Source organism: Scylla paramamosain, chromosome 31 (assembly GCF_035594125.1).
Source record: "Scylla paramamosain isolate STU-SP2022 chromosome 31, ASM3559412v1, whole genome shotgun sequence".
Taxonomy (NCBI): Eukaryota; Metazoa; Arthropoda; class Malacostraca; order Decapoda; family Portunidae; genus Scylla; species Scylla paramamosain.
Genome location: NC_087181.1, coordinates 292,062 through 362,285, shown reverse-complemented (window position 1 = coordinate 362,285; position 70,224 = coordinate 292,062). Strand labels below are relative to the sequence as shown.

The 70,224-nt window shown below is 40.8% G+C and overlaps 3 protein-coding genes and 17 non-coding genes across 25 annotated transcripts in view; 7 read left to right on the top strand and 13 right to left on the bottom strand.

The window, feature by feature from the left end:
* Window positions 1-6,419, bottom strand: part of LOC135116360 (nipped-B-like protein) — a 53,883-nt gene extending 47,464 nt beyond the window's left edge. For 4 of the 6 annotated variants that reach the window (XM_064033731.1, XM_064033732.1, XM_064033734.1 and 1 more), the window contains exon 1: window positions 6,152-6,419. In XM_064033731.1, coding sequence (XP_063889801.1) covers window positions 6,152-6,404 — 253 coding nt within the window. In that variant the 5' untranslated portion in view covers window positions 6,405-6,419. The remainder of the gene's footprint in view (window positions 1-6,151) is intronic. The other 2 variants (XM_064033736.1, XM_064033737.1) reach the window with 1 other exon arrangement.
* Window positions 6,420-13,316: 6,897 nt separating this feature from the next.
* LOC135116357 (G patch domain-containing protein 1-like) lies at window positions 13,317-28,211 on the bottom strand. The gene is made up of 15 exons (XM_064033729.1): window positions 27,956-28,211; window positions 27,286-27,355; window positions 26,672-26,822; window positions 25,754-25,902; window positions 24,961-25,103; window positions 23,357-23,589; window positions 21,942-22,070; window positions 21,237-21,367; window positions 20,385-20,487; window positions 18,992-19,205; window positions 17,753-17,870; window positions 17,263-17,332; window positions 16,572-16,741; window positions 15,816-16,026; window positions 13,317-14,450 (listed from the first exon to the last, which is right to left on the bottom strand). Exons 1-15 carry the CDS (start codon window positions 28,014-28,016, stop codon window positions 13,464-13,466), a joined length of 2,940 nt encoding a protein of 979 aa, XP_063889799.1. The 5' UTR covers window positions 28,017-28,211; the 3' UTR covers window positions 13,317-13,463.
* Window positions 28,212-28,745: 534 nt separating this feature from the next.
* Window positions 28,746-45,306, top strand: LOC135116358 (PAX3- and PAX7-binding protein 1-like). The gene is made up of 15 exons (XM_064033730.1): window positions 28,746-29,002; window positions 30,366-30,544; window positions 31,502-31,664; window positions 32,579-32,678; window positions 33,447-33,592; window positions 34,406-34,482; window positions 34,727-34,971; window positions 37,297-37,486; window positions 40,302-40,425; window positions 41,353-41,526; window positions 41,701-41,869; window positions 42,509-42,705; window positions 43,029-43,224; window positions 43,677-43,896; window positions 44,400-45,306. Exons 1-15 carry the CDS (start codon window positions 28,795-28,797, stop codon window positions 44,598-44,600), a joined length of 2,589 nt encoding a protein of 862 aa, XP_063889800.1. The 5' UTR covers window positions 28,746-28,794; the 3' UTR covers window positions 44,601-45,306.
* A 1,171-nt stretch (window positions 45,307-46,477) lies between these two features.
* Trnaf-gaa (transfer RNA phenylalanine (anticodon GAA)) lies at window positions 46,478-46,550 on the top strand. The gene has a single exon. It is a non-coding gene; the product is annotated as a tRNA-Phe (tRNA).
* Window positions 46,551-48,961: 2,411 nt separating this feature from the next.
* On the top strand, window positions 48,962-49,033 carry Trnag-ucc (transfer RNA glycine (anticodon UCC)). The gene has a single exon. It is a non-coding gene; the product is annotated as a tRNA-Gly (tRNA).
* Window positions 49,034-49,213: 180 nt separating this feature from the next.
* Window positions 49,214-49,286, bottom strand: Trnak-cuu (transfer RNA lysine (anticodon CUU)). Its single transcript has one exon. It is a non-coding gene; the product is annotated as a tRNA-Lys (tRNA).
* A 515-nt stretch (window positions 49,287-49,801) lies between these two features.
* On the bottom strand, window positions 49,802-49,873 carry Trnah-gug (transfer RNA histidin (anticodon GUG)). The gene has a single exon. It is a non-coding gene; the product is annotated as a tRNA-His (tRNA).
* A 301-nt stretch (window positions 49,874-50,174) lies between these two features.
* On the bottom strand, window positions 50,175-50,246 carry Trnap-ugg (transfer RNA proline (anticodon UGG)). The gene has a single exon. It is a non-coding gene; the product is annotated as a tRNA-Pro (tRNA).
* An 882-nt stretch (window positions 50,247-51,128) lies between these two features.
* On the bottom strand, window positions 51,129-51,200 carry Trnap-agg (transfer RNA proline (anticodon AGG)). Its single transcript has one exon. It is a non-coding gene; the product is annotated as a tRNA-Pro (tRNA).
* Window positions 51,201-51,479: 279 nt separating this feature from the next.
* Trnal-aag (transfer RNA leucine (anticodon AAG)) lies at window positions 51,480-51,561 on the top strand. Its single transcript has one exon. It is a non-coding gene; the product is annotated as a tRNA-Leu (tRNA).
* Window positions 51,562-51,891: 330 nt separating this feature from the next.
* Window positions 51,892-51,963, bottom strand: Trnac-gca (transfer RNA cysteine (anticodon GCA)). Its single transcript has one exon. It is a non-coding gene; the product is annotated as a tRNA-Cys (tRNA).
* Window positions 51,964-53,028: 1,065 nt separating this feature from the next.
* On the bottom strand, window positions 53,029-53,110 carry Trnas-gcu (transfer RNA serine (anticodon GCU)). Its single transcript has one exon. It is a non-coding gene; the product is annotated as a tRNA-Ser (tRNA).
* A 180-nt stretch (window positions 53,111-53,290) lies between these two features.
* Window positions 53,291-53,363, bottom strand: Trnar-ucg (transfer RNA arginine (anticodon UCG)). The gene has a single exon. It is a non-coding gene; the product is annotated as a tRNA-Arg (tRNA).
* Window positions 53,364-54,169: 806 nt separating this feature from the next.
* Trnaf-gaa (transfer RNA phenylalanine (anticodon GAA)) lies at window positions 54,170-54,242 on the bottom strand. The gene has a single exon. It is a non-coding gene; the product is annotated as a tRNA-Phe (tRNA).
* A 659-nt stretch (window positions 54,243-54,901) lies between these two features.
* Trnag-ucc (transfer RNA glycine (anticodon UCC)) lies at window positions 54,902-54,973 on the bottom strand. Its single transcript has one exon. It is a non-coding gene; the product is annotated as a tRNA-Gly (tRNA).
* A 286-nt stretch (window positions 54,974-55,259) lies between these two features.
* Trnap-ugg (transfer RNA proline (anticodon UGG)) lies at window positions 55,260-55,331 on the top strand. Its single transcript has one exon. It is a non-coding gene; the product is annotated as a tRNA-Pro (tRNA).
* A 270-nt stretch (window positions 55,332-55,601) lies between these two features.
* On the bottom strand, window positions 55,602-55,673 carry Trnap-cgg (transfer RNA proline (anticodon CGG)). The gene has a single exon. It is a non-coding gene; the product is annotated as a tRNA-Pro (tRNA).
* A 590-nt stretch (window positions 55,674-56,263) lies between these two features.
* Window positions 56,264-56,335, top strand: Trnah-gug (transfer RNA histidin (anticodon GUG)). The gene has a single exon. It is a non-coding gene; the product is annotated as a tRNA-His (tRNA).
* Window positions 56,336-56,665: 330 nt separating this feature from the next.
* Trnap-cgg (transfer RNA proline (anticodon CGG)) lies at window positions 56,666-56,738 on the bottom strand. Its single transcript has one exon. It is a non-coding gene; the product is annotated as a tRNA-Pro (tRNA).
* A 7,295-nt stretch (window positions 56,739-64,033) lies between these two features.
* Window positions 64,034-64,115, top strand: Trnas-gcu (transfer RNA serine (anticodon GCU)). The gene has a single exon. It is a non-coding gene; the product is annotated as a tRNA-Ser (tRNA).
* The last annotated feature ends 6,109 nt before the right edge of the window (window positions 64,116-70,224 follow it).

The window sequence follows — 70,224 nt, the reverse complement described above, 5'->3', positions numbered from 1 at the left end:
GAATACATACTTAACCTAATCTAATCTAACCTAACCTACTCTAACCTAACACAGACAATATGTTAGGAATATGAAAGATCTACAGCATGGATGGAGTGAATGCAAAGACAGGAATGCACAAATATAAAACTGAGAGAATATGTTAGGAAATGAGAATTTGAGCATAGGAGCAAATACAAAGCCACGAGTGCTTGGGGTATAAAAAAAAAAGAAAGCAAGGTTAGGGAAAATGAAAGAATTAAATAAAGCAAGGAGAGAATGCAAGGACAGGAGTGATTCAGTGTAAAAATTTGACAACAATGCTTAGAAAATTAAAGGTTCAGATAAAAGGAATAAATGCAGACAGAGGTTCATTATCTTAAGGGGGGTTCGGAAAAAATAAGATTAAAACATGCCAGAAGTGAAGAGCAGTAGACAGATAAATTTAAATGACCACAAAAATATAAAGACAAGACTAATAACACAAGAATAAATGGAGGGTCTCTCTTGTCATAGGATCACATGTTGGATACTATAGAGAGACAAACTATTAGCACATGACAATTCTGCCTCAGCCTCACTCACACACATAGCAGCTCAGTATATCTCTGCTGCTGATGCTGACCAAGATTTTAAATGGATCGCTCAGAAATATATATCAGTTTGAATGCATCATTTCGAGACAAAGAGGATATTGTCAGCACATTGCCACACACACACACACACACACACACACATACACACCATTGTTTTTGTCAGGCAGGACGGTAGGCTTTCCCTTTGATGTTCACAGCTTTAAACTCTCTCTCTCTCTCTCTCTCTCTCTCTCTCTCTCTCTCTCTCTCTCTCTCTCTCTCTCTCTCTCTCTCTCTCTCTCTCACACACACACACACACACTGGTCTTCTATTAAAAATATACCTTTAATACTGTTAACACATTTTTCCCCCTACAAAGAACTGAATCTCTCTCTAAATAAATAAATAAATAAATAAATCATAAATTAAACAAGCTGAATGTTCTTTTGTTTTGGTGTTAGTGTATCTGCATAACTCCTATCACTTCATACTGATAGCTGCAACAGATAAACATCAAGAATTAATGTTTTGTTTACCCACAGCCAGGAACAGAGCCAGGAACAGAGCCAGCACCACCCACAACACTTATTCACATCTACAGTTACTGCTACAACTACCATCATTCACAACACTTATTCACATCTAGTTACTAAGTATGAAAGGGCGTGTCAGGAGATGAATGCGTGGGAGAGGAGGATGCTGGAAATGACCCTATACCAAACAAGAAGAGAACACCTGAGAGCCACAAGTGATGAATATTCCTTGTTAAACACCCATACACTTGCAAAAAACTGGAGATGAGGAGTGAGTGGGGAAGAGAATGCTGAGACAAACCTATACACTGCAGGAGAAAGAGAAGACCTGAGAGAACCACAAGTGATGAATATTCCTTGCTAATCTACAAAAACCTCTCTAACTCCAACTACAGTGCCCCAAGAGTTATTGTGGCTCGGACAGCAACACATCCGAGAACAGCAGTGACGTGACGGATATTTCACCAAGTCACTTGAATGTGTGGGCTGAATTTTGGCCACACTATATTAGCAGTACACATTTCCTTTATTTTGTTGGGCCAGGCAAGCTTGTTACTACAGGCTGCCTCACACCCAACCCATGTGCTACCTGTGCCCTTTCATCCCTACACCAATTAATTTATTTATTAATTTGTGCATTTATTTGTAATGTAAAGTGGGTTTGAGCCAAAGGCAATGAAAAAATATTAAAACTAAAGTGAATAAATAAGTCACAATAAAAATACTGTCCACTGAAGATACCAAACCCAAAAGAGAATTGTCACTAGAAAATCAACAAATACAAGAGGTTTGCCTTTAGGGGAAGCCAATCTAGTGAGTCAATGAAGTCACTATTTATCGTCATTTCTTTTCACCAATCCTATGTGTCATTACTGTCACTGTTTAACCATTTCACTAAACCAAACCTGCACTATTTCATACATCACTACTGTCACTATTATTATTTCTTTTCACCAAACCTATCTACACTTCCTTGCAGGTTAAGGTAATCGAGAGGCCATGCCCTTGCCTCCTCCTCCTCCCTCCCCCCCTCCTCTTGGTGCAATGTACATGTCAATTCCAATATTTTTTAAACCTGATATTTCCAATCTTATCAACTCAGGGCAGCATTCTTAATCTTTTCAGGATTCTCATAATTATCATTATTATTTTTTTTTTCTAACGATAACTGAAAGTCAAATTTTCTCAGGCATTTCTCTTTCATAATGCAGACCACACCTCAAGCTGTCAGTAAAGTCACACAGATAACCTTGAAAACCCTGGCAACTTCCACTGGTGTCTGTTGAGAGCTGTCAAATCAAGAAGCAGAAGTGTTTAATAAATCTTGGCCTTTTCCAAAAAAATCAATATGAAAACAATGAAAAAGGATTAACACTTCAAAAAGTTTACAGTAATGAATTATTTACACATCTGCATCTATATGACTGTCAGCTCACACTACAGTGCAATGTGTCAAGTCATATATGCCATGGTGAACTCCGGAACGCTGCCTGATTCTATGTTTCTGACAGCATACAAATCCTTACAAGTGGGAAGTTTCAATGCACTTCTCATAACTTTAGACTGTGGTAAACTCTGGAATGCTGCCTGATTCTGTGTTTCTGATAGCATACAAATTCTTACAAGTGGGAAGTTTCAATGCACTTCTCATAATTTTAGCTATTCTTTTCAAAAATTTATCTTCTGGGACTAGCATCTTCACTAGGCCCCTCTCTCTCTCTCTCTCTCTCTCTCTGTCATTTTGTTGCCCTTGGCCAGATTTACTCTTACATAAACAAAATAAATAAATATAAAATAATAAGTGACTGGGTAAACAATATCTATTACTTGTTTCCACAGTATAGGTATCACTGCCACCCTCAACACTGCCCATCACAACCACTCGTCTGCAGATTCACCTTACTGTCGCCCTAACAACACATCTGCTCAAGGCTTTTAAATGTTAGACAAACAAGTACAACAAGGCAGGACTGTGAATGAAGAATGAGTAGATATCTTTACCACAACACAGGCAAACAAACACACATACACACACACACCATAAATCAAGTCCCACATCAAGTGTAGGCAGTGCGTACATACAAACAGTGCACATATTTGCCTGCCTGTGCTGACGGATAGGTAAAAGTAGCCCCATATTTACATGTTCTTCAGTGTCATGTCTGTCCATAACTTACTGCTTTTGTGAATGAAGGAATGAGGTGACCTGTTGCATTCCGAGACCCACTACGTACAAAATGTATAAAAGATCAACGAGTAAATAAATAAATACTAGATAAATGCTAAAATAACAATAGATCAAAGAACGTACAAATAAATGCTAGATTAACGCTAAAATAATAATAATAGATCAAAGAATAAACAAATAAATAGTGGATTAATACAAAAATAATAATAGATTAATGAATAAATAAAATATTGGATTATCACTCACACTACCTAACTACCTGGGAATATTCTTGACACTCCCTATAAACTGATGCAACTCTGAATAAACAACTCCAATGGAATGAAATACTGTTTGAAACACTTTTGATGTATTATGGTTTTGTTCTCCCTTTAATATTGTGGTGTGAAATTAACATGAATTCTCACACACCAGTAAGTTTCACAAGTTTTCTGTCCAATACCCCTTCTGTTGGCAGGCATCAGTGGCCTCTCCATGTGTCTCACAACTTTGATTTAGAAGCAATTTTTTTCCGAGACTCATAAGTAGGCACGTATTATATATCACTAGAGTCACAAGGAAATTATCTTTATGATGGTCACATGAAAAATTTGCTTAAAAAGTAATTTCACTCACTTTTTCCTAAAATGTAAGTAAAAAAAAAAAAACATGACCTTGCAGCTCAAAACTTTTTCTAAGAGAATTATACATGCCACACATCACAAACCACCTTTTTGTGAGCTCTGCAACGGTGCTATTGTCATTGAGATATGTCAATTAGATCTCAAGAAAATAAAGGTAAACTGAAATCAGCATTCATCTCGCATTACAGACAGACAGCCTGAGTCACTGGCTGAAACTGACAAACTATCCAACAGTTGGCCTGTTATGGGCGGCATCAGTGTTGCCATTTCATTACTTTTGTGAAACTTGTGCTCATCTTTGACAAAAACACACACACACACACACACACACACCAGAAGCTATATTTTCAATGAACTTAAATAGGATTTTTGACATACTTGTGCGTCGGTGCAGATTCCCATGATGACATTTTGACACACAGGTGTGTCCGGTGTATGGGAGGGTGAATATCATAACTTAAGTATAAAACTCCAATGGGATACAATACTGTCCAAAACACTGTGTAATGTATAACTGTATTCTGCCTCTTACTCTTATATTAATATTTTCAAATCATTCACTCCGTCAGGTCACACAGATAATGCACACCACACCTAACTCTTCACCACACATGCACACACAACTAGGCCACTCACCACCAGGCACACCACACCCAAAGATACTAAGTTCACCACACCACACCTGACCCTTCACCACACCACCACACACCATTCAGCTGCTTACCACCAGACACTAGGTACACCACACCCAAAAATCCTAACCACACCACCACACACCACACGGCACCTAATCTGCTGAGCTGACTCACCAAGTAAACAAGAGCTATATCTTTTATCATTTCACCTACTGCCTCATCTATTGCAGAGAGATGGAAAGAAGCCATTACGTCTTAAGCTGCATACATTTCAACATGTAATTTAGGACACAGGAACATAAGAAAGCCATATTTAAATAAACTCAGCAATTTATCAGCATGTCATCACCACCACCACCACCACCACCACCAAATAACAGTGGACAGAGTAAGGTTATCAAGCTACCCATATCTAAACACCTGACCACCACCACCACCACCAATCCAAGCAACACCTCTCCTGCACAAAGCATTACCCATTTACAGTAATACTAAAGTGTATGGGTAAAAAGGAGCCCAATTTAACCCATTACTTGCAGAGAGGCCAACATGCATTTAAAAACATCTGACAATTTACCAGCCAAAAAAAAATAATTAATAAATAGTAAAATATTATAGACATCATTATCATCATCAGCACCAAATGACAACAGAGGGCAGTAAGGTCACCAAGCTAGCCATATCCAAACAGCTGACACCACCACCACTACTACGCCCAGCAACACCGCTCCTGCACACCACCACTCATGTCCACCAATCATAATAGGCCCAGGAAAAAAAAAAATGCATATTTCCCCAATTAATTGCAGAGAGGAAGCGGTAAAGCGTATTTTTCTTCCTTCCGATACGTTATAACATGCATTTGAAGAACACAATAATCTACCAGCCAGAAAAAAAAATAAATAAATACATCCCGCAACACCACCACAACACCAAGCACCAAATAATAACAGTGGACAGAATAAGGTCACCAATCTATCCATATCTAAACAGCTGACCGCCACCACCATCACCACCCACAACACCTAAACTAAGCAACACGACTCCTGCACACACCACCGCCCATTTACACCAATCATAATAGGTGTATGGATAAAAAGGCGCCCAATTCGCCCATTTATTGCCGCCAGGAGGGACGGGGCGCCGAGAGTGGTCAATGACTCCATTTTCCTGGCAGGTCTGAGGCACCGCGGCGCCCTCTGTCCCGCCACTCCTCAACCACACCACACTTCATCTTTATGCCTCTTTTTAACTCCCCCCGCCACATTCACCACAGCCACCGCACTGCACCACACCACACTCACCACAGCCACGCCCGCGCGCCCGCACACCGCCACACGCCCACAGAGAAGGGGCAAAAAAGGCGGCAGACGGATTTTTAGTACATTTAGTTGAGCTTTGTACAATGGCCGTCTTCGCCTCTCACTCCTTTTAAACTTTTCACTCTCCCAGCCTCTACCATGACTCTCACACGCCCCAGCCACGCCACGCACTCTCCCCGCGCCCTGGCAACACTCTCACACTCCCCCGTGCTCTCACTCCTGACGGCGCGGGTAAAATAAGGCGAGTGGAGAGAGTGAGAGGGAGAGTTGGAGTGAGAGTGCAAATCGCTCTCACCTGCCGAGTCCTGCTGCACCGGAAGTGTTATGGCGGCACCAGCACTCTGCTCCACAACATTGTAGCCACGCTCACTCCACTCACACCAAGGGAGAGGCGCTACAGAGGGTAAAAATGACGTATTTCCAACTCTCACAACAAGACGCGCCACGGACACCTCAGGGCCGCACCACACACTGACCCAATGGACTCCTCCGCGCCAACAACTAGTGCCGCACGCCCCCACACTCACTGCCTCCCTTAAAACGCCCATTAACAGGTCACCAGCCACGCACTTTAACTCTCTATTAACGTTATGCTGTATGGTATTTGTCTTGTAATCTTTAATCGAGGAAAAATTGCTATCTAGTCCCTCCCACCTTCTCTCCTAAAACACCCATATTTTTCCTTTTATCCCTCAAATTTTAGTCGTCTTGCGTTGTTTTTTTTACTTATTAATGATGTTTTATTATATTTCATCCACGCTGACAGTCTTAATTTGAAAAATATACCTAAATATCTAATTTCTCTCATCCTCTCCATATTTAAAACACTCATATTTTCCCTACTTACCCATTAAATCATGAAATACAATAGCCATTATAACTTTATCAACATAATTCCCTCTAAATTACTAATATTAAAAGCTAAAACACAAAAAGTCTCCGGTTAACACAGATTCTTCCCTTCCTTACTCTCTTTATCAGCCTTCCACCTCTCGGCCCTTTAACTCAGCACACATGTCGCTTATTTTAACTTTATCACGTCGCTGTGTCATAATTCACGCCTGTTACGAGCCATGGATGAGGAAAAGCGTAACAATACACGGTGTAAATACTGCAGGTCACCCAGCCGCCCAACAGACCCGTCTTTATTTTCGCGATTTTTATGCGTTGTATAGAATTTTAAGTCAACTCCTTCAGCAAGGCGTTAGATTTTTATGCCCTTCAGTTAATTAGATAGGTGGCAGGCCGTATCGAAGTGTGTTCTTAGTGAAATTTGCTGTAATGTATTTGGTACAAAGAAAATGCTGTATGAAAACCATTCTCCTTAACTTTTGAAGAGGGACTAAAATAAAATAGGATTGCCGCCCATATCCCTCCAAATTAACACTATACGGTTATATTTAAGTACATTTTCAACGTAATATAGCCAAGAAAAGAAAGCTTCAGGCATTTCCTCTACTTTATTCTCTAAATCGGAAGCTGTTAATGCAATAAAATTAAACATATTTGTTATTATTTGTTTCTTACTCCCCGCCTTATTTCGACCTCTAAAATAATAGTACACAGTCGTATTTCAGTATACTTTTTAATCTTGACATAACTAAAAAAGAAAACTTAAGATATTTCATATACATTTTTTCTTCTAATGGCAGGCTGTTAGCGTAATAAAAAATAAGCTTATTTGTTAATTCCTCCGTCTTATCTTGAACCTTTAAATTAACATTATTCAGTCGTATTTAAGCCATTTTATTATTTTTTTTATGTTAAAACAACCTAAAAAGAATGTTTAAGACATTTCCTATCCATTTTTCTCTTAATTGCAAGCTGTTAACGTTATAAAATTCAATCTATTGTTATTTTCTCCGCCTTTCTCTTAAACTTTCCTCGCCTTATCTGGATCTTTAAAATAACATTACATAGTCGTATTTCAGCAAACTTTTAATCATAACACAACTTGAAAAGAAAATTTAAGATATTTTCTTTGCATTCTTATTCCAATTACAAGCTGTTAACGTAAATTAATAATCCTGTTCGTTATTTTCTGTATTTTACTTTCCGCCTCTTCTCGACCTCTAAAATATCATGACAGACGTATTTCAGCATATTTTGAACCGTAACCCAGAAGGAAAGTTTGAGGCATTTCCTATCCATTTCTCTCTTAATCGGAAGCTGTCAACGTAATAAAACTAAATCACTTTCTTATTTTCTGAGCCTTACTGTGAAATTTTTCCCCACCTCATCTCGGCAACTTTTAACTGGATGTAGTGGAAATTGGTGGGATGTTTTAAACTTTCCGGTGATAATTAAACACCCATTCTACACCATCAGCGGATGAAACATTTATGAGGAGACTAATTATTTGTGTGGCCTTTGAAAATACTAATCCTTATGAGACCAAACTGTTTCAAATTACGGAACATTCTCTCATAACCAAGAACACTCACAGAAGACACTCATATGTCCAGCTTAATCAGTAATTCTTTCACTGCTAAATATTTTTTTCCTATGATTATACGCAAGTTTTTGTATATAGTTATGGTTATACAACAGGTATTTAAATAGTTATGTAGCTTAGGGAAAACACAATCAATCTCCTATTCCCTCTCATATCTTTAACGTGTCCATGCAAACAAATCCTTACACTGCTCTAAATGTTGACAAAGGATGAACATTTTAATGAAGTAAGTATGGAATTTAATTAAGTATATATATAAAAAAAAGTCTAAGTTTTACCTCTGAGACCAAATTGCCTTTACACATTATCTTATTCTCTGATTACAAAGAATAGCTACGGAATACACACTCTTACAGGCTTTAGTTAAAACATAAAAATATATCTATCTTTTACCTCCTATTCTAACTTATCCTGACACAAGCGAACTTAAATCTAACTCGACCGACCTACACACAACAAAGGTGGCACCAGAGATATGTCAAATCAAGTTGCGTGTGTAGGAAATAAACTAAAAAGGTACAAAAAAAAAAAAGATGTCTGTAAAAACCAGCAATGTGTAGAGTAGCGTGACTGTCCAAGCTGACAAATCGGTTCCAGCACCAAATACCTCAGGAGGATGTTTGTTAAATGAAGGTGTGTGTGTGTCTTCTTCCCCTAACTTGTGTTTCGTTCCTTTAAGGGGTTCTTGTTTCAAATGAGCCTTTTCCATGTGGTTCTCCTGCATCTGTTTCGTCTATCCTTTTCTGTCTTGCATCCTCCTTCACGCAATCTATCCACCTCTTTTTCGGTCTTCCTCTCTTTCTCCTCCCATGTGCTTCCATTTTACATTGTTTTCCTTCCAACGTGGTCCTCTTTTCTCCCCAGGATATGGCCGTACCATCCCAACTTCCTTATTGAAGCTGTGTGCGTAAGAAATAAACAAAAATAAATAAAAATCAGCCACGTGTCTGCAAGAAGCAGGAATGCGTAGAGCAGCGTGACTGTACCAAAGTGTGACCATTGCGTCTTTTTGTCACGTGAGGAAATACTACAAACCAGAAGAATTTGGTGATCTGTACAAACCATTCGTAACGGTTTAGTTCATCCTGTATACGTTGTCACTTGTTAAATAGTTGCTCTTGGATTCCTCTGCTTCCTCGCTTGGTTAATTTGGATCAAGTGCTGTATCGGTCATATTATATCCTCACTTTTGTAACCACCTTGTATCCTAAAAGCAATGAACTTGTCAGCTCACAGTTTTCTATTCAAGTCTTTGTTGCCTCTAATCTTAGAATCAATATCTACTCGCGTGGTGCTTTCTCAAGGTCTCGGTACAAAACAAGAATGCAAGAATCTAAAAGTGTTGTATGTTTGTGTGGTGTGTAATTAATCTACTTTGTCAGGATAAGACGTGTGATTACCTCCATCTTGTTTGTCCCTACTTATTCCTTTTTAGTGCCTTCTTTATTTCACTTCAGTTCATGCAATTTGTTAATTTCTGCTTTACAGTTATTACGCTACTTTGATCATCTGATTTTTCTCTATCTGTTTCCTTATGTTGTTTTCTTTCAATATTCGCGTGTTGTCTTTGTTAGCTTGTACCCTCACTGAGAGATTCTTCAAATGTTCTCAGCTTCGCACAGACAGTACCTTTCGTGATGTGACGATAAAAGTCAAGTTCCTTTTGGCTCTTATGTCTGGGTAATGACAATTAACATAAAGTACTTATACATTCAACACCAACATTTTACTAAACGGCGGCGCATCCCTGAAGATAAAGCTCTTATCATTCATTCACTTCTTCATTGACTGCAAGATGAAACACTTCTCTGTTCTGGGTCACTGCTTTTAATAAACTTTTTTTTTTTTTTCAGTTGTTTCCATGGTGAGTCATTCTTTCGCTTTTTTTTTTTTTTTTTTTTTTTTTGTCTCTTATGTCTTCTTTAATACAATCTTTCCACCTTATCCTAGGTCTTCCTCTAGATTAAACAGACGCAATATCAATGCGAAAATGCACAACGTTCCTGTAGTGAAGCTAAACAATACACTGCTGGGTCTGTATTACAGCCTGTTGCCTTAATTGTTCCTCTTGTGAAGGCACTGTTGCAGTAGGGAGGGCAGGGAGTGGAGTGAAGGTCGCCTGTGCCACTTGCGTCATGACATTGGAAAGCGTGAACCGACACACCACTCCTGCCTGGTGCGCATGTCAGATAGCACGCCATACACGTCAACATAACTCACTGTCAGTCTTATTATTTAGATTATGCTCTGATTTATGAATATGATCAGCTTTATAAAATATGCTTCATGATGCTAGGGTATTCATTTGATGCAGAGACCGCGAGCTACACCTCAACCCTTTCATGGCATCTCGCCCCTCGATGCAGGGAGGGAAAGCTAGCTTGTAATCACTGATATGATCTTTTACTTGGTCTAGTTTCACGTATTTTGATGATCGAGAGTTTTCACATATTTATCATCTTGCGATTGACTTCACCACATCATCATCTACTCAACAACAGTGCTAAAGTAATCGGTGCCAAATTTATGAAAATTACTAGAAGTGTCTACAAAGACTGCCTTCCCCTAACACAATTGCTTCCATGAAGATACCAATGTATCAGTCTCACTAGAAAAATGTATTTATATATATCTATCTGACGCCCTTTCCTATAAGAACTCCATGAGCAACAGCTATGTTGGTTATTCCTCCTCACATTTCCTGTTTATATTTTCTGATTCTCTCATTATTTCACCATTTCACATGCTTCAGGCACGCTATCCCCTCACGTCACTGGAAGTCGACCTCTGTATCCACTATATCCACAACACTGTTCGCACCCTCATTCATTACCTCACTTCCTGCCATTCTATTTGCATGTCTGCGTTTGCCAAGTGATGCCCATCTGTGAAATGTATTTGTTATCCTTCTCACTATTGGTGGTAATATTTCGTGAGCTTGGAGTCTAATCTAGAACTTAGCTGTTATATTGTGCTGCGTGATTCATAACAAATTAATGTATGTGCATGGCTATTCATTGAAACTCCCTCAGGAAGCTAGCCACTATATAATTATATCTTCATTCGCTCCTGTTTATGGTCCATTCCCCTCCATTTCCTGTTATTCACAATTCAAATACATGATTCTTACATTCATATCCTTTCGTTTCTATAAGCATTCTTTTTATCTCTTATATTTCACTCTAAGTTTTCTCTTAATCTTCTCTTTTCTATTCTTCAAGTGTTCTCTTAGTCTCTTATCTCTTATCTCCAATGTCACGGCCTCAATTCTGGGCTGCTCCTTTCACATGACTAGACTCGATGTCAAAATCTGATTCATGGCATGCATTCAGGTTGTTGCAAATATGTGATGTTGCATGGCAAAGATATACAAAAGGTATGCAAGAAAGGCTCTGGCTTAGGACTACAAAAAGGCTGAGAATAAAAGGAAAAGGTCCATTAAAGCTGCCAGTCCCCAAAGAGTGAGCCACAAAGATTATCCAAAGTCGGAGAAGTGTCTTGGTAGATGGTCACGGAAAGAGCATACTGTCAATGATGGGTCTGGAGGAATTATGAAGAAAATGATGATGATGGAGGTGCTGGAATGGAGGAGAGGAGGCAGCCTTGTGTGGCCCAGTAGTGGCATGGAGGGTATGGGTGTGGTGCACTAGGACACTCAAGTTACACAATACTTCAACAGGTAAGCTGCAACAACCTTCATGGCCAAAGTGGAGTCTGGCCAACCTTGCCTGTGCTGTGCATCATATCACTCACTATATGATACATCCAACTTGTGTCACACTCATCCTTGCTCACATCATGCACAATTTACTTCTTTTTATATGTACCTTAGTAAAATATTTTGAAACTGATTTTGTAAACATGCTTCTGTATCTTAATCAACCAATATTCCCTATGTAGTGTGTGTGGGTGAGGGTGTTGCAGCATTACAGATTATAATGAGGTCACCTGTCAACACACAACAACCTGGTGAAGTGTAGCATTCTCTAAGGAAAACAAACATTTCTTAAAACCTGTTATTTATTTCTGTCCACCTAACAGTGGTCTTGGTGTCTGGACATACTTAGACAACCATTCAATGCCCTTGGCCTTTTCATGCTTGCCCATTTTTCCATATCTTTGATAGTTTGTCTCTCAGGATGTGGTGTGGAACATCTGTCTGTCATAACAAACACTTGTATGCACTCTTGTACACACACACACACACACACACACACACACACACACACACACACACACACACACACACACACACACACACACACACACACACACAGGATGGCTGAACTGTTAAGTCAGTAACTCTCACAGTATATCCCCCGGTATACACATACTAACACACATGCCATACATCCAGGAGGGCATGATAGCAACCCATACACACATGGCAGGCTGCAAGTCACACGTCAATGCATGTTCCTGCTCTCCGCCATGTGGACACAGGCTGAATAACACCTCATAATCACAATACCCAGTTTCCCTCCTCACTTTTCCCTGAAGTATTTCCCATATAAATTTCCTGAAGAACAGTCTGCCTTTAAGATATGAACTTTATCTAATATGCATCTCTACACACTGAATAAATATAAAGTGAAAATGAAGCATAAATTAAATTGTTAAAATTTTGGGTGAAATGAGTAATACTGGACAATTGATGTGTTTATATGTATAGAAAACTGTGGATGCCGATGATGTGTGCTGACAGTGATGGATGAATGTCTCAATAATGGCCTGCAGTACATTTTGACTGACCCATGCGGCTTATTTCTTTCATAACTGATGTCTCCCATTCTCTAAGAACTCACTCCACACTGGTCTGGTGTGGCTTAGCACAGGACCTGCAGCATCAAAGAGGAATGCAGAGGCAGCACCTTAATCTTGTCAGATCCTCACCATCAGCCTATATGAGTCTACCACAGAGCAAACACTCCCAGAAAGGTAAGGGGGTTTAGCCTGATACCACACCACACTGGCATAGGGTGGCTTAGCATGTGGCATGCAGATTCACAGGTAAGTTCTATACTGTCTTTGTCCAGTCCAGGATTCAAACCCACATCCTCTGGGCTGAGACAAGTGTGCAGACCCCCTTCAACCACCAGGCCACCGTGTCTTCACAAAGCAGGTACTCAAAAAGGACCCCAACAAATTTAATTTAATCAGAGTCAGAGGATGAAGAGTCTGATCTGCTGCTGCTGGTGCTGCTGCTACTGCTCTTCCTTTTTCTGCTTGAACTTCTATGGGCCTTTTTCTTTTTCTCCTTGTGTCTTTTACTCTTCTTATCCTTCTTTTTCTTCTTCTCCTTCTTGCTCTTAGATTTAGATTTGTGTTTGTGTTTCTTTGTACTACTCTTACTCTTCTCTCCTTCCTTCACCACCCAGCTGGGGCCCTGAGGCTTCCGAGCTGCTTCGTCTGCTGCTGGGGTGAAGCGAGTAACTGGTGGGGTGGACTGAATTTCCTGGGCCCTGTTCTTGAGGTGGCTGGGTGCAGGTGGGCCATACATGTCCTCAGAGTCAGTGGAGGATGAGGAAGAGTCATCAATTTTTGCCTTATCCTGAGCTGCCTTAATGACTGCCTCTGGCCATGCTCTTGTAGTCTGCTTGGCCTCCTTGTCTTTGTCTTCATTCACCTCTGCTGGCCTCTGGTTCCTGTAGCTGTTCAATGCCACAAAGTCAACATTGGCAAAGATTCCCTCAGCCACAGACACAGGCTTTGAGGAGAGCGGATCTTTCTTCCTGGGAATGAACGTGAGTTTGGCAATGTCGTCAGGCTGGTTGGTAGGCTTGGCTGGTTCCTCAGGCTCCTTGTATTGGCTGGCTGTGTCCTCTCTTAGTGGCTCAAAGCGGCTGACACGGCCTGCACGTCTGCTAGTGGTGGTGGTGCTAGTAGTGGTGCTGGTGGTGGTGGTTGAGGTTTGCTCATTCCCAGCATTCTCCTCCATGGGTCTCTCTCCCTCATGTCTCATGGGTTGGGGCTCTGAGGAAGCGATGGGATGGGAAGAACCACCCGTATGCGAGTGGTGGTCCTCCTTAGCTCTTTTTGGAGAAGTGCTCTCCTTCTCTGAGTCGGAATCAGAGTCGGAGTCAGAGTCCTGGAAGATTGCCTTGAAGAGGTCCATGGTTGGCGGTCCATCCACAGGAACCTGCAGGGAGAACATGCAATGGGTAGAGGAAGCTGCTAACTTATCAAGATCAAATGGTTCTTAGGGTTCAGGCTGTGCTGGTATCATGAATACCACATGACAAAAACTATCAATGTTTTATATACTGATGCGCTTCCAAAATTATAATTATTGCTTTTGTGGATTATATTATATAGACCAGGGGTGTCAAATGAGGCCCATGAGGTGACAAGTAATTGTTCAACTCAACACTCTAATAATTACACTTGGTTAAAATAGTAAACTGTTAACTAAAGCTGTTGTTTGGGCAAAGCTTGGCACTTTAGGCTGATTATTTTTTGTAGTTGTGTCATGTGTGCTGTTACATGACTGGGTGTGATGTGCACTATATTTTTTTTATAATTTTTTTGTGGTACGGTTGTGTCATACTGGTTATAGTGTGTGTGTGTGTGTGTGTGTGTGTGTGTGTGTGTGTGTGTGTGTGTGTGTGTGTGTGTGTGTGTGTGTGTGTGTGTGTGTGTGTGTGTGTGTGTGTGTGTGTGTGTGTGTGTGTGTATTTACCTAGTTGTGGTTTATGAGAAGGGAGTAATCTCATAGTATCCTGTCTATATCTATCCAGTTTGGTCTTAAAAGCATGGACAGTTATGGCATTGACAACATCTTCACTGAGTTCATTCCATTTATTCACACTTCTGTGAGGAAAACTATATATATATATATATATATATATATATATATATATATATATATATATATATATATATATATATATATATATATATATATATATATATATATATATATATATATATATATATATATATATATATATATATATATATATATATTTTCATTTATTTATTTATTTTTTTGGTGTGTGTGTGTGTGTGTGTGTGTGTGTGTGTGTGTGTGTGTGTGTGTGTGTGTGTGTGTGTGTGTGTGTGTGTGTGTGTGTGTGTGTGTGTGTGTGTGTGTGTGTGTGTGTGTGTGTGTGTGTGTGTGAGTGATGTGTAATGCAAAAGTTAACCAGTATTCTCAGTCATTCATCCCTTTCTCTGGTAAACTCTTGAAATCCCTGCCTGCTTCTGTATTTCCACCTTCCTATGACTTGAACTATTTCAAGAGGGAGGTTTCAAGACACTTACACTGTAATTTTTTATTAACACTTTTGACCCTGTTTGGGGACCAGCACCTCAGTGGGCCTTTTTTTTTTTTTATTGCAGTTTTGTTGCCCTTGGCCAGTGCCCCTCTTACATAAAAAATAAACAACTAAATAAATAAAAGATAAATAAATAACCAAGTGCATAGTCAGCCCTCAAAATGGTTCAAGTTTGACAACCCTGGTATAGATAATTTAAAAACTTAATATTTTTTTACTGAACTTACCTTCAGTCCATAATCTTCAGGTTTGTCATCAAATTGTTCACCTCCCTCCTCCACCTCCTCATTTTGCTCCTGCTCCTCCTGGCCCTGCTTGCTCTCCTCCTCCCTCCTGCTGGAAGTCCTGAGACCGGCCGTCTCCTCAGTGGTGGAATGGAAGCCGCCAAACATGGACAGCTTCTCTTTCCTGGTCTTGTGCACTCCAACAAAGTGAGAGCTGCCAGGAATGTCATCAATTATTTAGCTTTCCTGAGTGATGGAGGGATGGAATTGTGGTAGAAATGCAAAGGATGGGAGTCACACAGGAAGGTGCAAGGGACCAGAACAACTAGAGGTGACTCATAACTGGCACCAACCCTGACTCTCTGACTCTAGGAAAATGGCAAAAGAAGTGATGGAGGTGTTTGAGTGCATAAGTTTGTGTTTCCTGCCTTCCTGTCATAATAGGTGACTTTGTGGCATGATGGTAAAGGGCTGGGAACTCCTTGTCTTGAAAAATTTCACTGTCAAGCATCCAAGACAGTTTAACTATCTTGGGTGTCACTTTGCATGTACTTACAGGAAATGATAAAACACTCACACCTCAAGCATAACACACTCACACTCCCAACACAGCATAACCCCTCCACACACATAGCAAGAGGGAGATTTCAAGACACTAATCCTCCAATTTTGATGACCCTGACTTTTCTTTAGGGGCGCACACACACACACACACACACACACACACACACACACACACACACACACTTCAAGACTCACTCTGGGTAAGGGTTTGGCACATTGAAACGTCGGCACAAAAGGGAGTCAGGGTGCCACTCCTGCACACTCTGAGTCAACTTGCCGTACATCCCAGCTCGGGCAGCAGCTGTCCTCTCATCCCCCGGTTCCACTGGGTCCAGCAATCCTTTCTCCCCGGCCTTGGTCTCAGCCTAGGAAGAAAAGTGAATTAAGGTTTGATGTGTGTGGGTTGGGGCTTGTTCTTTGCTTTTTGTCTATCTGTCAGTCTGTTTGTCTTTCTAAATGTCTTTGCATGTGTATCTATCTGTTCACCTTTCTTTGTATATCTGTCTGTACGTCTACATCCTTTCCTTTCTTTGTCTGTCAGTCTGTTCTGTCTTTGCCAGTGTCTGTCATTCTTTCTCTGTCTGCCTAAATTGTCTGTGTCTGCCCATCTATTTGTATTTCTTTGTCTAAATTCTTTGCGTGCCAATCTGTATGCTTTTCTTTCTTTGTCTGTCTGTCAGAATCACACTGCCTATACAATCTTTGCCTCTCCTTATCAGTCTAAACTGTCTTTGCCTATCTGCTTGTCTTTTTGCCTCTCTCTCTCTCTCTCTCTCTCTCTCTCTCTCTCTCTCTCTCTCTCTCTCTGTTGAAACTCTTTGTCTGCCTATCTGTCTTTCTGAACTCTGTCTTTTGTCCCTCTCTGTGCATCTTAGTGTGTGCTCACCTTTGGAACGTTGACATTGAGGCCGTCCTTGAGTGTGGGGTCTGCCTCTGTAGTAGCAGCTGTCACAAACCTGCAGAAGAGAGGCACATGAAAGTAGTAGTGGTGGTGGTGGTGGTGGTGGTACTGGTGGAAACATGACGGAATACAAGATGGCCATAAATAGCAGGTTTATAATGCAGGTATTTGCTGATCTACTTGCTATTATTGGTAAACTATATGTGAGATAAAAAAGGACATAAAGAGAACAAGGCTCTCTCCCCACTAATCTTTCCATCTAGTGACATATTGGCTGGAAAGAAATACAAGAAAACACCACATAAACTTTGCTTGATAGGAGGTAACCACATGTATAATTGAGCAAATACAACTGGGTGAATACAATAGGGTAAATATTAATGGACAAATACAACTGGTAAACACAGCTGGGTAAACAGAACTGGATCAGCACACACACACACACACACACACACACACACACACACACACTTACCGAGTTGCCATGGAGGACACAAGAGGCTGGAAGAGCTTGGCAGCACGGCTGAACTCCTGCAGCTCCCGCTCCCTCTCCCACTCCGTCATGCTCTTGGGCTGGGCCAGGTAGAAGCGGTCTGCGGGGCACCACACACAGCATGGTGAGCTTAGCAGTATAAAGGACCATATTTTTTTCATGCTCCTTTATAGACATCATCATATTTTATAGCACATGTCCTTTCATTGTCATCCTCTTATAATGATGTGCATATGGGAAAAACAGAAGCCATGTACAAAACAATTACCCATTTATTTTGTTAACTTTGTTAACTTATACTATGTGAAACACCTCTTTTGTGAGCCAGATTGCTTGAAACATTACCATTTTTAAAAAATTGACAAGAATGATGGTACTTAAATGCATCACCCAACTGTGTGAGTGAGGACCACTCTGCAGTGTCTGCAGTGCCCACTCTCCATGACAAGACAAGTCAGTACTGAGGTGTGTTTTGGCACTCAATCTGCAGCTCACATGACAGCAAGCCTGGCTCATGGTTAGCCTGAGTGCTTGGCCTCAATACTTTTGTCTTGCCCAATCACAACTGGTCATAGTCAAATAGCCAGACACCATCTTTATGACATCCACTGATCTCATAAATGTGTGGGTGCCTCACTGTGATGCCTCAACTTGCCTCACCACAATGATTATCACAAATGAGTGAATAAATATGTCGTCACACTTCATACATGACAGACTCAGCTAGTTTTCTGGCTTGCATAAACATCACCTGCATGACAACTAGCCATATGATGCTTGCTGCTTGCTTCCCCATTCTACAGGATTATATTTCTAAACACAGACTCTTCCTACACAGGTAAGCTGTCATCCATGAAATAATATAATATAACAGAAAACTTTCATTTACTTCCTTTATGGGAATACAAAGTTTTTAAAATAGGTATTCCTATTCCCATCCCTGTTTTTTCCATTGAAGCTTTTATGAGGAGCAGGGAGAACTGAAACATGTTCAAAATCCTCCTTTTCCCAAAATAAAATTGAAAAGGCAGTCTTTTCATCATCGTGCTTAATGCCTTGTCTGAGCCAAGGAGGATTCTTGCAGGAAGTAGCCTTGGCAGGAATGTCTCAGTAAGCCTGTCAACACTCACCCATGGATGGAACTATTAAATGTATGACTGACTGATCTCTGGCATGCCAGCCTTAACAGATGCCACAAGAGCTGCCACCACAAGCACTCACCTTTCTGTCCTTTCTCCTTCATCCTTAGGAACAGCTCATAACGTTTCTGTTTCTCTGGTACACTTGCAAAAGGCTTGAAATCTGAACCAAGTTTCTTGTCTGAGTTCTTGAATTCCTCATAGATTTTGTCTACCTCTGAAGTATCAATAGGCTTGCTGGATTCCTTGGGACCCACTGCTGGCTGCTGCTGCTGTCCCTTAACTCCTGACCTAATCTGAGGGGGCAAACAGGGCAGAGGAAGACTATGAAACTTTCCATCAACTATGCTACATTTTCAGAGTATTATAAAAAATAGGGAAAAGTCTCATTATGAAGGGTCAGGGATAAACCAGTGTTTACCCCAGGGCCTTACTGAGGAAGTATGTAAGATGTAGTTGTGTGATCCATGAGACTATCCCTTTTCACCAGAGGCTGATGGGGCTAAGAGTGGGAGTGATATGTGTGTGTGTGTGTGTGTGTGTGTGTGTGTGTGTGTGTGTGTGTGTGTGTGTGTGTGTGTGTGTGTGTGTGTGTGTGTGTGTGTGTGTGTGTGTGTGTGTGTGTGTGTGTGTCTGAGCCATGCTGTGTGGGATTGCCACATTGAGAGAGAGACAGAGACAGAGAGAGAGAGACAGAGACAGAGAGAGAGACAGAGACAGACAAAGAGAGACAGAGAGAGAGAGACAGAGACAGAGACAGAGAGAGAGAGAGAGAGAGAGACAGAGAGAGAGAGAGAGAGAGAGAGAGAGAGAGAGAGAGAGAGAGAGAGAGAGAGAGAGAGAGAGAGAGAGAGAGAGAGAGAGAGAGAGAGAGAGAGAGAGAGAGAGAGAGAGAGAGAGAAACAATAGGCACATAATCAGCTATAATGGAAAAGGTCAGTCACCCCTCCACACACTGTGCTGTGGTTCTGTTCCTGGAATAACCCTGATGTGGACTGATGATTAAAAGGATGAAGGAAGGTAAGTACTTCATGCCTATTGAATTTATACTACATTACATAGCCACTCCAATTCATGAACAATTTCATGTTCCTTGAAAAAAACATTCAGTATATTTTTAGGCAAATAATTTGAGATTTATATTTGTAAAATATAAATACATTTATGAATTAAGTTTAATGGCAAAATCAGCTTATTTATAACCTTTAGAAATTTGTGAACTGAGTGTTTGTAAATTTAGACTGGCCATTACTTGATCATTCTCACACATCTACACACTATTCTCAATACATCTGTCAAGAATGAGGCCACATATTCAATTACTCTCATTCATATGACACAACAAAGTTCCTCTCTTCCTTTGATTTGCCGAGCGTATTTCTATCAGAGTAATAGTTCTGATCCATAACACCACTTCCGGCCAGAACAGCACCTCAGCCAGCACCAACAGCACCAGGTGGCCTCAGAACACACACCTCAACAGTGGCCTTGGGTTTGTCAGCAATGATGTGCGCGCGGTGTTCTGCTGTCATGCTGTGGCGGCCCAGACCTCGCAGCTCACTCTCCTTGCGTTCAAACCTGCAAGCCAAACACCTCATTCAACACTTAGCATATATACACAACACAGCATAAGGCTCTGACAAGGTAAAGTTTCCTAAATTCTTCTTTTTTGCCTTATTGATCCCTAGTGAGGTTGGCTGCTCTTATAATGTTGTTACCAGTATCTTTTGCCTTGCATATCCTATTCTCCTGGCTCAATTGTATAAACTTTACTGAATCTTGTAACAATGTACATTCTGCCTTTGTTGAGTGCCCCAACATACATTAATATTGTGCTTTATCTTTTTCACTAAATCACCCATCTCTAACTTGTCTCTGTCTTGTGCACCTTCTGTCACACCCATCACCTGCATGTCTTTCATCACAGCATTCATAAACTTTGTCTTTCGTCTTGCTCTCTTCCTCCTGGCTGAGGGATCCATCTCCAGCATCCTCTTTCTCATGTTCTCATTTCTGTACCTGGTAAAACCACCTTAGTCCTGCCTCTCTACCCTCAGTGCCTTTCCCTGATGTATGTGTGGTGTCCCTAATGCGATATCTTAACTCTCATACCTCAAAAACAGTCCCTAATTCTACGCCCTCACATCTAATTTTTTTTTTATATATATATATATATATGAGGTAACTCAGGCCTCAGGCAACAAAAGATTATATAAAAAGAATAAAAAAGGGCCACTGAAGGTGTCCGTCCCTAATGAGTGCAGTCAAAAGGGTTATCAAAATTTGAGGAGTAAGCCATCAAAGCAAGTCACAGCAAGTGGCCTCACCTGCGCCTGCGTGGCTTGTGGTGGGGAGTGAAGCCTGGAGGGATGGCGGGGGATGGGTACACCTTGTGCTGCTGCAGAGGCTGGCTGCTCAGCTTGAACCCTTCAATAGCCTTCACTAGGCCCAGCACTGCCTGAGGGAGCAGTCAGGATGGTAACATAACTCATTGGGAAGCACAAATGTATTGATGGAAAGACTGGCAATGAGATGAATTCAACACACACACACACACACACACATACAAAGTAGAAAAGGTTGAATACAGAGACAGCACCACATAAATATACTACAACTAGGTAAATACACACCAACACACATATCCACACATTACACCTACTAAAAAAAAAAAAAAAAGTGAAAAGATGCAAATAAGAAAATGTATAACAGCTTGTAAAAAGATACAATGTTTATAGTAACATATTTTTTGTAAACAATTATACAAACCATAAGAGTAATGCAACTACAAACCAAAATATATGCAAAACAATAAGCTACATTATAAATCCAAAAATGTCACAAAAAAAAAAATAAAATAAATAAATTAATTAATTAAATAAATAAATTTTAGAAATATACAAAAATAAAAATAAAAATAAATGAATAAATATATAAATAAAATATATGAGTAAAAAATAAATAAACAAAAAAAAAATAAATAAATAAATAAACAATAATATAGAATAAAAAAGCATATCTTAAGAGCTTACGGTGTTGTGGCTGGCTGTGCCTTGCCCTCTGCCCTTGCTGTCCTTCTCCTCCCCAAAATCGTAGTTGCTCATGTCCTCAGTGGCGTAAATGTCCTCGTCATCCTCCTCAAATGCACCCACACCAAAAGCCTGAAGGAAGGAAACACAAGTGGGGGGTGGGTGTGACATAACTCTGCTCTCTTACCCTATAAACAGCTATTATGAAATGCTAAGATGAAACACTGTCTTTTCATATAGCTATCCATTTTCCTTTTGTCTAATTATGAAGGGCAGAAATAAACCATGGAAGTATGCAGCCAGCTGTGCTACGCATAAGCTCCTGGGGTGTACTAAGGTGGTGCACAAGACTATCCCTTTCCACTAGTGGCTGACGAGGCTAAGAGTGAGAATATGTGTGAGTGAGTGGTGCTTTGCATGGGCCAGCCTTTATGGGGCTGCAACCCTGGTATATAGATAGATTCATTTCCCTACTTTACACAGTGACACAAGTGAAGATTAACACCCAAGGGAATGACACAAGAGGGTTCCACACGTCAACAGCCAACAACCTCACTAAATAAAACCTAAGAAATATGTTAGATGACTGTAACTATAGTAAGCACAGATGGCAAGGGTTATATTACCAACAACTGGTGCTCAATGCCTAGCTGAGAGACACCTCATGTCCCAGAAGCAAAGGAAGTAATTTTCACACCAGCTGTCACCTCACACCAGTGCTACTCACAGCTAGGTTTATAAGTAGGATGGTGAAAATTTCTCCACTGCTCACAAAAATATTTCATATGTGCACAGACACACTAGGGATTTAAGTCAAATGATAATGAGGCTAAAATTGTGAATGACATATGTATGAGTCTGTGGTGCTTTGTCTGGGCCACCTGTGTCAGATTGCTGGCCTGGTATATAGATAGATAGATAGATAACATTATGGGAACATATTCAGTATTTAGATTGTTATGACTCATTAATCAGGTTGTTAGTGCCAAGTCATTAAGGAGCTTTAAAAGAAGATTAGATAAATTTATGGATGAGGACGGTAGGTGGAAATATGTGGGTATGTTTTGTGCTGGAACTGCCATGTGTAGGCCTGATGGCTTCTTGCAACTTCCCTTATTTTCCTAAGTTCTTATCCCAAAAACCCTAGACAAAACTACCCCACTACCTAGGTGGCTCTGAGTCCTTCACAAGCATAACTTGAAAATAAATTATAGTCACATAATAAAATCACAAGTGTCAGAGCAAATGTGAATAATTTGGTTAAACCTTCTAGCTCTTCTTTTTTTTGGGGGGCTGGCAACTCAGTGGGTCTTTCTTAATATAAGTATTGTTGCCCTTGGTCGGTGTCTCTCTTACATGAAAATAAATAAATAAATAAGAAAAATAAATGAATGGATTAGGGACCCCATAAGCTGTACCTGTCCCTTGATGAGCAACTTCTTCTTCTTCTCAGTGAGGGACAAAGGTGCCGGGTCGAACAGGTTGACGTGGCCGCCCAAAACAGGGGTGCGGGACAGGGGGACGTAGCCCAGCCCGAACTGGTCCACCTTGGGCTGCACTGCGCTCAGCTCCGGCACGTCAGTGGGAGCGTAGGTGACATCCTGCAGTGCCTCATCCTCACTGTCCTCGCTGCTGCCCTCGCTTGACCCAGCTGTACAGTACCCAAGCAGGTGTATAAATACACATGGACATATTCTTCACACAAGTAAGAAAATTCAGCATGTATTACTGTTTTTATAAGTAAATGCCTTGTCTGCTCAAAGGGAAAAACTCAGAGAAGGGGCTTCATAATCCCTCATTCTGTCCCTTTCAGCCACTTCTTATGACATCCAGGGAATACAGTGGCAATATTCTTAGCCCCTGCCTTGCTGTGGAGGATGTGGCTAGCTGTGTTATGTCTAATTTCCTGGGAATATTGTAGTAGGATTGTCCACTGATGGGGCTAAGAGTGTGAGTGATGTGAGTATGAGGGTGAGATGCATTGTCTGGGCAAGCCTGTGTGGGATTGCCAGCCTGGTATACAGATAGATAGACTTTATGTAAAGGAAGTTAGCCAAGGGTTACAAAAACTATAAAGACTCTGTTCAATTGTTGCTCTCCAAAAGCTGAGTAGGAAAGTTTCAATCACACTGGAGATCCGTTCATACTTCTCTTTTCAAATAATCCGCGTCATAGGAAATTGGCAAGTCATGATTAGGCACAGAGTTCCAGTTTCAGAGTAATGGATGAAAGGATCAAGATAATGGTTAACTCTTGCTTTAGTGAGTTGGATGAGAGTTTGTAAAAAGTCCTGTGCAAGAAGACTTGTGGGAGGGAGGGAGACATGCATTTATCAACTTCAGAGGAGCAGTAACCATAGAAATAGTGGTAGTATACATGTTAGGCTGGTATTGGTCATGGTGATGGAACAAACATGTGAAAATTGTGTTGACTTAAAGTAAAACAATTATCCAGGTGAACATTTAGTCAATATCATGCTTTTACTTATATTTCTCAAGTTAAATAGAGCTGGGAAAAATATGTTTGTAAAAAAGATAACTAAATAAAGGGATAAGCCAGACCATCCAATATACCTTCACCCAACACTAAATTTGTCAGTCAGGTCATACACACATCCGTCTGGCCTTCCCTTCTCAGCCACCAGGAAGCAGGAGGCAATATATGAAGCAAAGGTTAATACACTTTACCTTCCACTTCATTTACTTTGATCCAATGGAGTTTAGATACAAGGGGCTAAGTCTGACTTTCCTAATGCCCAAAATAAACAATGGACAGGCACTATGAACAGGCACTTGCAGCACCAGATTTTGTCTTTTACATCTAAAATCTGCTACATTTAAGTGCATTTCATGGAGGTTTAAGTGTACAAGAAGGTAGCAAGAACTGTAATATGCAAGGAAAGTAAGTCTGGAAAAGAAATAGAAGAGAAACAAATCACCATAGTATAGAAAGACAGTTAGACACCTTGCAGCGCATAACAAGGCATGTGCTCTCAATGAATCCCCTGACAGTCTGCCCTCACCTCTCTGTCCTGCTCTCTGACTGGCTAACAGGCGGCGCTTCTCCCTCTGGGCTGACACCTTCTGCCGGCGACTCACTCTTGGTCCAACACCCTGCCCAGGCCGCCATCCCAGGCGACGCAGCAGCTTCATGCCCATCGTTTCCCTGCACACACACACACACACACACACCATTGAGTTAGCTGATGCTTACTAAACACCATACCAATACATTATTTTTGTCAAGTTTTCATGAGAGCTGAATGAAGAACAGTTGTGTGAGTGAATGGTGATGCAGCTTGAAGGATCTCAGTGAAAGGTTCTTAATTTTATGTGGTCATCCGATTAAGTGACACATACACACTCACACAGCAGCAGCACCACCACCAATAATAGTAGTAGTAGTAGTAGTAGTAGTAGTAGTAGTAGTAGTAGTAGTAGTAGTAGTAGTAGTAGTAGTAATAGTAGTAGTAGTAGTAGTAGTAAGTTTATTGACCCAGAATCACAAATCAAGCAAAATTTCCATTGAAAGTTTAAAATGGTCCAAAGTAATATCACTATATAACTATGGAGAGAGAGAGAGAGAGAGAGAGAGAGAGAGAGAGAGAGAGAGAGAGAGAGAGAGAGAGAGAGAGAGAGAGAGAGAGAGAGAGAGAGAGAGAGAGAGAGAGAGAGAGAGAGATCCAAATAAGCCAAAAGCCCACCTGTATGAACAGAACAACATAACAACATGGCAAACCCACACTATTGTAGTCAGCTGAACCACAATGGATGAAATGTACACTACCACACTATATTATATGCATGCACATTTACCTGGTGGGTCTGAGCAGCTCCTCCAGGACAGGTGTGCCAGGAATGGGTCCAGATGGGTCATTCACTCTCTTTCTTTTCCCCTGCTGGCGGCCGTCAAAGTCAGCCGATGCTCGGATCCCTTGTGGTGCAATGCCAAATGCCTCCAGGTCCTGAGGGGAAAGATAGTCATGTTAATAGATACACAATGCACCAGGACAATCTCAGGTACATAGATGTGACTATTTTCCTACACCAGTCCTTCCCTTATTTTTCCTTCTGTACCTTATAATGCATATGGATGGATAGATGTGACAGCATTCCTACACCAGTCCCTCCCTGCCTCCCTCCTTCCTCCTGTACCTTATTATGAGCAAATATATCATGCACATGGATGAACAGATAAAGAACACAAATAGTAAAATGAAATAATGAGGTTATATCACTCTTCTGTTGCTCAACCTGTTGGAACATTTTTCTTCATTTGCAAAAACAATTAATGATGAGGAAGAAATTTAAAACAGATACCATGATTAAGATTTCTAGTTACTTCAAATGTTATGAAATCATCAATAAACAAAGGAGAAAAATATTAGGCTGTGAATTAAATCTTGTTGATAAAATTGTGGTGCTGAAGATTTTGTTGGAAATCTTTCTTATTACAAGTACTGTGTGTTTTGGCGGCCAGACGCACTGTGCTTCCTATGACAAGCTGGCAGTGCCACTCATTAGTGCCTAGTGAACAGTGAAGGATGGAAACACAGGAGAACCATAATTTACGAATGGGTTGCCTTCTTTACAGAAACACTTTGAAATTTAAAATATCAAGGAAAATCAATCATCAATATCTATTTTCCCTCTAATGCATTTTCAGTCATAAATGAAAATCTGAAAATCATGAAAGGACAAAGTATCATATTTATAACTTCATCTGCTGCTCACCTCATCATCCATAAAATCCTGAGGCCGGGACTGCTTGGCCTCGCTGCGTTGCCCCTTGGACGACACGAAGGCAGATGGAGTCCATCCTTCCTTAGTCCCCACAGAGTTGAAGTAGCCAGCCGAGAATCCCCCAGTGAATGCTCCATGGAACCTATTCAGGGAGGGCAGAGTGAGCCACTGGCAGAGTTAACATTCCCAACCAGGAAGAAACTGTACCTGGGCAGGTTTCCTTTCACTTTACATGACCAATTCACTTCATACCCAAGTCATAACCTCACTGGACGGCAGGAAGAGCAGCTCAGCAAAGATCTTTATTATAAAGCCTTGATTTCTAATTGACTTTCAGTGCACCCTATAAAAAGTGGCATGTGTACTTTACTTCTACGGATTCAGTAATCTTCACTTGTACACAAAGAAGAATTAAAGGGAAGCATAGGAGAACATAAGAACATCAGGAAAGTTGCAAAAAGCCAGTAAGCCTACACATGGCAGTCATTTACTATCTTTCTTGCAAGCCATGTGTCTGTGTGTGTGTGTGTGTGTGTGTGTGTGTGTGTGTGTGTGTGTGTGTGTGTGTGTGTGTGTGTGTGTGTGTGTGTGTGTGTGGTGCTTACCTTCTTCGCCCCTGCTTGTCAGTAACAATCTGATCCTCCAGCCTCAGAGCCTTGCGTACCTGCACATCATCTGTGGAGAGACAAGGCAAAGAAGTAAGTGTAAACACCTTAATAACTTAGTTCATGACCTTACTACATCATTTATACCTTGGTCTTGAGGAGGTCTTGTGTGACGTCCTGGCAAAGTGAAATCATTATTGATATCTTAAATGTTGAATTACCTTTGTTGTCACACAGGAGCATCTGCATAACCAACAGAAATGTTGGCAAAGCATCAATACTCACCAAAATTTTGGAAGAAAAAAAAAAAAAAAAAAAAAAAAAAAAAAAATATATATATATATATATATATATATATATATATATATATATATATATATATATATATATATATATATATATATATATATATTCCTCAGTGAGAAAGGTGGAACTCTGCCCACCTTCAGACTCTCTCTCTCTTTCTCTTTCTTCCCTCACCTGACTCATTTTTTTCCCTCACCTCCGGGCAGCTCCTCTCTCTTCCTTCCCTCATTTTCGGACTCTACTCTCTCCCTCCCCGTACCTTCACAGCTTCCTCTACCCTCGCCAACACACCTTCACATCTCTCTTTCTCTTCTCCAATTTCAGACAGCTCCTCTCTCTCCCCAACCTTCACACCCTCTCTCACCTTCAGACAGCTCCTCCAGTGGCGTGCCAATGCAAACCACGTCGTCCTCATCCTCATCCATGTTGGTTGTGGTGTTACTGTCTCACTACCTAATCAGTTCTTGACAGTCACCACCTAGTCATCACCAAGTTAATACCGTCCTGCTTCCTCACATCACTCCCTCCAAGACTCGCAAACCTAAAGGCCTTTACTTCTTTCCTCTCTGTGATGCTTCTCCTCTACTCTACTCGATCACCTATAGGCTACACCTCCAGTCTTGTTTATTTGTAGGAGTTTAAGTTCGTCACCATATTAATTTCGGCTTACACTGTATTTTGTGTGTGTGTGGTGTGTATGTGTGTGTGAAGCTGCTAAATTATCAATTTTTTTCATTAAGTTCAGTGTGAGAATAGCAGTATATATGAAAAATTATGTTGTGTGTATTTTCTACGTATGCGTTTTATTTCGTTTTTTTTTTTTTTTGTAAACGTTTCAATCTCGCTCATTCATATTACTGTGTTATACTAATTCTCTGTAGAAAAAAAAAGGAAGTAGGTGATGTAGGGAACAAAACTCAGTAGAGCAAAGTATGGGGCGAGCAAGAAGATAGGTGAGCTTTTGCAGGTCAGAGGAAGAAGTAAAACACCGACGGAAGTACAGAAAAAAACAGGATCACAATACACAAATAAAAAGAAAAATATTGCACAATATCGCATACAAGACATTACTAACCACACAACAAATAGTATAAAGAGCGAGCCGTTACAAGGAGAGAGGTGTCCCGCTGAGCCGAGGAACCGAGCAGCGCGGCGCCGAAAGTCCGACCATTGGTGAGGCCGAGCAGGGAAGCGCCGCACACCATGTTCAAGAAACGCAAAAACCTTAATATTCGGGCACGGCGGCTAAGCGAGGAGGAGGCGGTAGTGGAAGGCGAGACCACGAGCATCCTGAGCACAGATGACAGTAACTCCAACCTTCCGCCAGTCGGGAAGAAGGAGAAAAAGAAGGCCAAAGAGAAGGCCGAGCCCAAGAAACAGTCCGTGCTGAGCTTCGAGGACGAGCTGGAAGGTGAGGCCCAGGGCAGGTGTGCTGTGTGTATGTTTACCTGTTTGCTGCTGTGTCGAGATAGACTGTACTGGCTTGGTCTTTGTGTGTGTGGGTGACCTAGTGAGGCTTAGGTCGCCCCACGTATGGCAGGAGGGAAGGGAGGTGGAGGGCTACCTGTCATGTTACCTGGCGGAAACGCGGCCGCCCAGGACCAGGCGGCAGGGACAAGGGAGGGACGGGTGTTGCAAATGAGCGGAATCCTGGTAATTACCTGAGGCTGACACGCTTCTTACCTGGTTATGTCACCTGGTGGGCTTCCTAACCCTCAGTGGTAACTTGCGCCAGAGGAGAGAAGGAAGCTAGGATAATATTGAAATGACAAGAGTTTTCATCAAGCCAGGTTTAGGTTAATTCAGTTCATCAGTTTCACAGCTTATCCCTTTATTGTACAGATCACAGTTTGAAAATGTGACATATGCTGGGAAATTAAGTCAGTGTCTGGAAATTAGTTGGCAAAAGTTATTTCCATAATTCCCAGAAGCTGCACCCTACTGGTGTGGCAGTCCATATTGTATTCTCATATCTTGGAAAATAATTAGATAAAATAATGATAATAATAATAATATAATAATTATAATAACAATAATAAACAAGATGAGATAAGAATGTCTGGAAAGTGCATCATTCACAACAGGTGTGCATGGAAGGTGCTGAGGTTATAATAGGTGTACAATGCAGAATGTGGTTAATCTTTGCAAATTCACCTTAATGCTCAGTGATCTAAATGACAAGCTTTTCCCAGTAGATTTTGGTATGTTTAGACTTCCACATTAATTTTCATCACAAATCCGTACACCCTTATTTATGCTTTTGTTGCCTCCTTTAAAAAAAAAATACGTAATAATAAATATCATAAACATGACAAGGTGGAGGTCCTGGTACAAAATGGGGTGTCTGGATCAAGGAGAGATGGAACTGCCTCCCTGTAAATGGTAAAAGTGAAGGAGCTGCTGAGTTACTAATAGCATGATAATGTTAACTATGATGAGGTGATGTATATTTGTTTATTTATACATTATACATTAATATGTGATAGGTCAGTATCATATCTACTTGTCATGAAATTGTTAAAATATTTAAATGATGCAGCAGTGGGCAGGGCAGTGAATATTAAGAGGTAGTGTGAGGTAAAATGACATGCTGGCATCTCAAAACTGTTCACTGCTTGAATTTTTGTGACCAGAGGACAGAAAGGATAGAAGAGAGTGAGGGGAGGATGTGAGTTGCATGAGGCAATGAAAGTGTTGCCATTATAATATTACAGCAACACCATATAAGAATTAAAGTGTATATGTTTGTGACACCATAATTCTTTTAATTTCAGCTGATGATGGCATTATGTTCCAAGAGAAGAAGTCAAGCCTCAGCTACAAGTTGAGGAAGGAGATGAAGAAGGAGAGGAAGGAGAAGAGAAGAGAGGAAAAGGAGAAACAGAGACAGGCAGAGGGGAAGGACAAGTTCAGAGAGAAGGACAAGAATGGGGGCCCCACAGTGTCTGAATTGGTAGGGCCAGATAACCATTGCAGGCGAGCAGGTGTGCTGGCTGCTTGGCTAGTCTGTAGTGGTGTGTTGAGGCAGCTCAGGAAGGAGTGGTGGTGGTCAGATCTATTGTGATATGTTGGGAGGAAGCTCAGGATGAAGTAGTGGTGGTTAGATCTACTCCAATATGTCAGGAAGCAGCTCATGAAGGAGTGGTGGTGGTTAGTTTTAGTGTGGTGTGTTAGTGCTGTTTTGGTCTGTAGAGTTGTGTTGGGAAGCACTTCAGAAAGGATTGGTTGTGGTTTAATCTATTTTGGTGTGTTGAGAGGCATCTCAAAGGACTAGTGCTTAGATTGGGTTCTAAAGAGAAAAGAGGCTGCAAAGACTAGAGTATAGTTATGAAGTGATGCAGTAGGTGGTGAGGTGATTCATAAAAGAGTTACCATTAGTGTTGATATACTTGTAAGTCTTCACGCAACCAGCATAATTTGTACAAGTTTACAGTTTTAGTAATCAGAATATTGAAATATTGAGAGAATCCCTGTGATGTTTATCTTCTCTTTGTCTCTTTATGTCTATCTCTCTCTCTCTCATACTTGGCCCCATCTGGAAGTAATCCTCCAGATGCTGGCCACTGCATAACCACCTCTTCCTATCCAAACACTTCCTTTTTGCTTGTTCAAATATCCCCCTGCTACTTGTGTCTGTTTCATGTAATTACACCTTTACACAGACCATCCACCCTCAAAGTGGCTTTCCTCTCCTTGGACTTTTGATTTTACTCCTGTCATTCAGTCACATTGGCTTTCGTGGACTTGCATCACTCACACACATGATTTCTTGTATCACTTACTATGCGCACAGGGTCGGGAAGTACACACAAGAACACATCACAACACTTGGTACAATTGTTCTATTATTGTTTATGATGTGCAGTGTTTGCTTGTCAGGGATGCATTACTACCTTCAGGCTTCTTTCAGGATGAGCTTGGGATTCGCATTGTCAATGGGCGAGAGGCTGAGGCCATTGGGGCTCGTCCAGGTGATTCAGATTCAGATGACGAGGTTCCAGGCCAACACAAGTTCCGGCCCAAAGGGACCAAGGCTCCCCAGTCTCTTGATCCCTGGAAAAAGATATTGCAAAGTAAGGAAGTTACTGGTTTGCACAATTGCATTTTTGTATCTCAAAATTTTCCCCATAGTTCATATAGATGTTGGCAATTATTTCTTTGGTGACAGATGGGATTATTGTATCAGTTATACCATCCTGCTTATTATTTGTCACTGACATCCAGCTCCTCCACACAGCAGATATGGTCTTGGGGATGTTGATGAAATGATTAGATTAGATCTGGGCTGATGCTCAAAATTTCATCTGCATTTTTACTTATTTTCAGTTTAATTTATGTTTTTAATGGATTCCTACATTGTACTATTCTCAAATGCTACAACTCTTTTAAGAAATTTCTTGTTGTTTAGGAGAAATGACTTAAGTCTTTTTTGGAAGTCATGGAAGGAAAACTACTCTTAGACCTGATGATCATCTAGTCATAATTTACTGTCTTGCTTAGATTATTCAGTTTGATCCAGGCTACTAATGCTTCTTGAAACTTTATTGATCATGGAAACACTGGTAGATGGTTTTCATTCTTAACAACGGCCACTTCATACTGACACGACAGTTATGATTTTACTTCACCATTAGAGACAACATTTCTGCTAATGCTAATTCAAATGGGAGCTTCTCTATTCTTTTCATAAGCATTTACTGGTATTAAGTACAAATTCTTAATAAGGACCATTTTGTGCTTATGTGGCAGTTATGACATCACCACTTCTAGACAACATTTCCTTCAATGCTTAGCAAAATGAGATTTTTTTTAGGCTTTTCATTACCATTTGCTGGTTTTAAGTTCAGATTCTAAACAATGATAATTTTGTGCTGACATGACAGTTATGACAGTTCATTCATGCCAAACGGGAGTTCTTAGGCTTTTCATGATCATTTGCTAGTGTTATGTACAAATTTGCATTTTTACATGGTGTGTGGCTCCCCAGGTGGACAAATCCCTGATGCCAACATGATCCATGCCATACGCAAGCAGCGGCAGCAGGCCAGAGAGCAGGGCGACATGATCCCCATTGATGACACTGTCAGGTGAGCAGAACCAGAACAATGTGAGACTTTTCTGCCTGTGGTCAGTGATGTCAATGAGATATGCCTTTATGTGTTCTGATAAAACTTGTACAGGGGTCCTCAAGTTACAACAGAGTTCTGTTCCGGTGCCACATTGTAAACTAATTTTTGGTACAGGTCAGAAGTAGCTTAAGTAAGCACCTACAGTGTGTCATTTACCTATGCCAATGCTATTCTGCTGTTAAGTCATAATCTAGGACATAAAAACCTAAGTATTGTACCTATAAAACAAACACATGGAGGACATACAGTAAATAAAAACTTACGAAGTAAATCTGCAAAAAAAAAAAAATAATAAATAAATAAAAAAAAAAAAAAGATCAAAAGGGAAATGTACAGGAGCAAGCATTGCCAGTGTTGTAACTAACAAATAGAAGAAGTCAAGACTGTTGTAAGCTGAGGAGTGCCTGTACAGCATTTCAGTGAATAATATCCTAGAGATTAGCATGGCACTTGTGGAGTAGTATCATGAGGAATCAGTTGTGATGCATTGGTAACTAGCTCAGGGTACATTGTAGGAATTGCACAACATTGCTAGTTCCATACAGCAGCCCAGTTTCCTTCAGAGAGGTTTCTGAAGTCATATTGTTGCTGTGCAAAAATGTTCTGTATGACTGTGTTGAAGTGTTATAAGTGATGTAAGTGTTGATGTTGTAGGTGTTCTGAGTTGTAAATGTTGAAATGAAAATGTTCTGTATGGATGAGTTGTAAGTGTTGAAATGCTGGCAGGCTGGAGGAGGGCAAGGGCCGGCTGGTGAGGGATGACGACAATGACCGTAGTGATGACGAAGAAGGGTCGTCCCGCATGGATTTTGCCGTGAACCAGCAGGCGAGGGACAGGCAACAGCGGCAGGAGGCATTCAATGCAGCACAAGGTGAGAAGAGGCTGTGGGAGTGGAGCTGTGTACAGTAAAACCTCACTAAGACTAATTGGGAGAAAGGCTGATCTGACTTATCCGAACATAGCACTGCACTTAAATTCTTTATCACCAAGGTGTCCAGCAAACCTCCCTGCAGCTTGCTGGATGTCCAGGCTGTGCACTGTTAACCCTTCATCTCTTTCTTGCATGTACCATTTGTAGGCAGATTTGTTGAGGTTTTTGTGTACCACCTTCCTTGCTCGATTCAGCTCCTTCCCCTTCCCTTAGAAGCATCCAATTTAAACAGTATCTGACTTAAGGGTTTTAACTTAGGGAGATTTTACTGTACTTAGTATTGGAGTCTTTATGATACTGGGAAACAGACAGTGGGATGTTGTTTTGATTGCTACTTTGTTTAGTATTCAGGAAAACACAGGAGTAGATCATCATGAAAAATCTTTTGTTCACATTTAACCTGGGAAAATTTTTAAAAGTCCTGCAGTAGTTTACTTGTCTTGTGCCTTTTATAGTGTTTTGTTAGCATTTCAATTCTTCGCTGGCTTCTATGCCTATCATATAATTTTTCCCTTGACCCACCAGGTGACTACACCAGCCTTGGTTGCTGCACCTCAAGTTATCCAGCATCCCACTCTTCATTGCCTCATCTTGTTAATGTACCACACCTGTGGTAAATGCTCACATTATTTTCAATATCCATTTTCATCACACCACCTGCTCTTTCCATGTATACCATATTCACTGCCGTAATGTAAAATTTATGGTTATTTTCATTTTGCTAATTTCTCTGCCTATCTTATCCTGGCCCAGATGATGGCACAGACAACAGTGACCATGAGCGGGAGTGGGAGAAGCAGCAGCTGCAGAAAGCCAGGGCAAGCACTAAGGTGTGTTTTGCAGTGTGGCAATGTGTAGGAATATTGCTTTTTCAGTGTAACTCATGACATCATATTAGATAGGGAGTAAAGCATTGAAAGCATTTAGTTCATCAAATTTTGTTACCTTTGCTTCAGCATGAGTACTTCAATATTGAATGTGTTTAAGTATGAGGGGGTGAAAACATTTGATGTAGAGGTTTGGGGGGGCAAGCTTTGTGCTGTGCTGTATTGTGAGTGGTGTGTGTCCCAGCAGGCTGCTGGCTGTGAGGGTGAAGCAAGCCAGGATGGCCTGCCAGACCCCAGCACAGGTGGTCCCTTCCCTGCCTCCCTGGACAATTGTGGCCTGGCTGGGGTGGGCAACGGTAGCAGCAGCACCAGCGTCAGCCAGATGGAGCCGACCCTGTGGGGCCAGGAGAGCCTCATTCCTGCATCCTCGTCCGCCCTGCCACGCCCCGCCAACTACCAGGCGGAGGGCATCATCAAGCGCCTCCAGGACAGGTAGCCAACACCCGAGGTAGTGGCGGTGGTGATCGCCCCGCCAACGGCCAGACTCGGCCTCCTGCCCCACGTTTTTGTTCTCGGATTGAGCCGAGAGAGCGCTGGTCACTTAACCTGGGCCTCGGGGTGCTTCCAGGCCTGGCTTGCCATCAGTGTGTCTTGGTGGCGGTGGCCAGACCTAGTGAAGCTGTGTGTGTGTGTGTGTGTGTGTGTGTGTGTGTGTGTGTGTGTGTGTGTGTGTGAAAAGAGAGAGAGAGAGAGAGAGAGTCTAACATTTAGCCTTAAAAGCAAGTTTTGTCTGGTGAATTTCATATTTTCCAGAAATTTTAGGTTTTAGTGAATTGGAAATTTTGAACTTGATCTTTCTTTAAATATTTTTATTGTGCAAGAAACTCAGATTGTCTTACCTTGTGAGTAAAATGTTCAGTATGTAGGAAAATATGAAGTTAGCAAAAACCATGCATGCATAATTTTTGGGATAGCAAAAGTTAATCTAGGATGATAACAATGGCTTTGAAGGATGGTGAATGAGGCTTGTGAGAGTGTGTGGAACAACTGAACGGTGTAGTGGTAGCACACGTGCTGAGTGGAGGGTGGTGCAAGGCAGTGTGTTGGGTTGTGTGCTGGATGTGAGGTGAAGTAAGTTAATATAATGAGCAAAGTCACTCTCCTTAAATGATGTATGTCTAGATTATTGCATCATGTCACTTGTAGATGTTTTAAGTTTCAGTTGAGTGTAGTCACCATTATCATCTTCAGTATACTTGTATGTGTTGCTTTGTTTATTAAGTTAATCTAGTGTAGCATGAGACTGGTCAGGGCATGGGTCTAGATCACAGGTGTGGGGGAGGAAGGGATGCTGCCAATGTCTGTCTGGCATCTATTGTCTGGTCACTCCTTCCAGAAAGTACATTTTATCTGTGTGTAAAAACTGTTTCTAAGTTGGAGTGATTCTATGTATATTCATGACTTCCTTATGTCTTTCCTTGAGGGAACATTTCATGCTATCATCCTTTTCCAAAACTGTCCACAAGGGATAAACTCTAAAGTATGTATTCATACAGGCAGTGTGAAGAAGTGTTCAGCTGACAGTTTTTATAGTGGTGAGAGATGAGTGTCAGCTGCATATCACCATGGTCTAGTGTGGTGGTGAGAAAACTGTACTCAACTTTTGGTTAGTACACAGGCACCACTAGCGCCAGTCAGGGCAGGTTACATTACATTCACTCTTTTGTGTGGAAAATTTTGCCAGTAAGATGTGGCAGCATTTTATTTATTTGTGTTCATGGCATATAGCAGCAGTAATCAATTCTTGGGGCAGAGATGGTTGGCCATTTGTGGTGGAGCAGTGAGATTTTTGAGTGATGCCTTTGCAGAGGCTCAGGCTGCCTCTCAGAGCTATCTGATACAATTTCTGTTGAAGATACGGTTGATTGGAAGCATATGGATATCCTCCAGCCATGCAGGAATTGCTTGAAAAATGGTCAGCTTTGCCAGGACTCAAACTTGGGTCACAGAACTCACCACATCTCAGTGCAGACCACATGCCCACCACCATGACTGAATACTTGACCAAGTCCAGTCACATTTGATTACAGCTCCTAAGTATCCTCCCAATATTTCACTTCGTTAACATCATGTATGGAAAATGTGACATAAAGCCACTTGGTGCTGACAGGCATCCTTAAAGGTGAATGCTTGATGTCATACCAGCTGTTATGCTGTGCGTATTGAGGATGAAACTATCGCTGTAACTGTCTTGAACTGGTACTTGCCAATTTATTGGTGATTGAGTTCCTCTTTACTGACTCATTGCTCACACCTGTTTTCACATTCTGGCTGGAGCCATAACAGGGGTAAACAGTGTGTGCATGAGTGTATTGCCAAGTACAAGGCAAAGCCAGCTTCTTGTCTGCCAGGTTGGTGCTTCCACTGAAGTATTCCTGTAAAAAGTAGCTATAGTAACAAACCTTTGGTATTGTTGCCTGTGAAAATTGTGACCTGAATCCCCCTTCATTGCTGCCTCACATTTGGGTTTGGGGAATTAAGTACAACATTCCTTTCTTGGAAGTGGTTGATGTGGGTAATTTCTCAAGAACAGTTTGATGTCATGGTCATGAGAAATACCCTTTATGGATGGTTATTCCTAAGTGTGATGGCAAGGAAAGGCATGTACAGCAATCCCTTCCCAGCTACACCTTGACACCACACATACACCCTGTCCTGGCCACCAGCTGCCATGTGCCATGTGTCGGTAGGGCGGGACAGACAGCCAGTGTGCCAATGTTACGTCCCGGGTCTTCCCTTTTGTGTCGCCCCTCACAGTCGCACCAGCCTGGAGGAGGTGTACCGGCGCCACCAGAAGGAGGCGGACACGGTGATAGATGACCTGGTGACCTGCAAGTCCACCATCTCCCGGTGTAGCTTGGAGCAACACCCGCTGACCAGCATCTTCCAGTTCTATCAAGATATCCGTGGGTATGTCACTGACTTAAGAGACTGTCTGAATGAAAAGGTGGGTTCAAATGCAACCTTGCAGTATTACTCTATGGAAAGTCTGGGGGGCGGGGGTTATTGGAAGGGAAGCTGTGGGAAAATCTGAAACATTAACATAGCTCTGACCATTGTGTGGGAAAGAGGAACTGCAAGTTGTACAAGTTCTATTAGACATTTGTCTCTAGGCTTGGTGGCAGAGGTAGCAGTGGTGGTGATGGTGTACAGCTGTGTGTTGTCTGTGTGTGTGTGTGTGTGTGTCATGGGTGGCAGATGTTGGGATGCTGTTTTGGTCATCATCTGTTGGGATTGGTGTGTTGGAAGGACCTTGAGTCCAGTCACTGTTGAAGAAGTCACATGATCACTAAAAAACTCAGTGTGGGCACTTATTGCAATGTATTTCTTCATGTTAAGGAAGTTTCTCTGTAAACTGCAAGTTACCAGTCTAAATTGTAAATTAATTTTAGTGGTTTCTTTTCGAATAATATCATTAGTTAATTGTAGAGATGAGTGTTGTCATGTTTCCCCATTCAGTATTTGCGCGAGAGAAACTACACCTGAAGGTAGGTAACACAAAGCAGGAGTTACAATATATTTTTTGGTATAGCACAAACCCCACCCAGTCTCGGTGTGTGATTCTTTTTACTGTAACAATGTGCAGATGTATTCTCTCTCTCTCTCTCTCTCTCTCTCTCTCTCTCTCTCTCTCTCTCTCTCTCTCTCTCTCTCTCTCTCTCTCTCTCTCTCTCTCTCTCTCTCTCTCTCTCTCTCTCTCTCTCTCTCTCTCTCTCTCTCTATTACCAGCAGTATTTCGTTCTTCATATAGGTAGGACTTAAATCAGAAAGATGGCATTAGTGCAGTAGACAGTGGGGAATGGATGGGAGATGTGCCTAATAATCAGTGTTGGCTCCAGCAAAAGAGAAAGTATTAATGATATTTAAAGGGGTGTTGGTGGTGAAACTGCTGCATCTAGGTGGGTCATAGAGGCAGGGGATCTCACCTCAGGGGAAATAACTCAGAGGATATGTTGGATAACAGAGTTGAGAATGGCTTTACTGACCTTTTCAATGGATTACTTGTCTCAGTGGAGATTTTTGAAATAGCCTTTAGGACACATGCATCAGGCATTGCAGGCCACAGCAGAACATTGTGTTATTAATGGAGAGCTTGAATAAAGCCAAGGTAATATTGAATCGTGTTAGTGACAAGACATGAATGTGTTGAGTGTTGAGAGGCCTTGAGGTGTTTAGCAGGACACAGGTACCACTGGCTCTCGCACTTTGTAATGGGCAGTAGCTCAAAATGCAGGTAAGGTAACAAATACTGATGTCTTTTTTACCATATACATAAAATATATATATTTATATATATACAAAAAAAAAGCCATTATATATATATATATATATATATATATATATATATATATATATATATATATATATATATATATATATATATATATATATATTATTTTATGGCTTTTTATTTTTTTTATTTTTTCAAATTTTATTTATTTATTTATTTTTTCTTTGTAAGAGTCGACATAAGGGAATGTTTTAGCATGAAGAGAAAACTTACCTTGTCTGGTCTGTCCCCTTAAAACAGGATAGCAGCTTGATTGAAAGATAAAAAGAAAACAAATCAAAGGCTAGAGTTCACAAAACCTAAAAAGAATGCATTTGACCACAGTACCGTGAGTTCCTGGGAGCACTAAAACACACCTTCAGTAATTGCATATTCTAGTGCCACAGGGCATGGTGTGCAAGATTGCATTCCTGATAAGTCCTTGGTACATGCAGTGAATAGTTTTCTAATAAACAGCAGTTAATGAGTCAAAATGAGATCTCTTCCAGAAAGTTTTGATGTTGGAAAAAGAGATACATTTAATTTTAAAATGTAGTAGGAAATAAAATAAAAAAAAATATATATATATATATATATATATATATATATATATATATATATATATATATATATATATATATATATATATATATATATAATATGTGTGTGTGTGTGTGTGTGTGTGGTTGTGGGACAAGTTATAGGTGCAGTCTTTGCTTGGGTTTTTAGGGCAAAGAGGGCAACAAATATTTAGACTAAGTGATGCAGTATCATGATAACAGCAAGTCATATACACAAGAAAGTGTTTCCAGATCTAATAGCTTAAAGTATATTTTTTTGTACAATTTAGTAATTACAGCGGCTGCATTGAAGTAGGATTTCATAGCAGAATGTGTCCAGGGGGATGATGAATGAAACAGTGCTCAGTTGGGTGTGAGACAGCCTCCTTTGAACACTAGTGTGGGGGAACGTGGTGGGTGTGTGGCAGCCAGTTCCTGTGGATACATGAGTGAAGACATTTGTAATGTGATATTGCTGCACATGTAACTGAGAATTATTAAGTTAACAAAATGAGATTGTTTTGTTATTTCAAGTGAAGATAGTCTGAGTTCAAAGGTAATATACTTTTTATGTACATATGTGTGACAGAATGAACAAAAGAGAGGAATTACACAATACTTACAAATGCCATGAACTGGTAGGTAGAACAGTAATATATTTTTGTTTTTTTTGGTAGAACAGTAATGTATTTTTTTTTTATTAATCTGATTAAAAAATTATACATGTCTCCAGTGCTCAAAATTAATATTAGTTACATTGTTGAGCACATGATGAACAGGTAATGGTCCAAGATGCTGAGTATATGAATGGACAAAGTTGTGTATAAACCAGTAGCATTTGAATTAATGTACTGGGAAGGGTCAGGCAAGGAGGGTGTGTGATGTAGCAGGAGTTAGAAGAAACTCCACTAATGGAAGGCATCTCTTGGCAGGTCCCTCAGATTGGTGGCCTGGAGGAGCAGGTGTATGCACTGTATCGTCAGCGAGCCCAGAAGATGGTGCAGCGTCGCCGCCAGGATGTGAGGGACCAGAATGATGAATTCTCCCCCTTTGCTGGTATGTGTGTCCCAGCTCTGTGTAGAGGAGGCCTTGCTGCCTTGCCTGTAGCTCACCAGGCCAAGCAGTGTGTTGATCAAGTATCAGCTCATCATTGCTCAGACTGCAGCATTTCAGTTATGATGTATCTCTTGATCTCTTTATTACCAACCACCACACTGAAGTTGTATCAAGTCTAGATTTTCACTGCTGCTAGCAGTGTTTATGGGTTTGGTACTGTGCCATGGCCTCTATAAAGGAAGTAAGCAATGAAACTATCACCAAGATTACTGTGGTAAAGGATGCAGGCTTGATTTCTGGCTAAAGGGTCATATCTTAATTTTTCAGAACTTCTTTTTAAACATGGTATTGAAAAGCCTTGTGTAACAGAATAAACATTAGTATGCTGTTAATAGCTTGAGGTTGCCTTGAGTGCAGTATTAGCTGGAAGGAATGCTTCTTCAATGAAGTGCATTGTGGAGAACATTGGCAGGAAGCTCTTTTACACATGGTGTGTGCATTTTACTTGCAGTGTTTCCTTCTGTATTTGAACAAATTAGTTACTGGTGGCCCCAAACAATGCTCAGTTTTTACAGTGAGTATATGATAACTGATCACATTTAAATATGCAGCAAGATGTGAGTACTTACTGGATGAATGAGGGATGCATTAGAATGTAACAGCCCTGTTTTATTGTGTCATAAAGTAAGTTAGTGGATGGTTTACTCATCATTATCATAAGAAATTGGCATAATCATATCAAGTTCATTCCTAATTTCATGAGTAACACATTTATTGATTTTTATTAAAACTGAATGCAAGCTAAAGTCAGAATGTCTTAGCAAAATTTATCATAATTAATCATCTAGGATATACATTTCATTACATTGGCTAGCTTGATAGTGAAGAAGAATTTGTGATATGATATAAAAAGGCAAGTAACACCAGGAAAAGGAGCGCTGGGTGATGAGTACCGGACAAGACGTGCAGCCGAGAGGGAGGGCCGGAGGACCCGCAGGAGAAGGGAGCGAGAGAAACGAGGCGACTCCAACCACCATGACGGCATGTCGACGGATGACGAGGAGTCCCAGTCAGAGATCCAGCTCATGCAGACTGAATTAGGTGTGTGCATGGTGCTGCTCTTCTTCCAAGATGTGGTACATGAAGTGCAGTCCAAAAGTTTTTTTCAAGTAGCCAGTCTAAAATAAGTTAAAATATATTCAGTACCAAAAGTTATTATTCATCTGAAGCAGTAGTAGGGATTCAGTTTGTCTCCTAACCAGCAAAACTTCACAGAGCACATCGCTGCTGAAGCGCGCAAGATTTTTGAAGACGTGGAAGACGACTTCTCACAGCTGAAGCGCATCATGACTAGGTTCGAGGAGTGGCGGGGAAAGGACAGACCCACATACTCTGACGCTTATGTTTCCTACAACCTGCCAAAAATATTTGCCCCTTATATAAGGTAAAACTTTTTTAGGTCACAGTGTATTTACCTATCTTGTTAGTTTTTGTTCTGTTTTAGCTACTGAATCATTTTGCTTTAACAGCTCACCTCTCTAAAGCAGGTTAGGTTGCTAACATCCTAAACTTACATATGCCTTGCCTGAGCCACCCTGTGTGGCTTAGTATATAGATAGACAGATATATCCTTCCATCCTATTCACTAGTTATTCCATGCTAATTTACATTTTGTCTTCCTAAGTCACAGGTGGTCTCTAGTTCATACATTTCCTTTAATCCTGTCTATACATCTGACATTTATTGAATAAGGAATTAAATTTATTAAGCCCCATACATATCAAGTCTCGTTCACTTACCACAGGACATATGGATCCACAGTATATTAATGAACCACAGTTTTTCACCATAGCCTCATACATAATTAATCTCTCACACACCTAATGGACCCATAGTGTGTTTATGAACCATAGTCACATATCACACATAAACTCTCTCTTTCCTTCCCTCCCAACCCACAGTATGTTAATGAACTCCAGTCATTAAAAATAGCCTTATGTATATGAATTCTCTTCCATCATAATTCCTAAGCTATTGCTGGATACATACTAGAATATTGAGTAAAGCAGTGCCTTAATAACAGACTCCAGATGTTATTGTGGAATCCACTGATGAAGGACAGTGAGAGTGTGGAGGTGGAGCGCATGAAGTGGTTCAACCTGCTGCTGCTTTATGGCACTGGTGACACCACAGATGACGACCCACACAGCTTACGGGAAGACCCAGACCGCAAGTTGATGTCACACCTGGTGGAGAAGGTGGTCTTGGTGAAGTTGAAAGGTACCACAAACATTGCCTTGCTGATGAGGCTGACAATCCTCATTTGGCATTTGAGTGTAATCAATATGTAAACATAGTGTGTTGTACTTAATATATATACTGAGATTAATAGGAAAATAATTCTTTCAGCATGGTCTTTCATATTTTCAGGACACAAATTTCACTTTGTATTTGTAATGTTGAAATTTAGAATCACATTTAAAAACAGCAAATTTTTGTGAATTTATTTATTTACAGCTAAACTAGCAATATCTTTGGAACTTAATTTCTGTTGTCTGTTATAGAATATATTTTTGGTCTTATGTGTGATTCCGTTTTCTCAGAACTTGTTGGCTGCTGGTGGGATCCCCTCTCCCACACCCAAACAGTGCGTCTGGTTAACCTGATGAGGCACTATGCTGAGGCCTATCCCAGCCTGAGTCCCAGCTCTAAGCCTCTCAGAGAACTCACCCATGCCATCATCAACAAGATAAGAGATGCCATAGACAATGACATCTTCATACCAATGTTTCCTAAAAAGTAAGAACATTTTTTTGGAATCAAAATGAATCTATATCTACACATGAAAACAAAATACAAGTTTAATAAATATGTATTTATTAGAATGTGGGCAGAATGCAGGTTATATGAGTGGTGCATGAAGCATATATGGAAGGTTGGTATATTTGTGAAAGGTGAATCAGTGAGTGAATTGTGGAGTAGTGGAGATGATTTAGTGCAACACCTTTAGAGGATTTGGTCTTGTGGAGAGAATGGAAGGGAGATATATTAAGGTGAAGCAGATGCTGTGTGTGCATGTAGTAAAATGCTGTCCCCTATAAAATGGGTCAGTGATGGAATACCAGAGAGAGGAGGTAGAAGGTGGTGGAGTAAGAGGAATATATAGATAGGAATGAATTGACAATTCATCTTATCCAATTCCTTTACAGGAGTTTCAAAGTAATATATTCATGCTATCTTTTTCTTCACAGTGTGTATGACAACAAGAATTCTGGAGTAAGCCTCTTCTTCCAGCGTCAGTTTTGGGTAGCATGGAAGCTCCTCAGTTCTACATTAATGTGGCATAAAGTCCTCAGTGACTCGGTTATTCACGACCTTGCTGTCCGTTCATTATTAAACTTGTACCTCCTGCCTGCTCTCAACCTGGCAGCTGAGATCAATCCCACAGATGCCCTTGATAAGTGTAGGAATGTAAGTATAGTACAATCACAAGCAATGCAGTAATGTAGGAATCCAAACATGGTATGTTTCTAGTAGAGTAAACAATATAGTTTTCCAATTCTCAAAATATACTTGATTTTTCTGAAATTCTATTAATGAGAACACAAGGAAAGTTTTAAGAAGCCAGTAGACCTACACATGGGTCATGCATTCCTAAGATTGCCTGTCATCTCTATCTACAACAAATCTGTGTTAAAGCTCAGTATTAGCTCCTTACTTCTTTACTAATAACCTGATTACTAAGTTTATTCCTGTCATGTAACAGTCTGCTTGAGAACCAATTTTGTATATCCCCTAAATCAGTCTGTATCAAGGTTGAACCCTATAGTTTTTGTCTTATCTGAAATATTAACCCTAAAAATCTTGTCTGCATCTCTCTTATGTCACTTATATAAAATTAGGTCAAATCCTTGGTATGTAAAACTGTTGTGAATCTATTAACTTGAAACTCTAATGATTAAACATTTTGTCAGGTTATCAATGCCTTACCACGGTCTTGGGTGAAGAGTGAAGGAACTCATGTTTTCCTGGGTCGTTTAGAGGACTTCCTCATCAAGTTGTCTGAGAAGCTGGACCCCACCACACACTCTCCGGCTTTGAAGGAAGTATGTGATTTGCTGAAGTCCATTGGAGCAACAACCCAAGCAGAGAAAATAGCCTACAAGTACCTTTAAACATAGTTAGTGATTTTTAATATGATTTGGTTGAGGATCTATTTTGGAAAGTCAGAAAAGATAATAAAATCTTAATGGCTACCTAACTTATAAGTACTTGATCATGAATTTTTAAATTTGTGTTCAGTGCTTGAATCTAGTAAATACTCACACTGACAAGGTAAATGCATAGAACAGCAAATTGGGTTGATTCTCATGGCATGGCTTTGAGTTGCCACTTCCTCTGAGGGAGGTTGGTTGTTGTCCATAATGAAGCCACACCATATTTGTAAATATTTTTTGTACATAAATTCTCTCCATAAATAGAATTGTAACATCTGAAAGGAGTTAGTAGCCAAATTGTGGTGTAACTGTTCAGTGAGGAATTTTGAGTTTCAGACTTGTAAAACATGCATTGAGTATGGAAAGTGTTGTTATGAAGCAAGTTATGAGGTGTTCTTTGGTAAAAAAATGTGAAGGTAAATATGTTATCAAGCCTTAACATTGGTTAGAGAGAGAGAGAGAGAGAGAGAGAGAGAGAGAGAGAGAGAGAGACTTACCACCATTTTACTGTTTCTGAAGAGCAGTTAAATTTTAACAAAGGTCAAAGATACATCCAAGACCTATCCTATACAATGAAAAGGTAGCTGCTCTTACAAATTTTTGTAAAGTTTTTATAAGACTGAATTCTGTATGTACAAATCAATAAAGCTTTTTTTTTGTTTAACATGGTTTTAGATCCTGTACTTCACATTACAAATTTACTCTTCTCTGTGTATCTCTAACGTTTCACAGCCTCTACAAGTGTACCTGAAGCAGATCACAGCAGAAGAGCCACCACTTCCCAAGCCAAACACCCTTTTATTTATTCAAGCCCTCCTGCTCTACATACTACTATAAGCTCTTTCATAACATGGTGCTCCTTTACCTAATCTTTCCACCTTGCATGTAGCCTTCCTTTCCTACTATGATACTCAGTTACACCCATTCAGACCTACACTTTTCACTCTTCATTTCACTGTGGCCCGATTAATTAGGTGTATTTGATTTTATCCATTTCGCCACTTACAAAAGGAAGCTTCTTGCAGCTTCCCTTATTTTCTTATTTTAATTCTTATATTCTAGTACTTCTCTCTGCCTCCACACCAGGTCATATATCAATAACATCCATTGTACAACTAGGTCTTCATATTTTTTATAAAGTTCCCCGGCTATTCCGTCTATATCTGAAACTTTATCATATTATAGTGAGGTTATTATGTTTCTACACCATCTCAGCGCAAACACTCGTTATCATGTTAAAAGTAAAAGACCACTTAAAAATTCAACAAAACCTGAATAAAAATTACCATTAAAGTTGTTGAAAGAGCACAGGATTGAGGAACAGTACTGCTTCTATAAAGTACACTGAACCTTGGCGCCCATTGAGTAACAAAGATGGTAGCAATGCTCTTTGGGAAGTAAGCGCAAGATATAACGTTTTCATGGGCCAGCGTTTATTACTGATGATGATAATGACAATGATGATGTATTCGTATTACAACTGAACTTACAAGGTTCTTCTTGACGAACATCATCCTGTGTCTTTGGTCCACCTACAAGTCTACAACGATCCGTCCATTATCCTGTTATCATCATCCTCTCTCTTCACAGTCAAATCTAATCTGTCCTTTATCATTTTAGGAATAATGAATGGCAACCTGTCTGCTTATACTTATATCGCCAGACATTTCTTTCCTCATCTAACACACACACAAGCAGGAACACGCCACGGGACGTCAGAAACATAGGGTGAAATGTGATGAGACTTTGGAAATCGTATACACATTCACAAGTGCAATCACAATTTACATATCGACCAAATTGATTTATAAGGTTGACAAATCTCCCTTTCAAGGGCCTAGATAGCTCAGTTGGGAGAGCGTTAGACTGAAGATCTAAAGGTCCCCGGTTCGATCCCGGGTCTGGGCAATTACCTTTTTATCCACAGGTGAGAAAACATCTCTCGTAATATCATTCCGTTCAGATCAATATAAAATTTAAACATTCATTTATCTAATTATATACGTAGATTACCCGGTGGATTCTGTTATTAAAAAAAAAAAGAAAAAAAAAAAAAAAAAAAAACGAATGCGGCAACGACAACGCACTTTCTTCTGTTTGGCACTTAGAATATAGGCTATATTACATAAAGCTGACGCACATACAGACACTAATTAAATAACCAACGGTCTTCATCACAATTACATCTCATAAATTCTGCTCGGAGCTTTTGAGTTCCGGGTTCGAAACTAATCTAGTTCTCATTCCACCACTCTGTCAGCCCTCACCACACCGCACGCGAGAACACACAAAGTTTGTCCATAGCTTCATATCTTTATTTTGCTATATTTTATTTTATTTTATTATTTATTTATTTATTTATTTTATTTATTTATTTTTTTTTTGTCATGTATAAGCCGATAGGTTATTTTGTCGTTTTTTTTTTTTTTATGTTTGCTTGCCTGCCAGTCCGCTTTTGGTTACCGTTTTGTTTTTCAATCTTGTCCCCATTGTGATGTGATATTTTGTGATTTTCGTCTTTCTACTTATTTTCATTTTTTTTTTTTTTTTTTTTTTTTTTTTTTTTTTTTTTTTTTAGCCTAATGATGCCTTCTGTGAAGGTTTAACGTTGCAATAAATGAAAAAGGAAATCTGGTGTATCCCTGCTTACCTCATCTATAACTCGGAACCTGTTCTAACACACACACACACACACACACACACACACACACACACACTAGTATATTGTTACAAACGTGTATAAGTAGCAGCCCTATAGGTTAGCACATGAACATGGTATGTGTATGAGGTAGCCCCATGTGAGTACGCATGAATATATTATGAGCACACGAGTGAGCTAGCAATATAGCGTGTGTTGCTCCTTGTTTACGGAGACTGGCGCCGTTATCTATGGCGCTAATGGAGGGGGTCATGACGGTGTCCGTCACGTGTGTGTAATAGTAATAATAATAATAATAATAATAATAATAATAATAATAATAATAATAATAATAATAATAATAATAAACGGTTTATTATTCACGCAGTTTACAAACTGAAAATGTACAGAGGGGGTGGGGAAATACTTAACATTAATCCTAAAGCTAACACACACACCATGGTGGGAATCACGCTGAGTCTGTACCGGTCCGTGCGCGGCACCTTTGGGGGCATTATCTTGTTGTGGTGTCTGGTGGCACAGACCGGGCGAGGCGTGCCAGGCGGCAGCATGTGTCTGAGAATATGTGTGTGTGTAATAATAATAAACGGTTTATTATTTAGGCAGTTGACAAACTGAAAATGTACATAGGGGATGGGGAAAAACTTAACATTAATCCTAACGGTAAGACTAATCTAGGAGGGAAATACTATTGATTGATGGCTTGCACCATGGTGGGAATCGCACTGAGTCTGTACCGGTCCGTGCGCGGCGCCTTCAGGGGCGTTATTTTGTTGTGGTGTCTGGTGGCACGGACAGGGCGAGGCGCGTCGGGCGGCAGCATGTCTCTGAGACGCGGATGATGCAGTAGTCCCTTCCCAAACTTCTCCAGAGCCTCTCGGTGCCTGGTGGATATTCTGGACAGACTCAGGGTGGTCAGGGCTTCCTCATAGGTGGTGTATGCAGGGCCAAGGATGACCCTGCACGCCCTTTTCTGCACACTCTCTAGCTGTAGCTGTTGAGTGTGTGTGAGGGAGGAGGACCACGCTGGGGAGGCGTACATGAGTTTGGGGAGGATGAAGGTGAGGTACACCCCCCTTAACTCATCTGTCGGCGTCCCCAGCGACCTGAGTCTGCGCAGCATGTACAGCCTGTAGGTAGCTGATCTCACGGTGCTGGCGACATGCTGCTTCCAGGTCAGCTGGTCGTCCACCGTGACTCCGAGAAGCTTGGCACATTGGACCACCTGGAGGGGGTGAGGGCCCACTGTGAGCCGGGGAGGGGGCACTGAAAAGTGTGTGTGTGTGTGTGTGTGTGTGTGTTTGTGTGTGTGTGTGTGTGTGTGTGTGTGTAAATAATGTAAGTAGCAAATACCATCAGTAATATTAATAATCAATATGATTCGGAATTATGACTTGCAAACAAGAACAGGTGTAGTTAGATATCGACTGGCAGAGAAGACAGGAGTCAGGGTTTGAGGCACTCTGTGGCACTGAGGGACTGAGAGTATTGAGACCGGGACGCGACAAGACATGTGAGCGAGAGAAAGGGAAGGCGAGTCCGACCCCTTGTAATACTGATCGACTAACCAATGACGGTGCGAGTACCTATACATGAAGAAAAATCTCGATAATCTCTTTCCAGTTGATACGATTCCAAAACAAACCTCTAACAAGGCAGGGCGATGGTGGTATAGTGGTGAGCATAGCTGCCTTCCAAGCAGTTGACCCGGGTTCGATTCCCGGCCATCGCAAAAAATCTCCTTTTTAACATCCAGAACTCAGCAGTCATTCGGAAATTCCTTATATATATATTTTTTTTTTTGTCAAGCAGATCCATATAACACAATTTATTTAAAATAAAGCAGGATGAAGTATGGAGAACAGATAACACAGGTAACACAGCAACCTGTGAGCACTAAGGAAAATATATGCGCCCAACGTGGGGCTCGAACCCACGACCCTGAGATTAAGAGTCTCATGCTCTACCGACTGAGCTAGCCGGGCACGTCACACCTCGCCATTTGGCTTATTAATATACTGAAGGTTTCATTTTCCCATCTCAACAAATTTATCAATCCTATTAGTATTGCTAACGGCTTTAATTCACATGACAGGTTGAATAAGACTTAAATAAATTAGCTTCTCATCATTACAACATGTCACTAAAGAAAAAAAAAAAATTCAAAAATACTTAAAAAAAAAGGAGTATGCGTATTCACTACATGACACGTAAAAGTGTTTTATTTATAGATGCACTGGTAACATTAAGCTTTCATAAGTTTGACATTTTCACAAGCATGGGTATGTATTTGATTGTACATAATTACAAATGAAAAAAATAATTGAAAAATGAAAAAGTATTCACTATAGATCCTTAATATTATACCAGTCTTTTATATGTTACTTTTCTATTACTACTATTTCAATCCTCCACCACAAAAGTCTTAATATAGTATTTCTCGAACATTATCCGAAAACCTCGCAAAGATCAATACCGAGATAATAAAACATTCACCTTTTGCCGTGACCAGGATTCGAACCTGGGTTATTGCGGCCACAACGCAATGTACTAACCACTATACGATCACGGCCACAATGGCACAACATCAATGCAGAAAGTTTACTATTAAATCAAACATTTACTCATTATATTTCTTGTCTTTTCACAAGAAAAATACATAGTTTCATGAAATGGCTCGATTTTTTATCAATTAACATTTGAAAATTTTACATCAAGACATGATGCAGAAAAAGCATCCCTATTAGAGCTCAAGAAGTATGAAAAGAAAACCTCACACAGTGTATACACATACAACTTAAAAATATATCAATATGAAGACTAAGAATTACATGCTACATACAATATATTTATGCAAATGTTAAAAAATATCTGGGCCTGTCCGGGATTTGAACCCGGGACCTCCTGCACCCAAAGCAGGAATCATACCCCTAGACCAACAGGCCATATGGAACAAAATAGTTATGTAAAAATATAGACTCGCGCAAATTTCACAGTAACACTTCGAATACGACTTATAAATATGACACTGCAACATATTATATTCATCTCGCCATTCGTTTCTTACTTGACGGATGTAAAACTCTTATTGCTGCCACAATGACCACCCTTCGCAAAGAATGAAGTGTACGAAGATAATATATATATATATATATATATATATATATATATATATATATAATTTTATTTATATTTTTAAGCATATTTATTCATGGAGGTGTACAAACAATATAAAGATAAGATGAGAAACTCTATACGAATAGTAATCGCTCAACACAAATGAGTAAAAAAAAAAAAAAAAACTTTTTCCGCGAAATCTTTTTGTGCAACAGGCAAGTATTATTTGTCATGAATGACAATAATAATTGGGCAGTCACATACTAGAGGATTTATATGATCTTTAGGTACAGTCCTTTCACATAAAGGCCTCTTGTTGAGCATTTTTTGTTCATTTAAAAAATAACATTTTTTTTTTTATGAGGAACATTACGTGAAAGAGAACAGAAGACACAGGTGTAACAGACTCCGAACAGTTGACAGACATCCATGAATTAACAAATAAAGATGCACACAAGTTTTCTACTAAATTATATGTATAGGTCACGGGTTCAAATCCCGGACAGGCCCTCGGAGCCTTTTTATTAGAGTATCTGTCATCATGATTTCACAAATCTATAGTCAATATCAGAGGTTCTTTTTTATAAAGTTTAGTAGAAAACTCTCTATTAAACTTTATAAAAGGGAACCGGGAACCTCTGGTATTGACTATAGATTTGTGAAATCATGATGACAGATGTTATATATAAAAAAAATAAAAAAGGCTCCAAGGGCCTGTCCGGGATTTGAACCCGGGACCTCTCGCACCCTAAGCGAGAATCATACCCCTAGACCAACAGGCCAGCAATCTTCGAAGCTCGAGTAAATAAATTTACTTTACATGACTAGTTCACAAATGACACACGCATGATGTTCCCGCTCAAGTGAATGTAAATGAACTGTAATGGACACTAATTTTCTTAAATAAGGCAGGCATATACTAACACACGTTGCTGTCAAAGTGCTAATTATTCAATTAATGATCCTCACGCATGTAACCTACAAGAACTTATCACAGTGTTTTTGAAAATAAAATATCAATAAAATTTTACTTAAAGGCACTTCTGTAACAAGTGCACTACGGTAGCGTGGCCGAGCGGTCTAAGGCGCTGGTTTAAGGCACCAGTCTCTTCGGAGGCGTGGGTTCGAATCCCACCGCTGCCAGAAGTTTTCATCTGATGCTTTCCATGATCTATTTAAACCCCACAAGCAAGAACTTAGGAAATTACTTCACTTCTTTTAATATTACAGATAGTTTTCATCATTACAGATATTTTTCATCAAACTGTCATCAGCTTACAAATAATGAACGGTAAATTACGTTTTCTAACATTATATGAACTACTGTCGAAAGAATTAAAACACATCACAAAAATGAATTTAATAACTTTTCTTATTCAGTTTCCTTTCCATGGTTAAGTAGAAAATCACAGGAACACCACAACAACTTCCAGGGATTTCTTATTAAAAATTAAAAAAAAAAAAAAAAAAAAGAGGGGGCGCCCGGGATTGAACCGGGGACCTCTCGATCTGCAGTCGAATGCTCTACCACTGAGCTACACCCCCCACGACGTCATCTATCAATTGATTTGACATAAATAACTTGTGTGTGTGTGTGTGTGTGTGTGTGTGTGTGTGTGTGTGTGTGTTTAATTATTATATGAATTTGAAACTGCTAATGTAATTAAGTGTCACTAAGAGTGATGGTAAAATTTTGAAGATTATTTTTAATCGACAATGACAATGACAATTAAATGGTCTTCTAATGGTGACTTCAACCCGAATGTTTGGAAAATTAAAATCATAAATATCGAAACTGTCAGGCAAGCGTCTTAATTGTCATGATACCCCATCAAAGTTATGTTGGTAAACAATCATTGGAATTCTTTGTCGTTAATGTGGATGAGAGTACAATTATACTACCCCATTATCCAATATGGATGAGCCTGGCCAAGAGTAATATAGTATGTGTTAGATTCAATAGCAAAAGCAATACTGAATTTCATGATAATAAGGCTCTGGTTTTCTTTTAAAAAATTAACATTGAATATTGTAGCAAAATTCATGTTCTGATCTGTGCAGCATTTTTTTTTTTTTTTTTTATTATCATGAATGATAATCACAATCTATATTCATTCTCTCTCTCTTTCTCTCTCTCTCTCTCTTGCACGCAAGCGCGGTTGGGCACGCTCGAAAGCTCTCTCTCTCTCTCTCTCTCTCTCACACACACACACACACACACACACACACACACACACTATTTTACTGCATAACTAGTGTTGTCATTTGTACCAAGTTGTCAACAGTCAACAGTCTCTTAGTAAGTATTAAGTAAAAACAGATCTTTAACCTATCATTGTTGATGAACAATTCAACAAGTCTCATTGTACTTCCTCATGCAGTAATGGTGTGGACCTAAATACAAAGTTGTACTACATTACTGACAAATCTACGGTAGAAAGAAAAGAACTATTGATCCATTCCCAGCTACTTTAGCACAACGTGAAAAAAAGTACATCACTAACAATATCTATTGAAAACAAAATAATGGTTAATCTTAAGCTTGCTACGGTTAGCATTTTAGCCTTAAATGACTCAAAACGAAAGTATGAACCGATAAAAGATCGATTTCGACGAGGATGGGATTCGAACCCACGCAGGGAGACCCTATTGGATTAGCAGTCCAACGCCTTAACCACTCGGCCACCTCGTCATGCCTTTACTTTGCTGTCATGTTTATTCTTGTCTTGCATTTCATGACCGTAAAAAAAAAAAAAAATGTTGATTCACATACATATAAACTCAGATTAAAGACAGCATAAAATCTTCACTATACTTCTAACTCATTTTATATTATGATTTTATTATCACATAATACAGGAAAAGATCACTTCGACCGTGACAGGACTCGAACCTGCAATCTTCGGATCCGAAGTCCGACGCCTTATCCATTAGGCCACACGGCCATAAGTATACATTCAAGAACTAAAATTTATATATTGAATGCGATGATATTCTCATGATATCTGAACACTTCAATGTTAACAAACATTTCTAATTTTAGTCCAAGACAAATCCATATGCTGAGGTTCGATCCATACGCCGAGGCAATCGATCACGATTGTGTAAGGGACACCTTTATGTTTATAAGTGTAAATCAAAATTTGAAAAAGGAGAATGTGTTTGCGTGTGTGTAGGGAGGGAGGGAGGGAGGGAGGGAGGGAGGGAGGGAGGGAGGGGGAGAGAGAGAGAGAGAGAGAGAGAGAGAGAGAGAGAGAGAGAGAGAGAGAGAGAGAGAGAGAGAGAGAGAGAGAGAGAGAGAGAGAGAGAGAGAGAGAGAGACTAATTACTGATTACACAAGAACGCCATAAGCAAAAATAACAAAAATCAAAGGTATATCATAAGGTATCACAACATGAAAACTGCCCAAAGTATCCACTAGAAACATACAGCCCTCATTAAGTCCACTCAGAATGCCGTTTCTGAAAAGAACAGGATTATAAACAAAGGTCTGATTAGTTGAAAGAAGTGAGACACAACTAATGAACTAGCTATGGAATTTATGACATATTTCCTCGCTGCTTTTAGACATTATGATGCTTGTTTGAAAATAATGTGCTTGCAATATCTGTGTCATAAATTTTAGTGCTGACTCCGTTTTTATACTATAATGTATGCAAACATGCAAGTAGATTAAAAACTGGAAATAAAACTAGCCCTCTCTAGTTTTTTTTTTTTTTTTTTTTTTTTTCTAAAATGTAAAATGGGCATTGCCCAGACCCGGGATCGAACCGGGGACCTTTAGATCTTCAGTCTAACGCTCTCCCAACTGAGCTATCTAGGCCATATTTATATATAATTCCCATTGTTTTACAACACTGTGATGGTAGCATTTCTATAAGGAAAATATAATTTATGCCACCTAATTTCCATTTGTAAGTGAATCACTAGTGAATCCAGCCTTATTTGGTACTAGGGGTGTTGGTTGTACCTGTCTCACATTGAGTCACGTTCACAGCTGACACGCATATGACTCCCATCTCCCTCTCTCGCTCCTGCTATAATCTTAATTATCCTTTTTTTTTTTTTTCTCAAAATTCTGAGTTCCTATATGCGACTGCTTTTTTTTTTTTTCCTTTCTTTTTTTATGGGTTTCGGTTTGATGATGGAACAACGTCCGGTACACATTCACTTTGATAGCGCACATAGGCCGTGCGGCGCTGCCGCCCCTGTGTGCTTGACACGTGAATCTCCAAGGCCGCGCCCTGCTGGCCCAGGTCAGGGCAGGTCACACCGGAGTTGAGATGGTAAAAACGCGGACGGGTATAGCCAACATTCTGAGTACCAAGTCTGGATGCACTCTAGCAATATTTCGGTCTTGATAATCTGACGAAAATAAGAGCTTTTCTATTAAAAGATGATGATTACTGCATTTGCTTTCCAAGTGGCATAAATTCTGCAATGTGAACATAATTTTGAGTATATATGTATAAAAGGCATCATTGCGATGGCCGGGAATCGAACCCGGGTCAACTGCTTGGAAGGCAGCTATGCTCACCACTATACCACCATCGCATAGTTAACATTCTTAATATTAATTTATATAAAATGCGGCATATGCATTAATTGACATACAGTTCTACACAAATACTGCACTAATACAAGGCGTGATCTGCATGCTTGAAGGCCTCTTTACCGTCTTCCACGGTTGTTGTTAAGAAGTAGAGGTACCTGTAAGAATAGGGTACTAATAGTAACAAGGACACCGGTTGATGCTAGGTAACTATATCACATATTACTAGTTAGCAGTATTAAGTAGGAAATGCGTTTATATCAATCTCCTTCAGCAACATACTTCAACGGCCCGTTGGTCTAGGGGTATGATTCCTGCTTTGGGTGCAGGAGGTCCCGGGTTCAAATCCCGGACGGGCCCAGTATTTTCTCAAATTTGTTTGTAATGACCCACTTTCTTGTAATATATAGTACCTTTCAGTGCTGCGGGGCAAGTGGTTTCCATGTGGAATGTCAGCTTGTACAAGAAAACATGAAATCCATAATTTTTTTCATGCATTTTCTTTTATTATTTTCTTTTACATACAAGTAAATAAAAAAAAAGGTTTTATGAAGAATGAATCTGCAAAGGCATGTGAAAATACCATACAAGATGCATTAACTTTCAAGTGCAATCTTTAGAAAACAAGACGGGCCTGTCCGGGAGTTGAACCCGGGACCTCTCGCACCCGAAGCGAGAATCATACCCCTAGACCAACAGGCCAGCGTTCCAAGAAGGGCTTATGTACACCTATTTGGTTGAGTCTTGTCAAGAAAAAAGGCATATATATATATATATATATATATATATATATATATATATATATATATATATATATATATATATATATATATATATATATAATAAACTTGAAAATTGTCTGTGTTAGCAATACATCAATATTTCACCATATATCAAAAGAAACAGTTTTGTTTACATACCTCTGAGGAATTTAAATGTTGATTGAGATTCATAACAAAGGAGTATGATTCCTCTTCACAAAGAACACACATCGATATCTTCATGTCTTCAATGTTTCATTAAATCAACAGCCACACGTAGGTTAGAGTATTCAATAAAACTGTTGTTCTAACACATTTATTGAATAAATTCGTGACAGCGTTTAAAGTTGTCTTGACAGTCAAAGGAAAATCGATGGTAGGAATGAAAGTATTTCTAACAGGAAGCACTTTCCTGTGTTTGGTTCGAAGAATGAGGAAAATAATTCCATAATAGGGGCATATAGAGAGCTGTACCTGAAAACTACCTGCAATTCTAGACGGAATCTGCATTTCGTTCCTAGGACCTTCCCGGCCGTGATCGTATAGTGGTTAGTACATTGCGTTGTGGCCGCAATAACCCAGGTTCGAATCCTGGTCACGGCAAAGGTCAAATATTTTTCTTATATATCCTTCACAAGTAACTAACTACCTACACATTTTTTTTTTTTTTTTACTGCAAACTAGTACAGCAAACACTAAACGTTCATGGCATATACTAGGCGCATCTACCAAAATCTACAGAAATAATAAAATTTGAAGCTTTCAAGATACTTGCATTACACACACACACACACACACACACACACAAACAAACATACGTTGCCCTCCGCTCAACCGCTGAACGCGTTTGTTCACCTTTGTATACGTTTCTCCTTCTGGGTGCCTTTTCATCTATGAAATGCAATCTAATAAATATTTTCCAAAATACACGTCGGGCCTGTCCGGGATTTGAACCCGGGACCATCTCGCACCCGAAGCGAGAATCATACCCCTAGACCAACAGGCCGCTTTAAAAAACTTTTCTTCCCTCTTTATTTTTTTAATCAATGTTTTTATAACTTCTTAAGCTGTTTTGGTGACGTGGACCGGCATTTTTCGTTGTTGTTACGTGCATTACGGCACCTTATGTCCATCGTAATGACTCTTGACATAGGACTGATTAGCACCGGTAATAATACACGATGTGAAACTGATCTCAGCGAATACGTAATGATCAACGGTGGCTCAATTACACACAACTGTGAAGTGTTCACCGTGATGGCTGCGCCCACACACCCAAGTCTTATAATTTTATGTACCGGAGTCGATGACCCATCACGTTACATAAAGAAAGCAATCTCTTCAAGTATTCAACCTTCTCCATTACCGCACACCTACACATGCACTAAGTGTTCAATGCACGTGATGCCTACTTTCTGAAAACGTGAACAAGACTCCTTTGGGTAGCATGGCGAGCTACATTTCTTAGAAGGATAACACGAGATAAACCCTACACTGTAAAGTTTATTACGTAGTAAACTGCAGCATTCATTCATGAAGCTCGTAGGAGTAAGCGTTCCTTACAATTTGTGAGTGGAAGAGAAAGGGTTTGCTTGATACTCTGGCCCATAATCATTTATTAACTTGAGAGAGTCTTCTATCCAGCATCACACTCGTATAGTTTGATGGGAAAATTATAGATGACTTTTCTCTTTAAATAAAACACTCGTCACTGAAGCACAAATTTTGAAACCCTTTGTTGTCAAAGACAATTTTCAAAGACTACAATGATGACTAGTCAGGTTTTCTTTTTCCCAATGACAGTAGAGAATTGTTGTAAAAAAAATAATAAATAAATAAAAAATAAACGCCCAAACAGCTTCCACTTGAGACTAGCAAAAGTAGTCGAGATATGGAGCAGAAATGTGAACCTTAATACTGCATGAGTCTGTGTTTTCGTCATGCAAGGCACGCTGCATTACTACCTACATGGTGTGTGTGTGTGTGTGTGTGTGTGTGTGTGTGTGTGTGTGTGTGTGTGTGTGTGTGTGTGTGTGTGTATAGAGAGAGAGAGAGAGAGAGAGAGAGAGAGAGAGAGAGAGAGAGAGAGAGAGAGAGAGAGAGAGAGAGAGAGAGAGAGAGAGAGAGAGAGAGAGAGAGAGAGAGAGAGAGAGAGAGAGAGAGAGAGAGAGAGAGAGAGAAGAGAAGAGTAGAGTAGAGTAGAGTAGAGTAGAGTAGAGTAGAGAAGAGAAGAGAAGAGAGAGAGAGAGAGAGAGAGAGAGAGAGAGAGAGAGAGAGAGAGAGAGAGAGAGAGAGAGAGAGAGAGAGAGAGAGAGAGAGAGAGAGAGAGAGAGAGAGAGAGAGAGAGAGAGAAGAGAAGAGAAGAGAAGAGAAGAGAAGAGAGAGAGAGAGAGAGAGAGAGAGAGAGAGAGAGAGAGAGAGAGAGAGAGAGAGAGAGAGAGAGAGAGAGAGAGAGAGAGAGAGAGAGAGAATCAACGCCATCCTGAGCCGCGTTGCAGCCTGGGGAAGGAAGTGGCAAGTAAAGTTTGCCGCTCACAAAACCCAGCAGCTCACAATCAACAGGACAAGTAGAGCCCCGCGCCTCACGTTCAACGGGGAGACACTGACGCCGCGGGATGAGGTGGAGGTGCTGGGGGTCACTTACGACCGTAAGTTGACCTTCAGAACCCACGTGGAGCGACTCACCAGAGAGGCCTCGGGGAAGCTGGCATCCTTGAGGAGAATCTCCTACCTCCTTGACGCCAAGGGACTGGAGTTACTCTACAAGGTGCAGGTCCGCTCCTCCTTGGAGTACGCCTGCCTGTCTGGGGCGGCGCGGCAAACAAGCACCTCGCTCTCCTGGACAAGGTGCAGGACCGAGCGGCGAGGCTCATCAGGAACAGTGAGCTCGGCCTTCAGCCTGCACTGCACACCCTCCAGCACCGGCGAGACGTGGCGGGCCTCACCGTCATGTTCAAGATGCAACAGCAACGGGTGCCGCACCTACAGGCTCTCCGACAGCCTGCCCGATATGCCGAAGTCACTACCAGAGCTGTCACACGCGCCCCTGGGGAGCTGCTCCAGCCCAGGTGCAGAACGTGGCACCAGCAAAGACAGTTTCTGAACACATACATCGGCTGGTGGAACGCGTTTGTTACCGTGCAGCCAAGTGTTGAGGGCTGGATCAGGCAGCAGTTCAAGACTGCAGTGAATGTGTGATTGCCACAGACAGACAAAGAGAGGCTTTCAGATAGAAGGCATTAACAGTGACTTCTTTAGCCTAAATTGCTGTATTAAATATGTAAAGTATATGTACAGCAACTCTGTAAACACATATGATGTAGATTTGTATAAATAAAAAAAAATAAATAAAAAGAGAGAGAGAGAGAGAGAGAGAGAGAGAGAGAGAGAGAGAGAGAGAGAGAGAGAGAGAGAGAGAGAGAGAGAGAGAGAGAGAGAGAGAGAGAGAGAGAGAGAGAGAGAGAGAGAATTAAACAAAATAGATGCATATGGATCTTGGTGTGTGTGTGTGTGTGTGTGTGTGTGTGTGTGTGTGTGTGTGTGTGTGTGTGTGTGTGTGTGTGTGTGTGTGTGTGTGTGTGTGTGTGTGTGTGTGTGTGTGTGTGTGTGTGTGTGTGTGTGTGTGTGTGTGTGTTTTATGTAGGGGGACACTGGTCAAGGGCAACAAAAAACCAACAAATTAAATAAAAGCCCACTGAGATGCCAGTCCCATAAAAGGGTCCAAAGCGGTAGTCAAAAACTGAAGGATAAGTGTCTCGAAACCTCCCTCTTGAAGGAATTGAAGTCAAAGGAAAGTGGAAATACAGAAGCAGACAAGGAGTTCCAGAGTTTACCAGAGAAAGGGATGAATGATTGAGAATACTGGTTAACTCTTGCATTAGAGTGGTGGACAGAATAGGGGTGAGAGAAAGAAGAAAGTCTTGTGCAGCGAGGCCGCGGGAGGAGGGGAGGCATGCAGTTAGCAAGATCAAAAGAGCAGTTAGCATGAAAATAGCGGTAGAAGACAGCTAGAGATGCAACATTGCGGCGATAAGAGGGAGGCTGAAGACAGTCAGTTAGAGGAGAGGAGTTCATGAGACGAAAAGCTTTTGATTCCACCCTGTCTACAAGCGCGGTAGGAGTGGAACCCGCCCAGACATGTGAGGCATGCTCCATACATGGACGGATAAGGCCCATGTACAGAGTTAGCAGCTCAGGGGTGAGAAAAACTGGCGGAGACGTCTCAGAACGCCTAACTTCATAGAAGCTGTTTTAGCTAGAGATGAGATGTGAAGTTTCCAGTTCAGAATATAAGTAAAGGACAGACCGAGGATGTTCAGTGTAGAAGAGGGGGACAGTTGAGTGTCACTGAAGAAGAGGGGATAGTTGTCTGGAATATTGTGTCGAGTTGATAGATGGAGGAATTGAGTTTTTGAGGCACTAAACAATACCAAGTTTGCTCTGCCCCAATCAGAAATTTTAGAAAGATCAGAAGCCAGGCGTTCTGTGGCTTCCCTGCGTGAAATGTTGACTTCCTGAAGGTTTGGACGTCTATGAAAAGGTGTGTGTGTGTGTGTGTGTGTGTGTGTGTGTGTGTGTGTGTGTGTGTGTGTGTGTGTGTGTGTGTGTGTGTGTGTGTGTGTGTGTGTGTGTGTGTGTGTGTGTGTGTGTGTGGGTGGGTGGGTGTGTGGGTGGGTGGGTGGGTGGGTGGGTGGGTGTGTGTGTGTGTGTGTGTGTGTGTGTGGGTGTGGGTGTGTGGGTGGGTGTGGGTGGGTGTGGGTGTGGGTGTGTGGGTGTGTGGGTGGGTGTGGGTGTGGGTGGGTGTGTGTGTGTGTGTGTGTGTGTGTGTGTGTGTGTGTGTGTGTGTGTGTGTGTGTGTGTGTGTGTGTGTGTGTGGGATGGAGTGAATACAAGAATTGTGTGTTGGAATACGTACACTTAAAATTACTACCAATACGAAAAATTCAGAAATACTTTCAACTCGAACATGAATATGAGTGCTGGATGGAAGTATTGGTGAATGCATTCGTGAATACTTTTCGTTGAAACTTCCTGATACAATACGCAACATCCACTGCAGTATTTGTGAAGCTACCACATGTCACATAACTAAAGAACAAGATATCAATCATATGCTGCAGTATGAGAAATTTCACTGTAGGCAATGGAAAATATACGGGATCTTAAAGATAACGTAGAGGTGATTGTGAACACTTTGAGGTTTTTGTTCCTGACTTGGACAATATTTTATTTAGGAGATAAAATGATAAAACTAGAAGAAATATTACACGTCCATTGTCCATGCGCAGACCACACTGGACATTCCGCACAGTTATTATTTCGCTTGTCTTCGTAATGACGTAATTTAAGTCAATAATAAGAATAATATTTATCAGGTAACGATTTACTACCTAAGGCCAAGACAACAAATTACGCTCGGAATCCCTCGCTCTGCTCCCTCACAATTATCACTCACTCACAAGCGTCTACTAAACATCAGCACCATTATTTCTGCTTTGATTTCATGCACCGCAATCATCATGAATCATTCTTGGCAAATAATAAGTTTTCACGAGTATACTGTTGTCATTATATATAATACTTTGCAATGGGATCAGGCACATATTCACAAGGGATCATCACGGCTGTGGGTGGAAGCTGTGTGTGGGAGCGCCTCACTACCACACCGTACATCGCCTGTCGCACTGCTCACATGGCACCGAGTTCACTGTAACCTCCGCTACACTCCTTAATATCCATGCAAGGGCAACAAAAGACTTTGTCCAACGAATGAAAATGATGTCTGTGCTGGGATCCTACATCAAACGGTATATTACGTAAAGAAGAAACAAGAAATGAACAAGAAGAGTAAAAAAAAAAAAAGATTAAGAAACAAAAAAAGAAGAAAGTTCATAAAACACCACCCAAAATGGCGGAGGGTGGGGGGAGGGTAATTCTTTAAAAAGTTGTTCGGGTATATTAATTATATCGTATAGTAGAGGAATAAGTCAGTAGCAGACGTAAAGACAGAGGTTCCAGAGCCCCCCCCCAAACCAGAGTGGGTGACACGAGATGTAGAAGCACATATTGTTATTCGTAAGTAGAACTTGAAAGTTTGTGTAATACATTCTAGGAAACTGATTATTTGGTGAAGATGAAAGGAGGAAAATTAATAGAATTCGTAGGATGTTAGTGTTAATTTGATGTCTAGTTATAGCATGTTGCATATTGCGTTTTCTTGTGTATGGCTTTACTGATATGAATATCGACGTTCTATGGTATTGTATCTGAGTTCCATTTTGTGATTGAAATGATTGGAAAATAATGCGCAAGTCGCTTGAGAATAATCTTGTACTTAATTTTAATTAATCAAATAACGAAAATATCATTGTCTAACATCACCCTTGAGGCCACCTCTACAATAACAGCTCTAATCTTGCCTGCAATATTGCAAGCACATTTGCAATATCCATCTAATAACAATTACCTAATGCGAATATTGTGCAATATTGTACTCGAATGTATTCAAATACGAATACCGAATGCGGATACTTCATCCTCATCATCATCATCATCATCATCATCATCATCATCATCAGCCATTTGATGTCCAATACGTTTGCCCTAACGCAATTTGTGTGTGTGTGTGTGTGTGTGTGTGTGTGTGTGTGTGTGTGTGTGTGTGTGTGTGTGTGTGTGTGTGTGTGTGTGGTGTGTGTGTGTGTGTGTGTGTGTGTGTGGTGTGTGTGTGTGTGTGCAAAGTACATGAATAGTAACCAAAACAGCACTAAGCAAGGCGTCGCGAGCCCGCCGTCACACTGGCCCGCACACACACCAGTAACTGGTCCCATTGCCCGCCACGCACCTCGCCTCGCATGAGCTACACCGCTGAGTAGGCTGCACTGCACTATCAATTTCTTCCCTTACAATGTTCTCTGAACATACAGGACTTGTCTCAGGCTGTATCCACAATTTGTAGCATTTTTACGTTATTTATTAAATTCACCGAGTTTAAAAATTTGCGAGATTCTATTATTAATATTTACTATATTCACGTTGTAGCGATCTTGAATGAAGGTACCACACGACACCGGTGTTGCGAAGCTAGCGATCAGTCAATCAGCTACATCATCCCAAAGTATTTGTCCACGTGTCTGAGTACAGAGGAGAGCGCCAGACATGTCCTTACTCTTCATCCTGTCTGCTACCTTTGCTGTCTCTGGCTCTAGTTTTCAATTTTCCAAGATTTATAGATTTACATTTTTTTTTTTAAAGTGTGTGTGTGTGTGTGTTGTGTGTGTGTGTGTGTGTGTGTGTGTGTGTGTGTGTGTGTGTGTGTGTGTGTGTGTGTGTGTGTGTGTGTGTGTGGCGAGAGAGAGAGAGAGAGAGAGAGAGAGAGAGAGAGAGAGAGAGAGAGAGAGAGAGAGAGAGAGAGAGAGAGAGAGAGAGAGAGAGAGAGAGAGAGAGAGAGAGAAACTCAATAGTGCTACGAATCTGTATCCATGTATAAAAAGGGAATGTTTATCTGTGGTTGTGTCTGCCAGTTCACGACCCCACGGCTGAATCGCTGGACAAATCGAGTTGAAATTTTGCATGGGGTCCCGTCTTCCTTCAACAGTGAAGCGACATCAGCTAGCTCTGTCCCGACCCCCACAAACCATTATTTGTTTCCAGTCAACCAAATGCCAGCCATTATTTGCTAGAAGTAGGTAAAACTAAGGAGCCTGCAATTTCAATTAAGGAATGACACACACACACACACACACACACACACACACACACACACACACACACACACACACACACACACACACACACACACACACACACATGTAAAGTTGCCCGGGTCACTCCTAAATCATTCCTTAATTAAAATTGCAGGCTCCTTAGTTTTACCTACTTCCAGCAAATAATGGTTTGTGGGGGTCGGGACAGAGCAAGCTGATGTCGCTTCACTGTTGAAGGAAGACGGGACCCTATGCAAAATTTCAACTCGATTTGTCCAGTGATTCAGCCGTGGATCGTGAACTGGCAGACACAACCAGACAGATAGACATTCCTTTTTATACATAGATACAGACTGGTAGCACTACTGAGTTCTCTCTCTCTCTCTCTCTCTCTCTCTCTCTCTCTCTCTCTCTCTCTCACACACACACACACACACACACACACACACACACTACACCTTCGTGACGTAATATTATTAATATTATTATATTACACTTTCATGACGTCACCAGCCGGGCTACAACACGTGACGCTGCATTATCACACATTTAAATAATAGCAGAACAAAATTGTGATACTTTTAGACACATTTCAGGCGAGGTGGCCGAGTGGTTAAGGCGTTGGACTGCTAATCCAATAGGGTCTCCCTGCGTGGGTTCGAATCCCATCCTCGTCGAACGATATTTTCTTTCACCTAATGCCCCATTAATGACGCAATGCAATCACACTTCCTGGACACGGGGCGAGCAGCGCGTGACATCCACTCGTGCCCCACACAGCCCCCCAGTCTCGCGTGCTGCTACCACAACTCGCCATCCACATTCCAAATAATATATAGTCTTTGGGCATCATAAACGAAACAAGAGAACACACACACGGACTTGGGCTCGCAATATCTCAAATGTTTCCTTGACTACTTTCGTGAACGTTACATTGTAGTTTTCACAATTCTAGTGACAGTTTAACAAACATTCTGCATCATCACTGCGAGAAATACTCATGACAAACAACCATTATCTGTAATTTTTCAAAACAATCCTGATGAGAGTACAGAGCATTTCAAAACAAGGGCCCAGTGTAGCAAACGTCAACTGCCTCTTAAATTTACATTCAATAAAGAGGCACAAATTGAAATGGGGACTGACAGAGGTATTCAAGTGACTTCAGGAGAATAGTTAATAAGTACGATATAAACACAATTCTTAGTGTTGGGCACTCATGTCTCATTTTATAATCATCAATGTGTTACGAACGTCTGAGGCGAGGTATATTGATTGAGATCATGCGTAGCTGGTTGTGTCAGCCCACTCTGAATATTTGGGTTCCTTAAGAGACCAGACACAGCGTCAATATAATCGGAAGTGTTGGCCAAACATCCAGGTAGGCACTGCCCTTAGATTGTCACACACGATAACATCACAAGCTGGGAGTGTGAAATGTAATCCACAATCCCATATCATTGGTCAAGAGATTCAGATTCACTCTCATAACTACAGTCGCGAGTTTCCTCCAGTTCTGCACAAATCTCTAATGACAAATACTTTACCTTTTCAACAGAAAAGACTATTTCGCCCTTGGGAGTCTATTACAGAGAGGAATGGGACTAGATGCGTTTCCCGCCCCTTTGTCCCTCTCCTCGTCATGACATTCTATCTATATCTGTGTTCCTCGCCCTTCTCCTCAAAACATCCTATATAATGCTTTACTCGTCCCTCTCCTCGTCTAGACATCGTATTGTTACATGTTCCTCTCCTCGTCTATTTCCTCGTCAAGACATACTATCTGGTTTGACTTGCCCAATATCTCTTCCAGGACTTGTTAAACGAATTAAGCCAATAAGACCGTCCACCAAGATCACTGTTTTGGTAACGTCAATGTGTCCACCAAGATCACTGTTTTGGTAACGTCAATGTGTCCACCAAGATCACTGTTTTGGTAACGTCAATGTGTCCACCAAGATCACTGTTTTGGTAACGTCAATGTGTCCACCAAGATCACTGTTTTGGTAACGTCAATGTGTCCACCAAGATCACTGTTTTGGTAACGTCAATGTGTCCACCAAGATCACTGTTTTGGTAACGTCAATGTGTCCACCAAGATCACTGTTTTGGTAACGTCAATGTGTCCACCAAGATCACTGTTTTGGTAACGTCAATGTGTCCACCAAGATCACTGTTTTGGTAACGTCAATGTGTCCACCAAGATCACTGTTTTGGTAACGTCAATGTGTCCACCAAGATCACTGTTTTGGTAACGTCAATGTGTCCACCAAGATCACTGTTTTGGTAACGTCAATGTGTCCACCAAGATCACTGTTTTGGTAACGTCAATGTGTCCACCAAGATCACTGTTTTGGTAACGTCAATGTGTCCACCAAGATCACTGTTTTGGTAACGTCAATGTGTCCACCAAGATCACTGTTTTGATAACGTCAATGTGTCCACCAAGATCACTGTTTTGGTAACGTCAATGTGTTAAACGTCGAGGACCAAGACGTGACATTGGTTGCTTGTGTTGTGTACGATGACGCTATGAGAGAGAGAGAGAGAGAGAGAGAGAGAGAGAGAGAGAGAGAGAGAGAGAGAGAGAGAGAGAGAAGAGAGAGAGAGAGAGAGAGAGAGAGAGAGAGAGAGAGAGAGAAAATTTATAAAATGAAATAAAAGTAACATGAAATAAATAAATAAAGTAAATAAATGAGTAAATAGTTATAGCATGGCAGCTGACATCCTAGCTGCACTACTCAAGGCTGCAATCACGCAATGACACACACCACACCCCTCGTCACGCTTCAGTCACGCTTCAGACAGCCAGGGTTGTCTGTGCCCAAACAGCTCCAATCGTTACATACTTTATGATAATCAGTGTTCACGGGTGTAAGGACACTTGTATAATTAAATGATGAAAATTAATAAATAAATTCATAAATAGTTAGAGATAAATAAATTTAAAAAAAATAAATTGCTAAATCTAAACAAATAAATAAATAAAAAGTAATGGATAGCCTCGCTGTCCCTCAAGACCAGTCATCCTGCCCGAGGCCACACACTGCTGCCCCATGACACGCAGCCTGGCACTCCTTACAAGCCTACGTACATAAACCATTGGAGAGAGAGAGAGAGAGAGAGAGAGAGAGAGAGAGAGAGAGAGAGAGAGAGAGAGAGAGAGAGAGAGAGAGAGAGACTCGTATGCTCTTTTTACATTAATCAAATCTTGTACAGCTCAATCACCACTAACACCTGAAATACCTAAATACTGTTCATGTTAGTCAATGGTTACGAGTGTCACAGCCTGACTCACCCTACATTAGAAAATTCTCTCTCTCTCTCTCTCTCTCTCTCTCTCTCTCTCTCTCTCTCTCTCTCTCTCTCTCTCTCTCTCTCTCTCTCTCAGATCCCCATCTAGCAGATTTTACTTTCCTTATGATGAAAAGTGACCTGTTACTTTTTCTGTCCCGGGGCAAGAGAATGACAAGTAGATGTGATTCTTACCTAACCTATTTTAGTTTCCTTCTCATTACAATGAAAACTCACCAGCTGCTCATGCCCCGTGTTATATTCATACACACCCGTCTTTGGTTCCTACCGACAAATTTTTGTTTCATTCCCGTAACAATGAAAACTACCAGCTCCTCGCGTGTCGGGGAAGAGAATAACAAGTACGCGTGTTTGGTTCCTACCTGACACTCCTGGCGGTGCCTCGGGAGGTCCTCAGTTCCCACCAGTCTTGACTCCCCCCTGCCAGGCTTCCTTCGCCACGCCTGCGGCCCGCACACATCCACCAGCCTCCTGAGCCCAGCCACGCCCCGCCACTTCACCCAACACAGCCGGCATCTCGTACCAACGCCAGGCGGCATCGAAATCCACAAACAGCACCACTCACAACACTTAACCGCCGCCATGTTGTTACTATCTAACGGGTCTACTAAACCAAGACTAAAACCTTTTTGTTTTCTTTCATTACTGGATAATTATCTTGTTCCATATTATCTGTGCATGCAAAGGTTATATTTTTTTTCAATAAACTGTGTGAGTAATAAAGAATTATGGACTGATTTCTCATCGTTGTAGATTCAAAAGTGGCGAACACACACACACACACACACACACACACACACATTGCCTGGTTCGAACGTTTGAACACAGATATTACATATTCATATTTGCTTTTTGTCTTTTTCTAGTTCGCTGTTGGAATGAAATAACATGTGAAATATCAGAAGTGATTACTTGAAATAACTACATAACACTGTAAATAAAGGTCCCAAGATGAGATACCGCCAACACAGGAACCACAAGGGCGGCAAGCACTGGCTGTGTTCGGGCTGGCTAGACTCGTGGCTTCCTTGGGCGACGCCACTGCGAGGTTTAATGAACAACTCCTTACCTTATTTACTGATGTGCGTGTAGATCTTTTTTTTTTTTTCTTTTTTCTTAATCAATTTTCATTAGGAATTGTTATATGTAAAATAGCCTCAAACTTGTTTATTTTTGCATTCCTATCCCGTGTTGACGAGGTGTCATCTATACAACAGCTTCTGTCTGATATCTTGTAGTATATACTGTAGATGTTTACTGGAAGTGTAGCCTCTTCAAACTCAGCTGTACAGGTGGCACTGTCTAGTGCAGTGCCTAAATGTTAGGTGAGAGGTCAAAGTGCAGACGGAAGGATTGGAAATAATAAATTCAGCATTTTTTTTTTTTTTTTTTCTGTGGTTGTACCAATGTTGTAATTATCACAGCCTGCCTTCGCATGCTTTCAGTTCGAAACTGTTACATTTTTCCCTTTGACTTTAACTCCTGTAGCCGAGACACTGCTCCTGATAGCTGTACACACGCCGCGGCAGGACGATCATCTCAACTCTCACGTCAGGCTGAGAGACCGTCAGCTCAGGTGTCTGACGACATAAAGTCTGTCCTCTAACTCTAACACCTTTCTTGCTCTTTGATGTCTTACATTTTCAAAGAAAATCAATAAAAAAAATCCTCAGACATTGTAAAAATAAGACTTGCTATTGAAGCATCAAAGAGCAAACCAGGAAGAACAACGAGGGAGAGGGAAAAAAAAGAACAGGTAGATACTTGCAGAGTTTTAAATGAAAGAGATGAATGAAGACGATTCTTGCTTTAGGAAGGTGGACAGATTAGGGATTACAGTAAGAACAAAGCCTTGTGCAGCGCGGCTACACGAGGAAGGGAGAGGGGATACTGTTACCAAGTTCAGAATAACTCTGGAAATAACAGAACATTGCAAGGAATGCAACATTAGTGGTGACGGAGAGATTCTAGGCAGTAAGTTACAGGAGGAAAGAAGACAAAGTTTTTTATTTCACTTTATTTAGTAGAGTTATGTGAGTGGAGCCCGCCTGTTATGGGAGCCATACTCCATAATATGGAGTACGGTTCCCATGATACTCGTATTATAAGGACTAATTAAGGCTCATGCATAAAGTAACCAACTTGAAAGAGGAAAGGAATTACTAGAAATACACAACACGTGACACAGAACACGAAAGCTGTCTTAGCACGTGATCTGATGAGAAGTTTTCAGTTGAGATTTTTAGGAAAGGACAACCAATGTACACATGTTCACTGTAGCAGCGAGGGATGGTTGAGTGTCAATGAAAAAGAGGGAATAGTTGTCTGGAAGGCTGCGTCTAGTGGATAGATGAAGGAAATGAGTTTGGAGGCACTGAACAATACAAGGTTTGCTCTGCCCCACTCTAAAGTTAAAGAAAGATCATAATTTGAACTTTTTGTGGTTTTTCTTAGCTTAAGTTCTGCAGAGTTGGTCGTTTAGGTAATGACGTTGATAAATGCAGGGTAGAGCCATCAGTAAAAAAATAATATAAAGCAGGAGGTTTTACTAATATTATCTTTGAATAGTAGAGAGAGGGTGGTAGGACAGCCGTATGGAAAATCATTATTTTATAGGTTTAAGAAAGGAACAGAAGCTGTCTACCACTGTATTGAAAGAAGGTGTATTCCATTCGTGAGTGTGAGCGTTCTCTAGTTGGAATTAACCCTAAACTTCTGCGATAAAGGTGTGATCAGTTTGAGTTGATAACGCATTGTGAAATTCAGGAATGAACTTACAGGAACCGTGTGCCTAAGTAGTGTGTTCTGATCCTTACACTTCTAGTCACTGTCCACATTCTCCTGCCATTACTATCACCAGTTAGTGCCATCAACTATTTATTCAATAAAAAACGGTGCCACAGATGAATGCATCTAATGAAAATAAAGAACATAACGCATAACGCTGAGGTACATAATGAATATATATATCTTCGATGTGTTTAATCCCTCTTTATTCATAGAACATAGCTGAATATAGACACCGATTTGTTGCGTAATATGAAACTAAGATCTTTGGAAAGTGAGACGTGTTGCGGTACCTCAGTTAATCAACATTTGGCTGAGGCTTATGAATTAATGAGAGAGAGAGAGAGAGAGAGAGAGAGAGAGAGAGAGAGAGAGAGAGAGAGAGAGAGAGAGAGAGAGAGAGAGAGAGAGAGAGAGAGAAAGAAAGAGAGAGAGAGAGATGTTGCAAGGGAAGCGCCAGTAGTTGGTGTACAAGTGTGCTGAGGGTGTGTGGTTTAAGATAGCATTTGTGGCCAAGGCACCCTGATGGTGTGTGTGAGCTCTCTCTTTCTCCCCACTGAACACACACACACACACACACACACACACACACACACTGGGATGAGTCATAAGTTAATTGCCAGTTAAGGCAACACACCTCAAAGCTTCCGTCAAATTAACATTCCCGGAGCTGCACGTGGCGCC

What these genes read in the sequence shown, in the direction of transcription:
- LOC135116357 (XM_064033729.1), bottom strand. Translation starts at nt 28,016, where the DNA reads ATGGATGAGGATGAGGACGACGTGGTTTGCATTGGCACGCCACTGGAG. An exon ending in GTGCCAAACCCTTACCCAGA is followed by an intron (nt 16,027 to 16,571) that starts GTGAGTCTTGAA and finishes CATTCCTGGCAG; the next exon opens with CTCTCACTTTGTTGGAGTGC. An exon ending in CTGAAGATTATGGACTGAAG is followed by an intron (nt 14,451 to 15,815) that starts GTAAGTTCAGTA and finishes TTCTCCCTGCAG; the next exon opens with GTTCCTGTGGATGGACCGCC.
- LOC135116358 (XM_064033730.1), top strand. Translation starts at nt 28,795, where the DNA reads ATGTTCAAGAAACGCAAAAACCTTAATATTCGGGCACGGCGGCTAAGC. An exon ending in GGTCTTGGTGAAGTTGAAAG is followed by an intron (nt 42,706 to 43,028) that starts GTACCACAAACA and finishes CCGTTTTCTCAG; the next exon opens with AACTTGTTGGCTGCTGGTGG. An exon ending in ATACCAATGTTTCCTAAAAA is followed by an intron (nt 43,225 to 43,676) that starts GTAAGAACATTT and finishes TTTTCTTCACAG; the next exon opens with TGTGTATGACAACAAGAATT.